This window comes from Varanus komodoensis, unplaced genomic scaffold, assembly GCF_004798865.1.
Source record: "Varanus komodoensis strain SLA01 unplaced genomic scaffold, ASM479886v1 scaffold13_3, whole genome shotgun sequence".
Classification (NCBI taxonomy): domain Eukaryota; kingdom Metazoa; phylum Chordata; class Lepidosauria; order Squamata; family Varanidae; genus Varanus; species Varanus komodoensis.
Window position 1 is genome coordinate 7,263,537 of NW_025335409.1, and position 72,089 is coordinate 7,335,625.

General features: G+C 42.3%; 2 protein-coding genes across 2 annotated transcripts in view; one reads left to right on the forward strand and one right to left on the reverse strand.

Annotated features, from left to right (window-relative positions):
* Positions 1 to 18,298: 18,298 nt before the first annotated feature.
* Positions 18,299 to 56,860, reverse strand: ABCD2 (ATP binding cassette subfamily D member 2). Its single transcript, XM_044423509.1, has 10 exons — positions 55,877 to 56,860; positions 52,952 to 53,132; positions 48,431 to 48,552; positions 42,425 to 42,593; positions 38,234 to 38,328; positions 29,463 to 29,608; positions 25,966 to 26,111; positions 23,144 to 23,228; positions 21,216 to 21,341; positions 18,299 to 20,728 (listed from the first exon to the last, which is right to left on the reverse strand). Exons 1-10 carry the CDS (start codon positions 56,858 to 56,860, stop codon positions 20,518 to 20,520), a joined length of 2,265 nt encoding a protein of 754 aa, XP_044279444.1. The 3' UTR covers positions 18,299 to 20,517.
* Positions 56,861 to 67,138: 10,278 nt separating this feature from the next.
* Positions 67,139 to 72,089, forward strand: part of CUNH12orf40 (chromosome unknown C12orf40 homolog) — a 22,584-nt gene continuing 17,633 nt past the window's right edge. The window contains exons 1-2 of the mRNA XM_044423263.1: positions 67,139 to 67,161; positions 69,409 to 69,448. Coding sequence (XP_044279198.1) covers positions 67,139 to 67,161; positions 69,409 to 69,448 — 63 coding nt within the window. The remainder of the gene's footprint in view (positions 67,162 to 69,408; positions 69,449 to 72,089) is intronic.

A 72,089-nucleotide genomic window follows, 5' to 3' on the forward strand; every position in this document is an offset into this window, starting at 1 on the left:
TCGTTCTCCTGACATGTGGACTAGTTAATGCATAATACTTCTGACTTTATAAACATGCTTTATCCATGTGACACTGCACAGAATCAGTCTCTGCACATTCCTTCTAAATGCTTCCTCCCATGCACTGGCTTCAGCAGTTCGTTCCTGGCTAAAGTAAAACAGCTTCCTGTTCTGGAGAGCGTGGCTTAATGTTGGTTACAAACCAGAGACTTTGTCCACATGGTATTCAACCCACAGTTTGCCTCAACACGTGTCAGACACATGCTACTCTCCCTTTAAATATGCAGCCTCTAATGAATCTAATTACAAGTGCCTCTGTGAAGTCCAAAACTGGACAGGATGGGTTAATTGTGGGTTCAGCAACCCATAGTTAATCTACAAATACTGTTAATCTGGAGTTGGTAAACCCATGATAAACCCATACTGTCCACGTCTGAGCAGGCCTATTGGTGGCTGCTTATTCAGAATGGTGACAGCACACGCTGCAGCACGATTTGCTACTGTCATACCTGAACAAGCCCCATGTCTCAAACCACTGTTTGGTTCTGTTTCAGAATTCAGTCAGTAAACTAGTCCGTGCCCGCTCCAGGTTTTGGAAGGCTGTTGGGCAGCATGCCTTCAGTAGGCCCTCTTCCTCTGTGAGTCTGTTCTTTCCACTAGCATTGTCACCAGCTGCTCTTTTCCTCATCCACTTTCTCATAATGGCTCCCAGGGACTCACCTGAGAGGCAGAGAGCCAGTGATCAGGTAAGCAGTGGCATCTGCCGTTTCTCCTCTCCACCACCCCCTCTGGGCCAGAGTGAGAGACAGGTGAGCAAGCGGGTTGCAATGTTGAAGAGAAGGAGCAACTCCGGAAAAATCTTGGCAGGTATCCAGCCTGGATATTCAGAGGTCAACTCTGAAAGCAAAGCTAAGCTTCATTTTCCTCTTTCAAACATAAATTGAAAATTGTGGTGTACTTTAACCAGAACGGAAGTGCTGAAGCCAATGTAGAAGGAAAAGGGAAGGGGCAAGAGCTCCACAACATTTGTTCCTGGCTTCTTCAACCATGGTTTATAAATTTGGGATCACTAAATTTAAAACCAACCCACTGTGAGTATTTCAAATTAGTCTGCACAAATGGAAAAATATTTTTAAAACAGATTGCCTGTGCTACTTAGAGGCATTGAAAGCCTGCTAGCATAACTTATGGTATTTCTCCTAATCCACCTTTTGAATACTCTAAGTACAGTTGGCATTCAGGGCCTCCCATTAGACAAATGGGACATATGTCCTGCAATCATCAAATAGGACAGATGTCAAATAAACCAGCTGCTGACTAGGTAGTGGGGTAGGTAAAGGGGAGAGGCCAGGTCATGACTGGCATAGAAGGGAGGAGATGCTGAGGTGGTTAGGACTAAGCCTTCTCAACATGATCTTTGGGACTGATAGGTTCTCTGAGGTCTCCACCTGGAAATTACCAAGAAACAAACATGCAATAAATATGATTTAAGGCAGGGCAGCTGCCGAACTAGTACAGCTCCATTGTGGTTTCAACATCTGCCAAGATCTGTGTGATCAGCCCAGGTGAGGAGGGTGGGGGAAGTAAGCCGAATAGCAGAGAAACAAGAAACGTAAAGAGCTCTGCCAGAGGCACTCAAAGATGCAAGTGCTCTGGAGAGCTTTGCCAGGAACACCATGCAGTGAGGGGTCAGGTCTACCTGCCGCAAGTTTTATCCTCTTCTTAGCGGTACATTGTGCAAGGTGGAAGTTTACTTTTCTCTCTGTGTCAGATACTTCTGTGCTGAGAAAAGAGGAGTCCTGTGCCATTTTCTCCACTAAAAAGTGTTGGACTTTGCTTGCACGGCCTCAATTTATTTTGGAAGAATGTTTGTGGAAGCTGCAGAATGCATTATCAGATCCTAATGAGAGCTGATACTATGACGGTGCTTGACCTGGCCTGGACCATTTCCATTCAGTTTGTGAGGACATTCCTGGTCCCTCACAAAACAATAGCAAATACGCTGGCACCTTACCTCCAGTTCTGGATTGAGCTGTGGAGTGCCTGTAGAAGAGACTTATCATGCCACCATCCTGTACCTCTGGTTCGTGGAATTTTATGGGGGTCCAAACGTCAAAGCATGGCATCAAGGGTAACCACCGTGAGTCCACACACCAGCAGGTGGCCGCCCACTGAAAAGAGGGCCATGTAGTTACTTCTCTTCTACATCATCGCAACCTAGTTGTTTACCTGCCTCTCGTTCTGCTGAAATGGGAGTGGGGATATGAAGGAGCCATACCAGATGCCTTTAACTCTGTGCTCACCGGGTCTTTGCATGGGAAGCAAGGAAGCTGTAGCAAGGACAAGAAAGAGGAGGGAAGTCACAGCAGTTGGTGGCCTTGGAGCTGAGAGGATAGACTCGCTGGGGGGGGGGGTGCCCACTAGGAGTGTTCTTCTCCTGCCCTGAAAAGTAAACTAGAAATATGGCTAACCAAAGAGGAGGAAGATCTCACCAAGAAAGCTGCTCTGGAAGCGGTTGTCATATAGCGCCTAAAGTTTATATCCAACTTAGTCTAGCTGAAGTCTCATTTATTCAATGGGTCTACTCTAAGTAGGACGAACATCCAATGCATATAACTGGAAGAGGGCGAGTTGCAAACACCCAATTTAAATCTTGGCATGGCCTTGTTTGGTGACACAATACCATGAACTGTTAGCCTTCTCATCTGCAGTAGGGGCATAATAACATTGGTGTGCCTGACGTGCCTCTATTGAATATTACTGAGGAGAAAATATTAACCGTTTATGAACCCACAAGCCTCTGTGTGTGTGTGCAGTGTGGCACAGTGGTTAAGAGCATGGGACTGGGACTCAGACGACCCGGGTTCGAGTCCCCGCTCAGCCATGGAGCCAACTGGGTGACTTTGGGCCAGTCACAGACTCTCAGCCCAACCTACCTCACAGGGTTGTTGTTGTGGGGACAAGATGGAGGAGGAGATGTAAGCTGCCTTGAGTCCTTTGTAGGAAAAAGGCAGGCTATAAATCGGAAAATAAATAAATAAAAAATAAATGTGCGCTCATACACATGCACACACTGTCATTCTGAGAAATGAGAAAACCAGAAACAAAGAAACAAACACAAAGAAATGACAGACAATTTCTGTGGAAAGATTTGGATATAAACTGTAAAAGGCAAGCTTTTCTCCACATCAGGGGTGCGAAACTTCTTTTGGCTGAAACACCAACATATTTAAGCTTGGGGCTTCTCCACATGAAGCTTTTAACCCACCACTTTACCATGGCTTCTGCTTTGGATTCTTTGCAGGAGTAAGTTCAGATCTCTCCCTCCCTCTGTGTGTGTGTGTGGGGGGGAGGGTTGCTTTTTCCTGGGGCTCCCCCCCTCCTTTCTACATTTTCTGTAACACAGCCATTAAGCAGCACTGCAGAATAGCAGAAATACAACAAATACTGGTTCATTCTACCATTTCCAGATAGGATCAGATGTTTATTGATCTAAACATAGTTGTGGAAATGGTTTCAAAGCATGGAAGAGGCTCTGGAGAATGCCAAAGTCATGTTAAGCACCCAGAGACTCATGAGCACATAATAAATGCCTTACATTAGAATCCGTTAAAATCCTTATCACTATAGACAGAGCTTTAGGGGAGGAATTTCAACTGCTTAGGAGAGGGAAACACAGAGAAGCGGGCAACTATCAAACAATAAATCATCCTAAAAAAGTAGACATCACCACCTCAAGAATCCCAAATTGGGCTAGATATGGGCCATGGACAAGCTTTTCTCCACAAAGAATAATGAATAAATCTGTATTAAGCTATACCACCTCTGCCCTCCCAACAGATGGCTTGATTGTTAATCCTTTATAATCTATGGGAGCTGTGTGGCATAAAATATATTGATTAGGACAATCAGAATGGACAAAATATGAAGAGTTCAGCTGCAGCAAGTGCCTAGATAAAGTACATAATGAAACTGGCTCAGTAAACCAGATATGAGAAGACTGGGGAGAGATTTTTCCTTTTTTAAGAATATAGGCAAAAATCTTCAGCACTTCCAATATTCTTCTGTGTCAAGCCATGTATGAACCTGTGCCTTCTGTCACATTTAATGGGTAGGTTGTCTGAGCAAAGCTTTGCCATAAGGGATAAAAATATTTTTTACACTAAACTCATCTGATTATTCAGTGTTCCCATTTTCCATTTTCACTGAATGTTGTTTGTGGAGCCTGTCTGATTGGGCCAGGGATCTTTAAAGATGTGTTTGTATAACCATTACTCTCCTAATTTATGTATTTAGAACAGGAAATAATTGTGTGCTAAGGGAAGGGAACTTGTCTTTTCCACAGTGATTGTAATGTGCAGATTACATACATTACCCCGATTCTTTTGCCCCTTGTAACACAGACAAACAAAGATGTTCTTAAGAAACCTAGAGCCCTCCTCAGCCTGCCATATGGTGCCCATATAAATGTAGATTAAGTCAGGAGTAGAATTCCCTGTAATATGATTATGGGATATAAATAGGCCAGGCAGAGACTGGAACAGCACCTAGACATTTGTTTTGCACTCTCACAGAAAGCAAAAATGTAGTAGCTTGACCCGGCAAGCATTAAGTGTGTGTGTTTGTGTGTGTACTTTGTTTGACCAAAGTGGCTTTGCAAGGATACAATGCTTGTTATTGATTGTTCCCCATTCCTTAATCAGGACTGCAAAGCTTCTTGGATGGGGTTCTACTGAAGAAGAATCCTGCTGACAACTTGAGGATTAAAGAAAACTCACATAAACATGGCCATTGCAGTTTATATACCATTTGATCTGATTTAATAAATATCCCTGCCCTTTTTTAGCCTAAGCCACCCCCATTTCAAACTGTAAAAAGACTTTAAAATAATTAAAAATGGGATATAATGTTTTGTGTAAATTAAGGCCTTTTACCATTTCTTTGATCCCAAGGGGAGAAACGGAAGCAAATACCTAGCTCTTTCATTGAAATCAGTAGGTATTAACTGTGCTTACTTGTGATTAGATTGTGGCCATCGTATTTTTTTAATCCACTAGAATAAGAGATGCTCTTAAAATTACCTTTCCTGCCAGACTCGCCTGGCCACATTCCATACCTTTAAGCATTGTTGTCCAAATACTCCTTGTAAAGGAGGGAAGCGCTACCACAAACAACCTCTGGCACGTCATTCCACAGCCTCAAGGCCAACTCAGCCAAAGCCCTGCATCTAACAGATGCTGCCCCAGTCTAGCCTTTCCCAACTCCCTGCCCTCTAGTTATGTTGGACTGTGACTCCCATCATCCTCAGCCAGTGGGCAATTTGGGTGAGATTTGCAGTCTCACAACCCCCTGCCCCAGATTAGGGAAGGACCCTCCAACTTCATAAAGCCAAAGTTTCTGGAGCAAGCTTTTCAATCAGTGAGATCAGCAAAGGAGTCTATGCGGGAGTGTTTCGGCCAGGAGTTGAGAAAGGAGGTATGGAAGAATCATTATAAATATAAAGCTATTATAAACAAAGCACAAAGAAGGAGCAAATAAGGTTGTATTAACACACAATTGATGTATTCATAGCATAATGAATGTAAATGATCTTTTGTCAAGAGGTAATTTGCTACCACGGGCTCCCTGAGAGCACCTGCTATGTTCTTCATCTCTAGACTTCTGTGAAGTCGACAGCAGATTTTATCACTGTCTGCTTTCCAATCAGGTATGGCTGTGGGAATAAATAAGCATCCTGACTCCTGCCTATCATCTCAAGTGGCTGCAAGTTCATCATCTTAAATTATCATCGGGCAATGGTCCTTTGTACATTTTAATCTGGGGTGGGGAACTGGAGCTACAGGTGTTTTGTTCTACAGTTCCCATTATCCCTTGCTACAGGCAATGATGGCCAGGACAATGGGAGTGGTAGCCCAAACTTTTGGAAGGCCACAAGTTGTCCATGCCAGAAGAAAGAGGTGCCATCCCTCAGATACATGGGATAGATCCATGCAGGGAAGTGTAGTCCAATGTGCCTGGGAAGCAGGCAGTTGAGGAATGCTGGAGCATAGCATCTCAGTGGCAATATGGCAGCAACTCTTACCTTTGCAGCATCCTGACACAACAGAAATTGCTGCCATGTAAAGCCCTTCCATGGAGTTGCTATTAAGTGGAACCCTTCCAGACCATGTTGCAATACCCATTTCCACTGGCAGGGGCCTGTGGGCATGAGGGAATCAGCCAGAAGAGGGCTCCAAGGCTAGCAGGTGAACTACAAATGGAAGGAATGGGAATTCCTTGGGCATATTCACGATTGAGGAAGGAGGCAAAGAAGCTGCAAGAAGGTGGGACCACTGGGTACAGTGTGTCAAGCAGGAGATGGAACAGAATGAAGAGGAAGCTGCTGAGCAGGAGAAAGAGGCTGTCGGGTGGGCCCAAGTGGGCCATGTCCAGCCGAATGGCACGCTTGGGGGCTGAGGGTCACCTGGGCCCAAAGGCAGAGAAAAAATTGTGTGAGCAAAACTTGGGCAACTGTATTCAGGTAGGGAAACCCAGTTGAGAGCAATGCATGTCTACAGGACTTCTCAAAAGATGAAATTCTGCATCTAAATGCTTAGGGCAAACAAGACATATGCTGCCAAGGAGCTAGCTAGCCACATGGAATGTTATTGAGGTTCTTCTAAGGTTCTAAGCAGCACAGGACCAGATTATCCCAGGGACCACCTTTCTTCTAAGATTTCCCTAATCTCTGCATCTGTAAGAGGAGACCTTGCCTTTTGAGGTTCATAGGAAAGAGGGCCTTCTCAGTTGTGGCACCTGCAATGCGGAATGACCTCCCCACTGAGAGCAAGTGGGCTAGCATGGAGCATTTCTTTCGAGAATGGATGACATCCTTGTTTGCCCAGGCATTTCCCGCACAGCTAGTTACCTGTACCATCAAGTCGCCCCTCATTAAGGGGAAGTTATATTGTGCCATTGTTTTAGTGACTGGCTTTACTATCTTTTATGATTATATTATTTTATAAACTGCTTTGGGATCTATTTATTAATTTAATTAAATGAAAAAAGGAGATCCATTTCTTGAAAGAAAGAAATATAAGGGTGGTTCTAAACTAAATCCATGATGTACAATTGCTGATAACTGCTGAGACAGTGACTGCGGAGATCGCATTGAGGCTTATTCCGTTGGCCTTCAGACACCCTATTGGACCTATATGATGTGGAGTTGCTCTTTGGAGAGCCTGGAAACCTCAATAGTGGCTAAGCAACTATTGCAGTAATCCAATGCCATAATACCGAAGCGTGACAGTGTTGTCCGTGTCAAGTTACAACATGTGCATTGGGTAGCCAAACCACATCAGAGCTTCAACACTGCTGAAAACAGATTTGTGCCTTAAGTCAAAGCTCAGCCAGTCCCACAAGATTCAGATGCAGAGTTAACAGCATCATATAACTTTGATTCCTCTTTTAAAAGGCATGTTTAAATTTTTAAAGGTTTATTGAGTATTGGAAAATCACTAGGATCAGATGGCATATCTTTCTTATCTAGTGAACTTTGATGCCGATATTTACACTGGGTTGCTGCAAACCATTTTCTCTTCCTATTTAGCATTTTTGTCAGGTTCTGAATCGGGCTTTTTGTCCAATGAACACAGAATTGTATTTAAAGGTGATGAACTGCAGGTGTACAGCACAGCTGCATTATGCCCACCTCCTCTGATTCAGCAAGATCAGAGACTTGCTTCCTGATCGCAGCTGGGGCACTAACGTCCTGTACTTCACTTACTTCCCAGAGATACTGTTGCTCATGAGTAATTGTTCTGTAACATTGAACATGAGATCTTGGATCAGACCTTCTGTCAGTCAACATACTTCTTCCTTTAACCCAGTTCTCTGATTTAATAAGCTGGCTGCTATGCACCTGCTTCTGCAGGCTAGACCATAAGGTTTGTTTCCAACAAGGCACACCTGCTTAATCTCCAAAGTTTACAGCATGTATTTGCAACAGTCATCATAGGGAAAGCAGAAATGGTGTGAACACCTGGTTTACAACAAGTCCATACAAGAAGCTGCAGGATTCTTTAGCATCTAGTGCAGCACCTGGAACACCTGCTCTTCAATTGCATTTCCCTTCTACAATTTTGTGAAGAATCCACCTGTTAAGTATCTTTTAAAAAAACAGTTTATTTCTGGGCATGCCCATACTTCAGGATTGAATACAGAGAGAAAACTTAATCAGATATTTCAAAATGCAGCTCCCAAGGGTTCAAATATTGCTGCATATTTCAACAGCATCACTAGTTGCTTTACAAATAACTGCAGTTCAAAGCTTCAATATATTTTAAATGCAAGTTTTCTCTAAACCTAAGCTTTTCATACCACCAAGTTTGAAACCTCACCTAGAATGGATGATGTGCTACTCTATAATGGGCAGTGCATGGTTTGAAAGTCTTTCAGAGGACTATAAATATTGGAATAAGCTATACTGGATTTAAATGAGCTTGGATTTCTAGGAATCCAACCTGTGGAATCTGAAATGGACCAGATTTTTCTGAGTCACACAGGCTCCATGGACTTGCAGACAGCTTTTTCATTTGGTGGTAGTGCACTAATTTGCACTAACTAATGTGCATTGGAGCAACTGTGCCTCAACCCTAATGCATGTTTGTGCACATTAGCTAATGCACATCAGTTCATTCACATGTGTTCACATCAGCATTGCTGTACACTTTTGGTAATGTGTATTAGTTAGTCTGAATTAGTGCAAAGTTAGCTCTGATAAGAATTGGTGCAAGTAGAATAAAATTCTGTTTTTAAAAAATCGAGTTCCTTCAATGGGCAGATGAAGGAATTCGAGATACATAACAATCCACAAAACATGGAATGGGCTGAACAAAATCCACTCATCTTGACAGAACTCTGTTTGAAAGGCTCTCCAGTCCAAATCCAGTTTAAAGCTAAGGAGCCATATTCAGAAGATCAAACTGGACTCTTGAAGTTGCCCAGGAACCTGGCTATAGCTTGAGTAGGTGCACAGCTTCTCACTCTGATGAGAGGCATCATAGCTCTGTTCCAAGCATAGCATTTGTTTGTAAGTTTGGATTGATACCTGAACATGAACAGGTACAAATACTATACAAGTCACTGTTGACTTTTTTTGGTGATACATTTCCACTGTGGTGTGTTGCACAACTGGCCACCCTCTCATCACCACATGGCCCTTATAGCCATGTTTCTCTCTCCTTCAGTACATATAAATCTTGTCTTAGCATAGTGAGTGGGCCTGCCTCTTGCTCTTTACAAGGATACATAGATTTGTCTGATTCTGCAGAAGAGGTGGAGGCGCAAGACGCAGGGGAGGGCATTAAAGTTTTGAGGTTCCCTAAACTTAGCCTGAGAATCAGCCTGCTCTGGTAGGGGCAGAAGAGTTTTCAGGATGAGAGTGGAAGCAGATGCAAGACCCAGTCCTTGATCCAGTGAGGCGGTGATATGAGAAATGACTTGCCTAGGTAGAGGGTCTCAGGTGTTCCTGCCATCTTGCCCTCAGGCAGCAACAGCCACCCTGAAAGGGAGGGACAGAGGGAAGTTTCCAGTTTGGAAGTAACTCCTTATATGGGCAGATGCACTTCCCTCAACTCTGGTAGAAAGCTATTTAGAGTTCATACTATTCTATAATCTGTTTACTTCCAGTAAAAGGATTGTACTTTAAAGGATTTTCTTGTGTTTGATAAAAAAAAGAAGGAAAGCGGAAAAAGACAAGCTCAAGAGACTTAGCTCCCTGCTGTTGCCACCATTTTGGCGTCAGGCAGAAAAAAAATGGCGTGTGCTTGTGTCAAATCCTTCCTTATTCATGGATGGCCATGTCAGGCTTCAGTGCCAGTCACACAGCGGGCCTCCTCATTCATAGTCAGGAACCAGTCAGAAATAATCCCAAATGGTACGCAGGCCTAGATGGCCTCCAGAATGTCAGTCAGCTCTGCTTTATCTGTCACATTATTTGTCACTGCCCTGACAAGAAAGCAGCGGCGGGGAGCCAAGCAGCGCCAGTCCAGCTGCTGCTTTCAGCCTTGAGGAGGAGTTATTAGTTTCTCTCTGTGGGAACCTAAGAGGAGACGCAAGGGGTGTCATTCAAGTTGAAGCATCACTCCTAATGGGCGGAAGGACAACGTGAAGGTGGGAAAGGACCTTGAGGAGGGGCTAGCTCCACTGTCAGTTAGTGGTTTCGGAGGAAAGTTAGTATGGACAAACCTTCACTTTTAAGTGCGCATAGTCTTGAGAGCTAGGAGCATCTCTCATCTCTCTGTATCTTTGCTGTGTGCATCTACCACTGTCTGAGCCCAACTGGGCACACTGCAGTCTTTGTTGAGGCGCACAGGTCACAGCTTGGGGCTAATTCCTGACTTCTGGTCATTCCTATGCCTTACATGATGTTGAGATTCCAAAAGCTTGGAGCTTTGGATGTTGGAATTTCTGAGTGCAGGGAAGTGCTTTGAACTCCAGCCTGATCTTGTTCTGGACCCTAATTGTTCAGAGGCTTAGACTTACACTATGAGTGATAGCATGGTTGGCCTTCATTTCTCTGGGGGTATATGTGCTGATTCAGGCCCTCTTCTTGAATTCTTTCCTTCGTCTCGGAAGACTTAAGGCTGAGATCCTTCCCATCAGAGGAGTTGCTCAGATTTTAAGGCCAAGATTTGCAGCACCCTGAAAATTCTAATTCAGGGGCAACGTTGAATCAGATCCCTATGGGGAAAGTCTGGATAAATCAAGAAGCAGCAACCTGCTGTTTTTCCACCTAGACTAAATGTTCCTACAAACACTACTGTCATAGGTTTCCAGATGTGATTGCTTCAGATCACATTCCTGAAATACTATGTACAAACCTTTTAACTGTTTCTCCTTGCTAAAGCTGTTTTTAAAGCTAAGCAGCAGGTTGAACAGGGCCTGGTCTTGCCATAAGGCAGAGTGGAGTGGTCACCTCGGGCAACAGAGCAAACAGTGGCAAGCAATTGTGCTGGAAGACAATGCCATCTGTGCCAAGAAGCCTGCTCTGAACCCCCTAACTATGCCTGCTGCCCTTGGCTTTGAAGGAAGATCCTGCCCCATTGCCAGTGTTGAGGTAAGATTCAATGATCAATCCATCCAGCTGCTGCAGGTGGAACTGGGCAACCATGTTGCCTTTTTCCACAGGCAGTGCAATGTCTTGGCCCAGTCATGCTGAAGTCATTTGTTCTCGTCAGGGAACCTTACTGATTATTATTAGCTTCTATTGGGGGGTCTGTCAGACCCTCTTTTACAGATTGTCAGGAAGACTCTGAATTGTTCTAATCACATTCCAATAATCTCTGGGTAGCAGGTTTTATAGGTAAAATCTGTTTTATAGCAGTTTTGAGTATTTGATTGTATATTTATTGCCTATTTTCATACATCTGTATGATTTTTCTCTTGAATGCCTTTATCCCGTACATCTCAGAGGCAGTCTAAATGAAAATGATCATTATTCACTATTACCATTATTCTTAGAAGTAAATTTTACAGGCTGATTTTAATTTATTTCATTTTAATTTAAAGAAAATCATTTTTGTTGTTAATCCTTCACAGCTCAATAGCACTGCAATATATTTGTAAAGTTTTAATATTTTAAAGCATTTTGTTTTTGCAATTCCTGTCCTATGGGACTATTAAATGCCATTAGTTTTGGCTTTGATTTTTTTTAAACAGGAAGTTAATGTAACATTGCAGTTAAAGAGGAGTTATCTGCTGGGTATTTCTCTGGCAGCTCTTGGCTAGGGGTCAGTAAAGAGCTGTCTAACCTTAGCCCATAGTGTTGTAAAACTTACCTCATCATTTTCAACAACTGAAACGGCATATAGTGCAGTCGTTGAGATTACAGAGCCAAACAGGCTGAGGTGGTTTTCTTGTGTCACAACAACAAACCTCATCCAACCTGTTTAGCCATTATCCCATTTCTCAAATGATTAATAAACATTGCTATATCACAGAAAGTACAACATAATTTATTTACCACTGAATTAAATTACAGCTTTAATAAAGCGAATTTATTGCTTCAAAACCTGTCATCTTTCCCAGAGTATTAATTAAACCAAAATAAAACTAGTTCCTTTCTTTCCAAACTTTATAAACAGGAAAATGTAGCAATTTACTTTGATTTCATATCGATTCATCATCTTTATAGAGATTTTAAACACATGCACTATGATAATTCTGACTGTTTGGAAGCTCAGACATATTTAATCAAGTTAGGGAGAAGAGGGAATAATTATTACAGTTTCTGTAAGACAATCCATTTGGTGCCTTGATCATTTGGATGCAGTTTCTACTGATTTGAGAGTGTTCAAACAGTGAAGTAGGATCATGCTTTAAAAGAGCTTTTAAAAGTCTCTTAATAACTGACATTGCTTAAATATCAAACCATTATCTGAAAAAGGCCCATCTTGCTTGTGCTTTCCCTGATCAACAGTGAGTGTTCAACAGTATGTATAAACCATAAAGAGTTACTGCTAACTGCAGTAAGGTTTAATAATAAAATGATCTGTGGTTAGTTGTAACAGTCTCTCCCTCCGCCTTCCTTTCCAACCTTTCCAAAAATATCCATCTTTCTCTTTCTCATATCCATATGCATACACACCCACTCACAGACATTTACATACAGATGTACAGACACAAACATAGACAGTACAAGATAGAGTAAAACACAGAACAGAAGAAGCAGAGCAGCAAAACCCAGAAAGATAAAATGAATCAAAGCAGCAGTAAAAATCCATCAATCCAAAGAAAAGGTTTTCATATCTTAGCTGGCAACCGTCAAAGAAGAGGCAAGGCAGATCTCTCACTGCAGGGAATTGCCAAGTCCTGGGGTCGCTGCTGAAAAGGTGCTCTATTTGATATTCCACCCATGAACATACCCAGATTCACACTGGTTAAAATGCTTATTCTGAGCAAAGTTATGCAGCCTTCGAGCAAAGTTATGCAGCAGGCAGCATTGGCAGCTTCATGCTTGTTCCATCTGGCCAAAGCCATGCCCACTGGCAATTTTGGGTGCAATCTTTGCCCTGGTGCAGTTATAGCTCCGTGAGAAGGGGCTGAGGGCAGGCTGCCCCTCAGCAGGCATAAGAGGGCAATATGACTCTGTCCATCAGATTCCTTGCCACTGGCTTCCAACTGTATGAACTGCAAGGCTATGCACTGGCTAGGGATGACAAAAAAAGACCTCTGCACTCATGTTTGTGGTCCCCAACACATTGTGAGAATGTCTCTTATCAGGAACTTCTAATTAATTTCTAAACAATTCTTAGAACTACTTAGAGACAGCTTCCGAAACCATAGGCATTGGTGCAGCTGCCTTTTTGTTTCTGTTTTGTTGTTTACAACTCACTGTCTTGCTTATGGGTTTCCTGTGGACAGCTGGCTGGCCACTGTGTGAACAGAATGCTCAACTAGATGGAGCTTGGTCTGATCCAGCACAGCAATTCCTTGTGTTTGTATTACTTTTGTTAGGGATGTCTGCCACCTGGTGACTGAAGATGGTACTGCAAAATTTAAACACAAGGAGATACTAACATTAATTAAATGTGCAATCAGCAGAAGAATTCCTTGTTCCTGTCTAAGCATGTGTAGCTTTGTGCTTTAATGCATTCTAACAATCACTTATCTCGGAGATGCATACTCTTAGCATTCCCTTAGTGTGGATGCCATCTTTCAAGGGTCTGCAAGGGTCCCATCTTTCAAGGGACATTTAATCCTCGTTCATTATTGCAGAAGGTTACACAGCCCGAAATGATTTGGTGTATAGTCTGGGGATGCAATCGGGTGCTTGAGTTACTGGTTCTGCATGTATTTTTGTACTGTTTGGCTGCTGTACATAGCAGTGGCATCATAGCATCTTTAAGGCCTACCTTTTTCTTGAATTAGAATTCCTCCTGTGCCAGATATGGTAATCCTTTTAGGAGAATCAAGTGGTATCTCACATCAATACATGGCTGCTGATGCTTATGTGGTCATCCTCCCTCCCTGAAGTTTGAAATGAACCCCACTTCAAGTATAGTAAGGGAATGATCCTATGCATGTTAGGCAGAAAAAGTCCATACAGTTCCCAACATGCCCCAGCCAGCATGGCTGGATACATCCCAATGCTCCTCACCACACCCTGGCTATGAGTCATGCCTGGTAAGATGCATTGGGTTGATCTCTCAACTGACAGTGAAGGAAGAGTAAAAAGGTAACCCAGATCAGGAGCATCTCTCTGGCCACCCAAAGGACATTGCAGAGGCCATGTGTTCTGACATTGTGCTGGCCTGCAGTCAGTGGCAAGCAGTGCACTCCCCATTTTCCTATTCAGCATACATCATACGGTGTATTTCTGAAAACCATAATCTCAGCCAGCAGCTCCCCTGAATTTCTTGGACCACTTGATGATAGGCCATTGGCTACATCATCATTATCATTTGCATTTCTACACTGCCCCACAGCCGAAGTTCTCTGGGTGGTTTGCAACATCATATAAAACAAAACAATAAAAAACAATACAAATGCCATAAAAACAACAATGTTCAAATGAATTTACAATGAATTTACACTGGCTAAAATATACAGTAAAAAGACCCTGCAAAGAATCACCTGGATAACCCCCTCAGGGCCACTGGGCAACCAAGCAGGTCTTGAAGGCTTCAGCATAAAGGGCTGTCTGAACGTGGTGCAGCAGGGAGGTTGCTCTAAAGGTTGCGGGGAGCAGGGCTAGCACAGAGAAAGTCTTCCCCCTTATTGTCAGCCTCTGACCCCCACTCAGAGTTGGCACTTGGAAGAAGGCCCCAGCGGGTGAGTGTAGTGTTCAAGTCATTTGCGGTTGGGAGAGGTGCTCCAACAGATACTGTGGTCATCTGAAAACATTGTAGGACTTTATGCCTCCCACACCCCCCAAAAAATGAGCCTACATTCCTTTTCGAAGCATTTGTCATCCATTCATAACACAGTTAAAACATATTTTAGAATTACCCTTCCTCTGCTTGGTTACAGTGACATCCTATCAGTGAACGCATATTAAGCGAATTCAGAGTGAAAGCAATATACTTCTTCAAGAAGCCCTGCCCTCATTCTCCATTAGCTTAACTTCCCTGAAGTCATGCTCTCACAGAACAGTGCCTGTCTGGTTATGTGAAAACATCACTGTACTCAGAAGAAGGCACTTTAGAGAAAAACAAAATAGCATTAGAATAGAAGTTGACCGGATTTGTGGCGAGGCCCAGAACAGAACTGCTGCCCGAATGGGTAAAACTGGGATCACAGAATGTGTGTTCTTTGAAGAAGGCTACAAGAAGCTTGAGGCAGGTACTTTTCCACAGATTCACCCCAAAGTTGGAGCCAAAAATTAAATCAAGAAAGTGCCCCCAATAGTCTTCTTCCTAGTCCATCTGGATGTTGGAATACAGAATGAGTTGCCTGTACAGAAAGGCATGGCTGGCTGGGAGTTGTGGGGGTTTTTTCTCTCTAAGCATGCATAGAATTGCACCCTAAGATGACTAAATTGCAGGGTCAAACCATTGCAAAAGGTGGTCAACTGCAAATAATTGGAGGTAGCCCACCCCCTGTGCTGCACATGCTAGGCTTTTAGGTGCTCAGTGCATAATACCTCACATGTGAGCAGTGGTTTGCCTGTGCTATGATCACAACAAGCCATGCAATACCTGTGCTCAGTGGACTAGCAGTATCCCCATATCGGTTGGGGGTCGGGATGATACTGAGAAGGAAGTCACTGAAAGGACTTGCAGCTAAGGTAAATTTTGAGCTAAGTGGAACCTGTCCTCTAAGAATGCTAATCTGAGATCACTTGTTAGCTGAAAGAGAGTCAGTGTGGTGTAGCGGTGAAGAGTGCAGGTCAGAGACTCCAGAGACCTGGGTTCTAGTCCCTGCTCGGCCATGGAGCCAGCTGGGTGACTTTGCACCAGTCGCAGACTCTCAGCCTAACCTACCTCACAAGGTTGTTGTTGTGGGGATAAGATAGAGAGCAGGAGGAGGAGAATGATGTAAGCCGCTATGAGTTTGTTATAAGAAAAAAGCAGGATATAAATAAGTAACTATCCCAGACCTTTGCAGCTATTCAGGCCTTTTCCGCATTAGGCTGTTAATCTCTTAATTTACCTTCAGTTTCACTGGAGCATTGAAATCCAAGCTCTGTACAAAGATCTCTTCCTTTCCTGCTTTTCTGCCACATTTTGACAACCAGCGTGGTGCAGTGGTTGGAGTGTTAGACTGGGACTCAGGGAATCTGGGTTCTAGCCCCTGCTTGGTTCACTGGGTAATTTCAGGACAATCATTCAACCTACATTACACAATTGGTGTGAGGATAAAATGGAAAGATGAAGGAAGATTATGTAAACTGAGCTGGATTCCTTGCAAGACAAAAAAAGTCAGGATATAAATATAAGTAAATACTCTCTAGGTAAAACTGTGTTAAGACAGGATATACAAATACATAACGAAAAAGCACCACTCTCTCCGTTCTAATATTATGCCCCATTTTCCCTATCAAAAAAGTGAGAAACTACCTTGGAAAAGATAGAAGCAAAATTGGAGGATCATGACCTAATTTAAGAAGTCTAGAAAGACCTGTGAGTAAGGAATCGTGAGCACACAGTAAATGCCCCATGTAGAAATGATCTTAGAAACTTGTGTTTCATGGGATTCAGAAAAACTCAGTTATCACCAGGAAGGCATTTCTCATTTACCATTTTCTCCAGTATTCTGAGATTCTAAGTCACAGGACTGCAACTTCTATAAGGGCAACAGATCACAGAATTTGCTGTAAACATGGACTGAGGCCATACACATTCTTTATGTTCTTGACAAACCAGTAGTAACATTCAGTTTCTGCTAAAAAGAAGCTACCCACTATCAGAGCTTGGTTTTCCATTTTATGGGGAACCAGATGGGATAAATGTTGAGCTTGCATTGAAAGACTGGGTGATATACAATTGTGGACTCTGCAGCAGACCAGGGGCACCTGGGTGTGCAGAGTGTGGAGGGGAAGCCTAATGCAGGGTTAGAAGTCCTTGGGCAGAAAGCACTGTTACGTTGTGCAAGTTGCAATGGGCTCTTTCTCTTCCTGAAGAACCTCATTTGAACATGATGTTTGCAGCACAATCATCTATGAATCTACTGATCTGGAAGTCCCCTTGAGGTTTAACCTCCAGTACATTGCAGATCCAGCTGCCTGTTCCAAGTAACAGTACATAAGTCTACCGGATGATGCATAACACAACATGGCAGTTCTGGCCAGATGCTACTTTGGAAGCAAAAGGCATTTAATGGATGATCATATAATTTAGGTTTCTGATGCATTATTCCCATGTCATTTATACAGTACCACTGATGTGCAAACCCACTTTTTATTGCCTCCACTCCCTCGAAGTTGAATTCTGAATTCATTCTTCTGGATTAGATTTCTTGAATCTATGTGTTTGAGAAAACCTAATTAGACACTGGGAGCATGGATTGGCTCATTTATGTGTGTAACATACTGATGTATCACATTAATAATCAAGGAGCATGTAGCAAAGAGATGGGGAACTGCAGCTCTATTTAGTTTCTATTTGAAACCTAAATAGAAATCAACGGGCTTTGATTCCAATTTAATCAGTTTTGGATTAGACTATAAAATAGATATTATACAATTCTTACAGTCTGAGGAGAGCATAGTATGAGCCTCCATTTTTTTTCCTGGAGGTACCTCTGTTTTCTGAATTTTGAGACAATAGGGCAGGTACTACAATTTTTAAAAAAGCAACAGCATCAGAGGTGGATGAGAGTACAGCTGTTGTTTCTGATGAAGTTCATAATAGCATATGCCATTAATAGAACCCAAAGGATGGTTTGGGCAAATATCATTCTACCATTGTGGTACACCAGGCAGAATTTGGCTGAGGGCTTTCTGCAATGACACACTCGATCTGTAAAAGGGAGGTGAGAAATAGGACCTTTTGACATCATACCCTTTGCAATACAGAGCACAGATGTACACCCTTCAGCAAAGGAGAAACAGCCCTCTCCAAATTTCTGCCCTGTGGCATATTTTCCATTGATGTATGCTGCATACCTCCCTCCCTTGCCGTTTCTCTGGGCATGGAATTTAATGCAGAAACCCCCACCGCCCCACCCCCTATTGAGAGTTATTTTCTAGTCTGGCTGTCATTAACTTCTTCAAAAATGCAGCTACTGACATGCATACATTACCAGTTGCAGTGTGGGAGAGCACTTTTGTGTGGATTAAGGTTCCTGCTTCCCTCCCCTTAGTCCACATTCCTTTCTTCATGCATGTGTATACTCACTGCTGCCCTGCCCTGCCTTGCTCCATGCCTGGCTCATTTGCTGTACACAACAAACGTATCAGATGCATGTGGAAATTCGGTGGGAGGGCGTATTCTGCCTGCTGGTTTCCAAGCAAGAATCTATTGAGATAATCTAACTGCACAAGCAGCTTCCCAGGAGTAACCTGAGTATGTAATCTCATTAGGAACTACTGTAAGGTATAGTGCTTGTTCATACACACAGAGAGAAAATGCATTTCTTTTTTTGCTTTTCAGCATTCAAACCAGTTCTGAGCCAAAATGGAGGCACATTTTACCAATGCCCCCCATAGCAGAAGCCCTACTTTTCCAGTAGTGGCTGGGTTCCTTTTGCAAACAAGCACGAAACTGTTCATAAAGAGGTAGGTGTCAAGGAGAAATGGGTACCACCCTGATCAAGCTCTGCAGGACCAGGGTCATAGCATAGCATCTTCAGGGAGCCATAGAGACAGCACTTTTTAATCAGCTACCTGCCATTCCTTCAATACTCACTGTAGCTGGACAAGGAAATGGATGGGTATAATGCAAAGTGTTTGGGGAGGGAAGAAAAAGCTATTGTCATTATGAATGACCTGTTTCTGATAGAGCTGAAAACTGCTAGAACTGCTAGATTGCTTTGAATGGATCATCAAAGCTGTCTGCAACTTTGGACTCTCCTTGGGAGTAATGCTATGGGAATTAATATGATGGGCACTTACACTTTACCAACACACCACTTTTCAAGCAGCTCCAAGCAAGGACCACTGCTGTTCTGTGTACTTAATCCCAACCACCACCACTGCTCCCTCAAAATGCTGGGCAGAAGAGCAACTTCTGGCTGCCACCTTTGTTTCCAACAATGCCCTGGAGGTTGAGTTGCACTGTGGTTGCTGGTTGGGCCAGTGTGGCCAAGATAAGCCCTGCAGGTCGTCCACAAATGCTAGAGGTGCACCAAGGCACACAGGGAATCTATCCAATGCCACTTTGCCTAGAGCATCCTTGATTATTCGGGATAGATTGTGGATGAACATTTTGATGCCCTTCAGTGCATATCCAGCAAAAGTAATGCAGCATGAACTGGCGGTAGTCACAGTTATGACTGCAACTTGGATGCTCACCTGAATGTGGATTTCTTGCAATGACGAGGGAGAGGCAGCATTTAGACTAATCAGGGATTTGCTTTCTACTTGCCCTTCCTAGGACATTTATAAGGAGCTGTTGTCTGGGCTTCACTGCTGTGCTCCATCGGGACGAGTCTTCACACCTGCTATCAAACTTCCTGGTAGCCATATAAGAAGTTGCTCTCCTTACGCAACAGTGCAACTGCTTTCTTTTTCAGTTTTGGGAGACTTTTATTTTAAGGCAAGAAGGATGCATTGGGATTTTTGTTTGTTTTAAAGAGGTTATTGTACTATTGTGATCTGCAAACTTTTGCAAAATATATTTTATTGTCTGATTTTTGCATTCGCATTTCCCTTTGTAATCTGCCCTGGAAGCCTTTTGGCTGAAAGATGGCATAGAAATAAACTTTAACATAACATTTGGTTTTGTATCTAATATGCAGCCACAGCCTCATTTTACCTTAAGTATTCAGTGTGCAACAATGCAAAATGAGAGAAGGAACAGGACAAAAATGTTGCCATGCAAGAGTTGGTGGGCAGTAAGTGTAGGCAGCTTGAGCCCAGTTGATTGGGAAAAGTAATTATGTTCCTTCTTCTTCATTGAGAGTCAGGGGAATGGGAGGGCTTTGCTTGCACTCAGTCATGTGTCCAGACCTGATTTGCTACATGGTGCTGTGATGTCACAGGGCTCCCCATATGATCCCTGATTGCCTGAGACCACAAAGTGAAACACAAGGAAATCCTAAAATTGGCATCAAAGCAGCAGCATGTTAGGGGTGAAAATGGGCATTAACCAACATGGAAGAGCACTAAGGTATGAAGTTCTGCAAGAGGCTTTTGACATCCTTTCAAGAACCCTATTTTCCAACTGAAAATAACCCCCCACTAAGATTCAGCACAGGACACATTTATGTTCTTCCTTAACATTAGAAGGCTGAAGGCTTTCCGAAGCATTTAGATTGCTGCCAATTATGTTTCCTTACACTCTAAGCTAATCACAGTACATGCAAACCATAGTGTCTCAGAAATCAAAGTGCATTTATATCTTTTAAAAAATTGGGGGATATAAACTAAAACATTTATTCCTCTTTCTCCATTGTTTTAAGCACAGAATCTTCCCCTAAGATTTTGCAAAGTTCATTCAGTCTCTGTTGCATTTTTGGCATTCCTGCAAGCTGGGATTCTAGTCTCTGTTTTTCCTCACTGAGGGTTAAGCGGATAGCAGTGTCCAACTGTTCAAAGCGCCAGCCTCCTTCCCCGTCAAACTGGAGCAAGTGTGTGTGGTACTTCCTGTAGGGCAAGAAAAGAAACACTGAGGAACCTATCTCAGAACTGTGACACAGATGCCCCGCTTAATGGGACACCAGAAACAAGAGGTTCTTTAAAGCCAGTTTGGAATCATTGTGGGAGTTTTTAGCAATTGCAAGAATCACACCTTTTTCTAAGCTATGGAATTACCAAGGAATAAACCCTGTCTGTTCCCCCACCAACAGATAATCCATTGATCAATCAGTCCTAAAGGCTGTTTCTGATCTACTGAGGCAAAGGTCGATTGTCTTATAAATGGAAGCCCTTTGGAAGCACTCTCTTCCCATGATTACAACTGTGCTTGTCAGTCATGACCCCGCTGAAAAGGGGTGCACGCTTGTGACTGTGACTCCTAGGCAAGTATGAGGAGGATATGGAAAAGAACTAGTGGCCTGGCAATACCTGGTACAATCCACAATCCTAATCTGATTGCAAGCAAAATGAAAGCAAGCCTCATTTAAAGACTCACCAGAGAGATGGTCTGTGCGTTATCGAAAGCAAGGATATGCCAGATCCCTTGGCAGCCTGGAATATCTTTCCTTCCACATCAATGCTGACAGCACTTGTACATTCATCCAGTAGTGCATATTTGGGCCTTATAATAAAGTAAGAAAAGGAATAACTAGTTACTTGCTTTGTGGATTAACGTGGCATCTCTCTCCGGGGAATGCAGAGCGAGAGGCTGTGATTTTGGGAAGTGAGCATGGGCACTGTGCTCATTCTCAGGCTTGCAAACTGCCCAGTCCCCTCACTGGATTCTCCAGACGTGTACTGGAAGTACTTGGTTCAGAGTGATATAAATACACCAGTTTTGGGTTCATAGAAGGTATCCCAAGACAGTCTTCAAAGCTAACCAGTCAAGTAAACCTGTCAAGATATTCAAAAACATTCAAGCTGTGTGTGCCCATGATAATACTGCATTTGTATTTGAGACTGGTTTTGTCCTGGTTGCCATGAAATGCAACAGTGACAGTCAGACAGACCTCCTTTGAAGTGGAAAACTGATTTTAGAGATCTTACAAGACAGTGATGATGAATTCCCATAATGCTATATATATGAAAAGTGGAAAGACATCAAGAAAATACATCTGCATTAGTTCTTTCCTCCAATGTCTCCTCAGTGACACAGGGAGCAACTGCTGTGACACAGGGAGCAACTGCTGCAGTGCTCGCAACTGGTGTGATGCCCTCCATCACGGCTCCACAGCTGGCTTTTTCTCTGGATAACTTACCACCTTGTTCACAACATGCCTCATGATACCCCGATAAACAGCAACTCACTTTCAAAGCGAGCTGGACTAACCACTGCAAATTAAATTTACTTGTAAGTAGCTTCTGTCAGTGCACCATTTGATGTGACCGGATGCTGGAGTTACTGTAAGGTGAATTGTTTTCCTCCTTTTTTGCCATCTCCATGAGGTTTTTTCACCCATATACTGGAGATGCAGAAAGAGCAGCACCAGAACAGCTGAGGGGCTCTGTGCAGACATACGGAACACTACCCAGTCTCTATCAGTCAAGGCTCTGGCATTCTTGTCCACCTTCCTGTGGCTTGCAGAGTGCTAAAGCCAAACCTGGCTCACCTGGAATCCCAATCCACCCTTCCGGGGTTCCCCAGGTGGCCCTACCCCTTTCTTTGGATTCATCCCCATTCCCCAACCTCTGAGAGTCATCTGGGCTTTCTTTCCTCATTCTCAAAGGTTGAAATGCCTCTTGTGAGCTTGTAAGTGCTTTCAGCAACAATAGACTGGTGTCATTTTGCCTTAGGCCCCTTCCACCATTGGAAGGAGGCTTCTCTGAAGTTGAATTTTGCCCTCAGGCTGCAAGGAGCTCAGCATCCCTGCTGTATAGATTACCTTCTCTGTCTCTGTTTCTCTCAGGCACTCAGAACACTTTTTTCACTATATATCATTATGTCTACCCAGCCACTGGTCCACTGCTCTTCATGTCTATCACTCTTCGGATGGATCCCACGCCTGCCATCTGGCTCTTCTACACCTCCCTGTAGTATCATATGCCTTATCCTATCTTTGCACTCCTGAGAAATATAAATAAATGCCGTCCTTGCCTGGAGCTGAACCAATACATTTCTCTGCCAGGGGTGGAATTGAAGATGGTGTCCGTTCAGTTCTTTAGAAGCCAGCGAGACTGACAGCTGATACCGCTGCTCCACAGCTAACAGGCCTCCTGCACAGTGCTTGGAGGCAGCAGAGTTGGCTGGAGCACACAGGGTAGGGTGGATGCAGCTCACAGCAGTGTCCAGCACCGCCCCTCTCCCAGCTCTCACTGCCTCTCAGCATTCGCAGTCTGAGGTGGCGGTCTCACTTGTCCAATGATAAGGCCGGCCCTGTTCATTCTAGCCATACGGTCACATCAAAGCCTGTTTAGCAGACTTACTTGTGGTAAAACATCCGAGCCATGCCCATCCTCTGCTTTTCTCCTCCAGAGAGGACATCTTTCCAGTCTGTCACAGCATCCCATCCTATGAAGAGACATTAAAAAATGCAGCTGTTTTAACTTCTTTTTCTAACCTTCTCCACCCTGCTTTTTGCCTGAAACCAGTTAAGCAACAAATAGACATCTTTGTATGAAACCATGAAATATCTTTTAGCTGTTGTTGTTTTTATATGTTTGGATTCTTCTTTTAATTATAAAAAGATTTTTTTAAATGGGGAAATACCCATGATTGTGAAGGTTTAGTAGTACACATAAATATTACTTATTTCAGGGGATTACCCAGCAGCACAATGACACAGTAGCATATGATACATTTTTATCATACCTGATATTATTTCAGAAATACAAATGCAGCACCTTTTTGCTTTCATATATTCATGTTATTTCGCTGTTTCTCATAACTGATAACTCAGGGACCAGCTACCTGCTTTAGCCCTTAAGGCAGCCTTCATCAGCCTAATGCTGTATTGGATTACAGCTTCCATAGGCCCCTATGGCTGGCTGGTGGACTTTATGATTTGTAGCCCAGCACCAGGCTAGGGAAGGCAGCCTTGAGTCATATGCTGGTATAACCTGCATATACAAGTACAAATCTACATCTAAGTTACTATAGAAAAATAACTCAAGTTTTTTTCCAGAACCAAGTCACTCCTTTCATATAAAATCCCACTCCTAGTTCCCCACCCCAGCTTCATTTTAGCACTCTAATTTAGAGAAACATTAGAGTGTTTCTCAATATTACAAATAAATTTCTTCCATATTTACCTACCTGGATCCTAAAATAATCATTAGAGGCCCTTGGCAGGGTGCCCAGTAGGTAGCTAACAGAGAAGGGCCTTTTCAGTGATGGTACCTGATTATGGATGGTACATTTCCTACGTTATGATTTTTCTGCCTCTGTTGAAGATCTTTTTATTCTCCCGGACATTTTAAACACTTTTAAAGATCTTTTAAAAGCAGTGGTGTTTAATTTTCCATTGTTGATATTATTATTTCTGGGTTTATTTTGCCTATTTGGTTTCTACTGTGGTGGGGTTTTCATCTACTAATTGTTTAGGTGTTTATTTTTTATTATTTAAAAACCTTAATATAGGAACTGTGTTAAGTAGGCAGTATATAAATGTCAAAAATGAATCAGTGAAAAGTACATGCATACTATACAATGCTGCAGATCACCCAGAATTCTATCATTAGTTTCCTATCACCTTCCTGCCTGTCCTGAGTATAGGGAACATGTGGTCTACTTCACATATAACAGAAGACAGAATCCTATGCAGATTTAGACAAAAAAAGGACTACAGTCTTAGCATGACTGCCTGAAGCATACTGGGAGTTGTAGCCCTTTCTTCTGACTAAATATGCATAGGAGCATGGTCCAAAGACAGCTCAATCCCAATCGATTTCTTTCATATAGGCAGATTGATAAAATGTTTCATAATGAATTCTAAATCGGTTACATAATTATTTTATTCATTTAAAACTTTTGGAGACCATCCCATTACCGAAGTCTCAGGACAGTTTAACAATACAAAATGTTAAGAATTTTTGTTTAATTAAAATACAGCATCCTAAACTTTAGCAATAATAAAACCCCAATTAAAACAGCCAGATCTTAAAACATTGGAAAAAATACAAAAGTTTTGGCCAGGCACCAAAAAGTATAAAGTGATGGCACCAGGCAAACCTCTCTGAGGAATGAATTCTATAATTGGGATGCCACCGCAGAGAAGGCCCTTCTCCGAGTAGTCACCCTCCTAATATCCTTCAGGGAGGGCACCCCGAGAAGGGCATCTACCCCAGATCTTAAGGGCCAGGCCGGCACATATGGAAGGAGACGTAACCAGGCTCTAAGACATTTAAGGCTTTATAATGCTAGTATATAATGCTATCTGGCATGAGTGGTAGATTCAGGCCAAACAAAGGCAAATGCTCTTTCACATAACTCACAATTAACTTATGGAATTCATTGCCACAAGACTTGGCATTTCCAGTTTAATTATCATCAAGCAGCAGGATTGTGAATGACTTTTGCCTGACGTCTGCTTCAGTCAGAGAAGCCAATACTGGGCTGGATGGGCCATGCCTCTATTCTGACATGACTGTTATACACACAAATGAGATACTTAGTTTTAGCACAGCCTTCTCAGGCACTGATGGCAGAGCAATCCTACACTTCCATACAGCATCTAGACCGCCATAGGTAGGATTGTCCAGACTCACAGCTCCAAGGTCTGAAAAATATTTTTTCTCCAGACCTGTGGATCCATGTTCAGATCTCCTTCCCCCAATTGCAGACAGCTTGGAAAAGACTGTGCTGGTTGCTTCTCTAAGATTGCAAAATTGGCATTCCAGAGGGTGAAGGCAGGGACAGACTTAGTACTGCCAAGACACAATACACTCTGGGCTGCCTTCCCTCTTTCTCTTCCTCCAACGCATCAGTCAGACAACTCAAAGTGGCCATCCAGCTGCTCTGAAGAGTGGAAGGAACGTAGAAGCAACCTTCACCTCTGTATTTCTTTCACTCTGCATAGGCCGTCCAGTTCATAGGGTTACGGGCATCCTGATAGGACTGTGACTTTAATGTACCATTGCGGGTTAGAAGCAGCAAGCATGGACTTGTGAAGGAAACAGATTACAGACGTCCAGAGATATACAGATCCATATAATTCCATAACTATATGGACATACATATTTATATACATAGTGTCTCTCCCCCATCACACACACAGTTCTTTTCTTCTCACATATGAAAATTAAAGTACCTCCTTCTCTTTGAACTATGTGATTCAAATGAACTATCTGCAAAATACATTCCAGATCCTGGTCCTGGTACCCCTTTTCATGCATGTCATCAATTGAGTCAGGATAGATGACCTGATCCCGCAGTGTTCCAATGGACATGTAAGGCCTGCAAAGTGGTGGAAAGAATGTTAATTAAATTAGCCCTCTCACACATGGAGTCCCCTCTTAAACCTGCTATTTAGGGCTGCCAGCTGATGTTCTTTGAGCAGTGCATAATGCTTTAAATGCTGCCTTTCTAAATACTGTAATTATTTGAGGATGACTGTTTACCCAAATTTATTCTAGAGAACAATGCATTATTTCCTGATTAGAGTGGAGCAGTGTGGATTAACTCCGGCTTGTGAACCATACACCAGCCTCTGAAAACGGCTTAGTAATGTCTGCTGGTCCAGGATGTGGGAATAAGGACCAGCAGGCGAAATGGCAAAGCATAGTAATCTCCAAATTACTCCCCTTCGGGCTGCTTGTGCTGTGGCTCTTGAAGCACTTACAATATCCAATGACTTTCTGCTATTGCATATGGAATGATTACTCATTATTTGGCTTACAAAGCAAGCCCATGCATGATTTTTAATGAATGAGATCACCCTGTCCATTCAGAAATGGTAGGGCTTCTTTGCAAGGAATAGCATAAATGGGCTTTCCCTGAAGGTGAAGCACCACCTGGATGGTTTTATAGCAAATAAAGGTGCAATCCTATACTTGTTTAGGCAGGAAAAGGTCCTACAATTCTGTTTTCTGGCAGCAGTGCTGGAAGTTGTAGGGCATCAGTCTGTCTAAACATGCACAGGATTGCAGCCTAAAGTGGTATGAAAATGTTACCATTAAACAGAACATGAAAGCCCATGTGCTTGCCCATCACAACTTTAGACACATCTTGTGGGAATACAAAGAACAGCCTCTCTTTTGCGTGTTCCGCTTCCGCCTTATATTAGTTCAAGGGTGTTTTAGGGCAGGCTACAGTTTCCACAACTCTCTTCCAGATATAAATAATTGATCAGAGCCTAAAATAACCAACAGTAAGCTTTCCTCTCCTGTATCCAAGAACGTCTGTTAAATATTTCAAGGCTCTGTTACCAAGCCTGAGCAGAATTAGCTTACATGCACCAGCACAGTTGACAGGGATCAAAGAGTGGTCGAGCTTCCCTTAGCTGCAAGACAGATAAATGGAAACTGCCATTGCAGATAGGGACGTTACACAATAAACTCGAGACTCGGGAAAAGGCGCAAACCTGAAAGGTGGAAAGGAGGCAGTGAAGACATTCAAGTTGGAAAGTGTGCCTTGATTTTATAAGCTTCTGTTTGGCAGTCTTACAGGAAAGCGGTCCAAGAGCACAATCCAGAAATTGCTTGCCTTGGGGATTCAAGCCCACTGGAGAGACGCAGCAGGGAGCAGGCTGTCAATCAATGTAAGAGTCAGCAAGAGAGAATCCCAAACAGCTGCTGAGGAGATACTTCCTGCCCTTCCTATGTCAAGTTCATTAAAAGCCACTGAGTTAAGGCAAGAACACACAGCTGAACATATGGAACTAAAGTGAAATGACAGGATTGTTCCATCTGTATCTCTTTGATAGGACAGATATCTATTAATCTGGCACTAGAAATTAAGCCTAGCAGTCAAAATCACTGTAATATCAGAAATGTAAGGATTATGTCGGGACTGGACCTTCTCAGGAGAGAATTGCAAGCAGTAGGCCAGAATTTGATTACTAAGTCTCCTTAGACCCAGATTCAACTCTCATGAAGCTTTTCTCTCAACCTAGCCTACTTCATGGTGTTCTTGCAAGGCTAAAATAGGAAAGAGGAAGAAACATGTTTTCCACCTAGACTCTCTGTCCCTCTGAAAGTGACAGCCATTTTGTGAGGGTGCCCATGGGTCTCCCAAAATTCCAAAAGTGGTACTGACTAGCCCTAAAGCTCTTTGAAGGAAAGGAGTGATATAAATGTAACGAATGAAATATTATAATATGTTGTCAGAGCAATGAATCAAGGAAAACAAGATTATGTAGACTATGCTGGATGTATTGTGTTGGATGTAACATGTTCTTTAAAAAAATCCCTATTACTTTATTGCAGAGGCAACCTGTAGCCCTGGAAGCACCTGTGGCCATCAATCAATTGCAAAAGCCCTCTGCATGTGATTAGTTCAGACCAATTACAAGAGAGAAGTGCCCTGTCCTGACAGCCAACAAGGCAGGGAGGGAGAGGGAGTAAAAGGGATGGTAGAGGAAGAGAGAAAGAGGGGGCAGAGAGAGAAAAGAAAGAACACAAACACTTTGGGCTCCAGCTCTGCCTTGTCCCTGCTATCTCTGGCCCTTTTCAATACTGATATGCAACTCCTGACAGATTACCCACAAGCAGCAATGCGTGATGAACTGAGTTTGAGGGTGGGAATCCATTGGATTTCTTGGCTTCCCAGGCTCTGACTAGTTTTCTTTCTGCCGAAGTCCACTTGGTGCCAGGTGTTCATGTGGGTGTCCAGCAGGAAGTAAGTCCAAGCAAGGTTGAGAAGCAGGCTTCTGCACACACCACCTGCCACCCGTGTGCCTGCTGTGCAAGTGGAATTCTGCTTCCGCACACTGAGTCGTGGACTCTGCACACTTTGCACAAAGAAGGGTTTGCTAGTGTTTGCAAGAGTTTGTGGATTTGATTTTCACTCAGCTCACCTCCTGGCCAGAGCCAAGCATGGGGAAAAAGTTCAGTGAGCACAAGAGAGTCAGATTCCAGCTGAATCTTTGTATCCCTGCCCACAAGTTGGTGCAGCCCTTAATGAAAACAAGTCTGCCCACCTTGGTGTATTGGTTTCAAAACAATGCAAGCTATAAAATCTTCTTTGGCCCTTCTTCCCCTCTCTCCAGAATATGAAATAAAGTTAAAACATTCTCAAGTGGCATCTGCACACAAGTATTAAGATGTGTGCCTTAACCTTTGGCCAAATCCACTGTCATGCAAAACCTCCCAGGGAAAGGGGAATTACAAATATCAACTTAGACATTACATGAAGTATTTTAGGAAAAATAATCCCTCTACACCAATCTCAGATTCACTGCCTGGGATTTCTAGAACTCTAAGCCTCGGTTCTAATTAGCAGATTGCTAGAGTCTCAGCAGTCATGGTGCCTTTGACGGCAGGGGAGAAAATGATGGCTAATCTCTAGAGCCAATATTCCTTTTCAGGAGGCTTCCTCAGGTAATTCCTATACATTTCTAATTGGAATCCACAAAGCCACACTTTGATCATGCCCTGTAACTGTGCATTTTATGGTGATGAGTGTAAACTCTATACAAAATGAAAGTTCCTCCAGTTACTAAGACAAGCAACATTCTCAGATAAACCTCCAATCTGCATTATATCAGCGAATTAACTGCTTTGTTCTTTTCACAACCCATCGTAAGCACTGTATGACAGTACAATACAAATCCATGTACTATATTAATCACGAACAAAAAGCACAAACCTTTGTGGGATGTAGAACATATGCTGAGGAGGGGGTTTGTAGAGAACCCCTTCATAGACAGGCCATAAGCCACTCAGAATTCGGAAGAGAGAACTCTTTCCACAGCCATTGGGCCCAGTGATTAGAAGATGCATTCCCTCTTCAACCTACAAGGGACAAGAATGAGGAACACAAAATCCTTTTAGAAGGGAGCTCTTTCTGCTTACTTTCAAGCACAGTATGCACTCCCACTGGCATCCTACTGTCACTATTTATACCTCAACATCTGCATTCCTGAAATTGTGTGGTGATGTCACAGAATGCAGCGTTTCAATCACCTATCCCAAGCCGTGACCTGCAGTCCAGATTAGCTGCATGTTTCTCCTGTCCATCTGGAATGCTTTGATGTGCATGTAAGGCATTTAAGGAACCTTAAGAAACAAACTATTTCCAAATGTACAACATGTTTTACTAGGAAAGAACAATGGCTAAGACTCATGTGCATCAACAATACACACTGCCTTTATTCAGTATTATGTGCACAACTACTCCTAGCTGTGACAGCGGAAAGCAACCTAAGGATAAATGTGACGCTCTGTCTAATCATAGCCACAGTAGGAGTTCCATATGTGCAGAATCAGCGCTTGTGTTTTCCTGCCGTCTGCTTCCTCTTTTAGCTCTAATCGAACCACAGCTTTAAAAAAAAGGGGAGGGGTTGGAATCTGTGAAAATGGAGTGTGTGAAAAATACACCCGCATACTCATGGCACCACTGTAGTCCCAATGCCAATATTGCCTAGATTCTGTCCCCGACTCTAGAACAGAATGAAACTTTTCCTTCGGTAACTTGCACACACCAGGACTGAATTTTTAACATTTGTTTCCCATTATATGTTCAGTTTTCAAGTCAAGTGCATCAAGGTCCCTACGACTTCCTTGCAGTGGCAGTCTCTCTTTAGCAAAATGTATACTTAACACATAGGAAGAGCCCTGCTAGATCAGACCAAGGGTCCATCCAGTCCAGCATTCTGCTCACACAGTGGCCAACCTGCTGCCTGCAGGAATCCCACAAGAAGTTGCAACCTCCTGACCATTTTCCTCAGCAGCCATACTGGACTGTATAGCTCAGTCAGGAACCACAGCCATTGATGGCTTTGTCCTCTAGGAATTTATCCGATCTCCCTATGAAGCCATCTTGTGGTAGTGAATTCTCTAGTTCAGCTATTTGCTGTATGAAGAAATACTGCCTTTTATCTGCCCTGAACATACCACTGATCAGTTCTGTGGAATGACCTTCAGTGGTAGTATTATAAAAGAGGAGAAAGTTGTCTTCCTATCTACCTTATCCATACTATGCATGACTTTGTGCATCTCTATCATGTCTCCTTTTACTTGCCTTTCCCCTAAGCTAAACAGTCCCAGATGTTGTAAGCTTTCATAGGAGACTTGCGCCAGTCAGTTGGAGTTACAGCCTGGCCATGTTATTTGCCTTCCTTCCAACTCTACAATATCCTGTTCTAGATGTGGTGACCAGAACTATACAAAGTATTCCTAGCGTGGTTGCACATAAGGGGGGTATGATCTTGGCAGCTTTATTCTCAGGTCTTTTCCTGATTACTGCTCATGAGGAATCCCCCTTTTTTTACTATCCAGCTGCACACTGGGTAGATTTTGTCATCCATCTATCCAGAACAACCCCAAGACCTCTTTTTCAATCAGTCACTGCTAGCATAGATACCATCTGTGTATGGGAGAAGTTAAGACTTTTGCTCCCAACAGGCATTACTCTATACTTGCTTATCTTGAAGCACATTTGCTTCATTCCGCTCCTCCACAAATTTACACCCTCCTTTGGTATGCATTTGACTCTGTTGTCATCCTATTTATAGCCTAACTATAATTTTATTATTTATTTAATTTCTATACCACCCAATAGTTGATGCTCTCTGGGTGCTGAGCAGCAGTAATTAATGCAATAAAAACAATACAGAATAAAAGTAAAATAAACTTGTTTTTAAAACATGTTTTTACAGCTACACCACTAAAACCAGTCCATACAGCTAGGCCTACAGAAAAAAATAGCTGGCAATGCCCCCCCCCCCCCACACACACACACATACACACACCCCACATGTAGGATCTGGAGCTGGAAAATAACTCAACGAAGAGGGTGATCTTAGCCTGGCATTTGAAGAAAGGCTTCAGTAGCTGAGCATATTGTCCAGGTACACTATGGTTGGAAGTGGCATACATGAGATACTGGGGATCTAGGTTGTGAGAGCTTTATATGTTTAAAACTATATACTTAAACTGGGCTCAGAAACATATAGGCAGCCAATAAAAGTGGGCCAGAATACAAATTATATGTTAAAACCTAATTACTAGTCTGGCTGCAGCATTTTGCATATATTGGACAATGCAGTATTTTAATTTAGAGTTTACCAAAGCATAGATTACCGAAGACAGGCTATGCCTGTCCAGGTAGAGGCACAGCTGGGCCACCAGCAAGAGTTGGCAAAAAGTACTCTGTACCATTGAGGCCACCTGAGCATCAAGTGACAAGATGGATCAAGGAGCAACCCCAGGTTATGAATGTGCTCCTTTAAGGGGAGTGCAACTCCATCCAGAATGGATCAAGCATCCTCCAACCAGTGTGGTGTAGTGTAGAGAGCCAGTGTGGTGTCGTGGTTAAGAGCATGGGACTGGGACTCAGACAATCTGGGTTCTAGTCCCTGCTTGGCCATGGAGCCAACTGGGTGACTTTGGGCCAGTCACAGACTCTCAGCCCAACCTACCTCACAGGGTTTTTGTTGTGGGAATAAGATGGAGGATAAAATGCAAGCTGCCTTGAGCCCTTTGTAGGAAAAAGGCAGGACATAAATTGGAAAATAAATAAATAACACCCCCCCCCCCAGTCGGGGAAGTGTGCACTAATAACATCTCAGTCTTGTGTGGATTAAGCTTCAGTTGGCTAGCCCTCATCCAGTCCATTGCTGCATCCAGGCCCCAGTTTAGTACATCAAGAGCCTCACCTGCTGAGGATAGAAAGAAGAAATAGAGCTACATGTCATCAGTGCACTGAGGGTCATGCATTCCAAAACTTCAGATGACACCACTCAGTGATTTTGTGTTGATGCTGAACAGCATGGACAAAAGGACTGACCCCTAAGAATTCCCATACTGGAGAAATCATGGGGCTGAGCAATATCCTCGAGTCCCACCTTCTGGAGCCACCCTACCAAGTAGGAATGAAACCACTGCAATGCAGTACTGCCACTTCCCAACTGAGACAGTCACTCGGAAGGACATTTATGGTATTGAACATCCCTGAAAGATTCAGGAGTATCAACATGGTCGCACTCTCCATTTTTTTGCCTACATAGGTCATCATCCAGAGCAATCAAAGACATATAGCCTGAAGTGCCTGATCCTGCCTAATCTTGGAAGCTAAGCAGAGTTGGGCTTGGTTGAAATCTGGATGGGTGATTTAAATTTGAAAACTGCCCAGAGAACTCCAGCTATAGGAGATATAGAAATGTAGACGATGATGAAGATTTCCCAATGGATGCAAGAAATTCTATTCTGGAACTGGCTAGCAAATATATTACAGTGGGCCTCAGATGTGTCTAAGATGTCCTCGGGGCCAGTGTGTATTAGACCTGGATGATGCTGAAGAGGCTCTGCTGGGCAGCAAAGAGAAGACAGAAGAGGGGCAGTGAAGCACTGCTGCTTAGCTACCCTCACTGCCTCTAAATATACCTCACTAGAGGCACTTACCAGGGCTTGATGACATCCTCCACTTGCACTATACTGTTGAATCATTCTCAGCTTTGGAGTATACCTTGGAGCTGTATATGCTTAGTACAGAGAGGCCATTCTGGAGACAGGTCATTGTGTATTCCAGAGACCAATCAGGGATTTGACAGCCTCCAACCGTATCAGCTGGAAAAATCCCCAAGAGCACTCTGGAAACCATTCAGATCTGTTAGCCTCCAGCGATGGGCCATCTTAATTGGGCCTTCACCCTTACTGAGGGGAAAAACCACCATTAGTCAACAAGCTGCAAACTAATTCGTGACACAGGGACCAATTCAAAGACTGCCACCTTCAGATCATTATTCCATGACTGCTAAAAAGTCAAATCCAGAGTGCTTTGGGTTGCTGACAAGTTGGGACATGAAATCCAGATAAGGTGGCCTCAGCATGGATGTTAACATCCCCCAAGATCACAATCTGGGGGTCTTCAGCATGACAACTGAGACCACCTCTGTAAGCTCAGGTAAGGAGTTGAGCAGCAGGGTAGCTGATACATCAACAGAATTCCTAATCTGTCCACTGGCCCAAACTAGATGCAAATACCACAGAATAGCAATCAGATAGATGGGAAGTCTTGAGAGGGATGCAAGGGAGAACTCCTATACACCATGACAACACCCCCTCTTGCTGCTAAAGAAGACCTTCCAAAGGAGAAGCAACAAAAGCCATGAGCTGTCCAGGGCAAGGCCTCAAGATGGAAGGCAAGGCTTGCCAGATGTCCTTCCTGTCTACCAAGCTGGTTTCCTGCATTTCCTCTGAGGAAGTTTGTGCTCCCCTTTGTTCTCCCCATTTGGGTAAGCCTAACATTTTCTGAAAGAAGCCCTTTTCTCCTAATACTTCCTCTGACCCTGCTTGTTAACTCTGCTAGTGAACTCTTGGCCATGTTGCTGCCTCTCCTAACTTATGGCATACATTCCACATTAGCTTTTCTTATTGTGGTTTTGAGTAACCTCAAGCTTTCTGAAGGGTCTGAGCTCTTGACTTCCCATTTCAACTTCCTTTTTCCAGTACCCTCATTTTAGAGTTCTTTCTTCTTTTGAAGGAAGAAGTGTAACTTCCTTCACGCTTTATATATATATAAAAATCTGATGGCACTGCAGTCACTGTTTCCAAATGGTTTGGCAAAACTCAGATTTTCCTGAGCAATACCACGTAGCATTAAATTCAGGGTCTCCCAAACTAGAGACATTCAGAAAGAAACTGGACAGCCATCTGAGTGGGATGGTGCAACAGCAGGGAGTTGGACCTGATGGCCTTCATGGCCCCTCCCAACTCTACTATTTTACGATTCTATCACTTCCCCTCTTACTGGTTCCTTAACAAAGAGTTCTGGGGCACTGAGTTCCTTAGGGTACTGAGAAATTGAAGTTCTTTGTTGTGGCAGGCATTTATCCATCCAATGTGTGGGAAAACTGAGGTCACATATTCTTATAATACTTCTTCATTTGGAAGCTTCCCTAATTTCATTTTCCATTTCATGATTACCCTAAGCATTCTGGCCCATTTAGGTTTTCTAGCCACCATGACACCATGCCCTCTGGGACATGACATCTTTAAACGTATATTGGTAAGAGCAGAGGAAATAAAACTCTGTGAGCTGGAAGTTTCCCCTGTGTCTGTATAAGCAGAGAGATGTCTCTTTCATAAGACCCACACATTAGGCTTACATCAGCTACAATTAGTAGCATTACAGCAGCAATAGGAAAGTACATCCCCTCCACCGTACAAGCAGGCACACGCAGAGGTGTGTGAGAGCTGCTTCCCCATGGCACTATCTGATATCACTGTGGAGTATATATGTGGTTTCCTTATCTGTCCTTTGCTCTCACTTTCTTGGGTGGGAAAAATTCCTATCAACAGTCCTGCTCACACAGTTGTAGTATTAAAGCATCAGACAGTGTAACTAAGAAGCATCTTACACCTTTATGTTGTGTGTGTCTGTGTGTGTGTGCGCGTTGGAATTATTTCAAGCAAGTGCAGCATGGGCAAGTTGTCAGACGCATAGAGGTATGCTAAAATATTTTAGCTGTTTTAACCTGCAAAGAACTGATTCACACAGGCATCTAGCTGGCAACTCTATGTATTCCGAAAAAAATATAAGATCCTCACTGAATTGGATGGGGATGGGGAGGGCAGGACAATTCCACAAACCAATTCTGTTTGCATATTTCTGACATGGCACACTACTGTGCCCACTGACACTTCTCTTGATGCCTGCTAGCTTCCATGCCCATCTTTCATTCCATTTTAATTAAAATATGGGGCGGGGGCAATTAAACTGAGGCTGACATACTACAAGGCGACGCATCCGCTTCCAGCACCATCTCTATTTCCAAGAATGTCTTCTGGTTCCACGTGGCATTGACAGCCAAGTTACTAGCCCTATCAACTTTGTGCAGAAAATTATAATTTCAAAAGAGTTATTTTCTGTTTTAGAGCTTAGATCTCCATCTCTGCCTTGTACTTCTTCTTTGTTAAGTTAATTTTTGTTTGCTTTAGTCCCACCAGTTTGCCTTTTAGGAAATGAGTGTTTTGTGAGTGGGCAAACTACTTGTACGGCAGCCATTTTGGGAGAGTCCCTTTGGCAGTCTCTCAACATTCCAAACGTGCTTGATTTGAATGTTTGTGGGGCCCTGGAAAATGGTAACACAGATATACAGGAGATGGGTCATATGCTCCCATTCTCCTCTATGGATATAGTCCCTACAATGACCCTTTAGTAAACATTTGCAATATTTAGAAAAATAACATAATCTTACATCACTGGTGCTCTGCATGAACAATATTTCATGCTCAGGGGTGACAGGGGTTGAAACTAATCTAAGAATATATGGCACGCCTTCAGACTGACTCTGTCTAATGGCACCACTGTTTGCTTGCTAATTAAAAAAATCAAGGAAAAAAGCTTCAGTTGACAAATCCCAGTGTTTAGTCAATCTGAATAAAGAGCTGCACTAAAGAAAAAACTAACCCCATGCTACGTGCCATATGATTAGCAAAACTTCTAGTTCAGTTCTTACTGGCATTCACAGTGAGGCTATATAATGCAAAATGAGGAAAAAGTAGCTTCTTGCAGTAAAGCCAAGTAAAGGAGTGATGGGTTAAGCAGGGGTGACGAGATGCAAATGGGATGGAGGATTCAGGAACTTATTGATTAAACTCAGACAGCCCAGAGAGACAGGACAGATTAAATAGACAAAAACAATAGTTCATAAATAATGAAAGAAACAGAAGGTTCTTCTAATAACTCTGCAACTCTCTGCAAGCAGGCTTTCCACCCTATGTTAATAGGCTACAATATAGCCAAATTTTGTGCCTCCTTCACATAATCTTAGTTTGACATAACAGCTGATCTAACATTATGCAGAAGTCTCCATACCCACAGACAGTTCAGTCCAATAAAAGGAAGATACAAGTCACATTGACCTGGTTTGCATGTCACCGCAACACACCATAGGCAACTTAGCCACTGTGGGTTGTTGTGTCATGTGAACCTCATGTGATTGCTTTCCTCTAGGTGGCTTATTTTGTTTTGCAAACAAGCCATTCTGACAACCAAAGCCTTGCTCTAGGAGCTGGCTGAATCCTGATGGATTGGCATGTCATTGGATAGCAATAGTGAAATTTGGATAGCAATTTCACTGTGGACTGCCAAGACTGGTTGCAGAGTTGCTCAGAGTAGCAAAAACCCCCATGCCCAAGATTTTCATAATCTTGTAAAAGACTGTCCTACTGTTAATGCTGAGATAGCATTTTAGAAAGATCACCCCTTTCTCCCTGGCTTTTTAAATAAAAAATATATGTTTAAATTATTATTTTTATTGATCTTTTGCAAGTGCACTTATACAGCCAACCCTTATATATAGTTTTGCCTACATCAATACAATTTCCTTGTCAATTGCAGATGTCAAAGGGATTGGAAATGAAGCAGGCAACAGATAAGGAACTGAGAAGGCAAGTAGATATAGGAGTGCACCTTTAGATGGCCTCAGGAATTCATGCATCTTGTCCTAGCTGCTAACATCATTAACAAAATAGCCTCATTGCTACTGAAGTTTGCCTAAAACAAAATTCAAGGCTAAACCCATGCTTTCTGGGACATGCTGGGAGCTGTAGGTCTTCTGTCTAAACATGTATAGGACTGCACCCCAACAAGCTTTATAAAATGCTGCTCTCTCTTACCCTCACAAACACCTGATCTTGTTACTATTACAAAAAAGGGTGTGTTTTGCCATTTTCTGGTAGCTTCCAGAAAGCAAAAACTTGACCATGTGAATCCTGCTCTCTTCATTATGTTTGTAATTCAAAAAACTGCATTGCTTGTTCACTGAGGCAGCAAAATTAGCTTCTAACAGTACCTCTACTGGAGTAGAGGGCAACATAATGCACAAGTGCACCTATAAAGTATTAACATTCTGGTTTTAATTTTCAATCTGAAAATAGCGTCAGAATGCAGCTAGAACACTCTCACAGTCTAGCCATCTTCTCATACTCTAATCCACACCTTCGATCCAACATGCTCAGAGGAACAGGAACAGGACAGCATCAGCTGGCCCTGCCCCAGCCTTCATGTGACTTGTCCCTAGCCTTGTCCCAGATTTCTCCGTACCTGAAAGGTCTGTACTTATGTAGGACCTATATGCATTCCTTAGCCCAAATAAAGATCCTACATGCATAGAATTATAACTTTCTCATTTCTGCCCAATGCAGAGGTCAGAGGCAAAGCCTGCTCACCTCCATACATTGGCTGAACTTGTGGACCAGAGTGCACGAGGCATGCACTGGTCTTTGTGTTACCTGAAGTAGGATAAGTTGTACACACCTGCCTCTACTACTCAGCTGCCATGCCTACCTTGCTTGATCTCCCCTCTTCTTCAAATGCTCGTCCAAGAATTTAACATAAGATACATGAATTCTGTGCTGTTTTTGTGCTAACTGTGATGGTAACAATCAGAAGATTCTTGCATATCATCTTACTTTGAAGTTTAGCCTGGAAACCACCACATCTCCGTTTGGGGTAATAATAGGAACATTTTCACAGATTATTCCATGATCAACATCTATCACTCTTCCTACAAGTAAAAAACACAAAAGAAACACAAACCACAACAACACATGTTAGTAGAGCATACACACAAACACGCACACAGAGGTAGGCAGAAAGTTGTTGGTCTTAGCAGAGCCAATTCATGCTATAGATTCATTGTTGGATGTCTTACAAGTGAATTGCTTTCCTTTAAAATATTACACTTGAGAGGATGCTAAGCCAGCATGAAAAGATCAGTCCTTGTTTCTTAGTCCATGACTATGTTAAAGGCTCTTACCAATGTCAGTTATGCATCAAGCATAATGGCTGCAAATGTATTGTCTTATTACTCTAAACTTTTAAAACTTTGCTCAGGAAAGTCCAAATTAAAAATATGTGGAGGATATTCCAGCTTATCATGTTAACCTCTCAGTCCAGTTTCCAAAGCAAGAAACCTGGAGAATATCCAACTATTTCCCTTCCATCCTCCACAGTAAGGAATTTGTCGCAACTACATACAGCATTTGGTGTTTCTGTGCCCAATGAAACTGGTTAGATACAACTATAACTGTATGGAAAATGATGCACATAATACATCTGAAAACCTACACTCTTCTGCTACACCACCATTCACTGGATGTTCAAACACACATTCCTACATCTTTCCAAGTACTGTATTAGCAGAGTGCTAACCTTGTTATTAAATATGTTCTATGGCTCCAAGTACACAGACACTCGAGAGGATATACAATGGAATGTTTCGATTTAAACTTTACCAAACATAGCCATTAAACATATCTCCTTCTGCAGGTTGGCACCAAAGTTGTTCTAGCCTGACTGGAAGGGAGAGACATGAAAGAGATCAAAGCAACCACTTGTTGACCAAGAAAGCATAAAGAAGTGAAGTTCAGATTCTAGGTATAACTATGAGTAGAGTCTGAGCTGCACACTTGAAGAAGCCGTTTCATTTGCTTAAGAAAATGTGCATTTCAAGCTCCTTCAAACATGAAGCTCAAACTCAATTTACAGATATTTGCAGATATGACTAGCAGCTACAGTTTGCAGTTTCCTGGTCAACACATGATTGAACTGATGCTTCCCATGTCCAGGTCCGATTGCTTTCAGAATGAAGAACTGGGAGGAAGGTCTTCATTTACCCTCTATGCAATTATGCAGGGCTGCAGCAACTGTAAAGGTGCCCTTACAGCACCACAGTTAACACCCAATGAAAGTATATGAGCATTTGCCAGATGGCATTTATTCAAAGACCTAATGTGCAGCTACCCTAAGCACTTGGGGGCTAATCTACTGTCTCTAGCCAGCAGCCATCCAAGCATTAGATTCCCTCTTTCCTCTGCCTTCCCCCATTCCTGAGCAATTCCTGGAGAACAGTAGTGACCATGTGACTGGAGCAGTTATCTTCCATATGGTTACTCACCACCTCACAGTAAGCTCTTAAGTGGCCACTGCACAGCAGACGATCATGTAAATCTACTCAGTCTCCTTCCCCCAGCAAACCTACACTCCTTGGCTTCACCTTCACTTGGTATTAGATCTAGTGGATGGAATTAGGGGGTGCTTAAGCAGCATTAAAGCATGTTGTGTGGTTACTTCTTTTTAGCCCCAGCAGATGGGGTATGAACACAGCAGGAAAACACTGGGACATACAAAGGTTCTCCTATAGCCCATTCACTGGATATGAGGGACACTGCCTTGCTAAATACTGAAAAACAGCTGTCATAGCTGCTGCTTTCTGTGAATCTAAAGTTAAACATTATGTCAAAACCAGCCCCTACCACTGGTACCCAGTTTTAGCAAAATATTTCAATATATAAAACATGTTCAGCTTGCATTCAAATGTTTTGCTATACATTAGTAGAAGCTGAACATATGGTTAGATACAATGGTGGCAATCAGCCCATGGAATGAAAACCACAGCCAGAATGAATCTTCCTCCCCCATTGCAGCCCCCACACATAACTATTTGCTCAGGATGGTAGTAAGATGCTCCATAGCAAATTGTGGGGACACACAGGAGCTGCAGAAGGGAGAAGGAGAAGGGTAAATTCATGTGCATTAATTGCACATGCATGACACTGGATTTGGCCCATAGTCTTTTGAAAAAATCAAAGATGCAGAGCAAGTTTAAAACTGATGTTGCACTTGTCTAACCCATGTGCAGATACCCTTCTTCACAGCAATCAGGTGCCACTGACCGAATTAAATACTTATAATAAGACTTACAATTGGTTCAAATGAAAATTTAAAAAACCCTATTAGAATAATCATTCCCAATTGAAATCAAACAATTTCTTCATTATATAGCCGAGCAGCATTTTTCCAAGGATTACAAGGAGTTCTTACCTGCTTTTAAATAATCCAGTTCTTTTCACTAGTTGTTCACTAAGGAACAACTATAGCATTATTGCCATGTAAGACTTAAACTTTGATAAAAGTTTGCAGAGTGACTTCCCCTCACTCTTTTTATGCCACTAAAATTAAAGCATAATAAATACAGTGGTGGGTTATATTTACTGACATGAATCATCTTTCTTCCTAAGTGTTAAAGGAGAAACATCCCTATATAATAAAATAACAACTTATGATAAAACTAGAAATATCTGAAATACAGATTCCCCCTTAATGCTCTACATTCCCCCTTAATGCCAAACATTATTACCTAATTTGATTCTGGAATAAGTTCATCTAGAATTGATGTAGCTTCTTCAAGACAATACCAAAATAAATGGTTTGTGAATTTAAACATTTAGCAGGCAATTGCCTCTATTTCCAAAGAAGAGAAAGAAGCCTTAAATGCTAAGAAATACAGAAGTTTGAGAACAGTTTTTAAAATAATTTAAAAATTTTGTACATTGGAATAGGGAGTCCTATCTGGGCTAAAAGGCCTCAAAAATATAGTCCTAGTACATGACACCCTTCATATAATTGGGGGGGGGGGGGTTGGTTGTATTTAGAATTTATGAGAGGCACGATAGCCCCAATCTGGGTGGAGACCCTGAGAGTGTTAAGGCAAGGGCTCCCCCTCCCCAGGATGGGAGCTTGATCCAGCTTGTTTTCACACCCACATGCCTACAAACAAGCACATGCTATATATCCTAAAAACATTCATGGAAACTGCATGCAGCATACTTGAATCCACAAAACACTAAGTAGCTGTGGGAGAGGGGAGATATTTAAGGCACTACCTTAAAACCAAAAATTTTACAGGGAAATTGGAGGAGGGTGGCAGCTGATGTCAGCATCCCTGTTAATCAAGAATTGCCCAGTTCTACCCCTGTGCACTTTGGCTGCACTATTCCACTGCCAGTGGGGTAAGGTTGGTGCACTGGAAGTAAAAAGAAGGTGATGGGTATATGCTAAGAATTGTTAGAGAGAAGACAAATAATGGGGACACACATTTTCAGGATTAACTAGGAAATGACACTGGAGATAGAAAATCCTTTTCAGGAAAGGTATTATACTACTTCACAGATGCATCTTTAGACACCTGCAAAGACATCTAAAGAATGGGATGCTGGGAGACAAATAGCTCTATATATTATGGGAGCCTAGTTAGAGGAAGAGAAAGGGAAAACAAAGAGAGTTTAAGATTAAGACTGAAAGGTCAGCATTAATAAAAGAACTCCATCAAACATATACATGAAATCCCTGTACCAATTTGAAACTACAAAGGAGAACAGAAAGTCTGCATGCTCTGTCGTATTTTTCTTTTTAAACCTCCCTTGAAACGGGAAACAAAGCAGGTCAGGGAAAGATTGAACTAGAACTCTTATTCCTACCACATTAGCATTTCATGGGAAAAGAGAGTTTGATGGGTAGAATATTCAGTTAAGCCACCTCCTTTCTGCAGCTGTGCCCCATTTAATACATCTGAACATGTATTACATGTACATTTATTGACCCTCAGCATCTGACAGAAGACTGTTCACCACACAAAAGAGGTGGGCAAAGAATATGCTCGGCTGAGGGTGGAAGGCAGCAGAAACTTATCACAGACAATGGGAGTGGATGAAGTGTGCAAAGAATGCCTTTGTTTACATAGCTGCCCCACTGTTTCAATTTTAAATTGCATACCCATGTGACATCTTGAGAAGGGATTTTTCACAAAAGATATTCATTACCCTTGATTTCTAAGGGGCCATCAATATGCCGTTCTGTTTTGTCCCTCTTCTTGTGGCTGCTTTCACATTCCTGGGAAACAGCAGTCCTCTTGTAAATCCCCCTCTTCACTTCATCGAAGACTGCAAACATGTTGTACACTCGAGCTGTGTAACCTGCTAGCTCTGTGACCTGAAAGAAAGCCATTGATGGCAGAGATGAAAAACCATCCCCACACATGTGTAAATGCATTATTACAACCATTCCTCCTTTTATTCTTCCAAAAGCTTAGTAAGTATCTAGTATGCTGCAGAATGTTTTTTGGTCTTGATACACATCAGATCTTTCTTCTTATAGACAGTGAGTGGCAGGACCATCAAGGTCAGCTTTTTGATTGCTCTATGGCAGCCCTCCAGCTACTTTAGACTAGACTTCCCAGATTTTCTGGCCATCAGCCATGTGAACTGGGGCTGATGAGAAGCTTAAAACACATGAAAATCTATCTTCTGCCCACCCTTGTTGCAGGGCACGGTGATGTCACCCACTGATAACTGGACTGCAAGACAGCAGAATCTTCAATGACAGTGGTTATTCTTTGGGGCACTGGTCAAGAAGGCAGCATGCAAACGTAGAACATGGAGGCTTGTAACCCAGCTTGTTTGGCTGGCATTGCACTTAATCTGGCTTAATGCCATCAAATCCAATTGAATTAAGCTGGCCAAAGGTGATTTGTGGACCACAGCTATGTAGTTGAAATACACAGACATGTATGCAATGCTTTAGCAGAAAACAGTGCTAAGCTCCCAAAGGGATAAGGCTGCCACAGATGACCTCGAAGTAGAATAAGAACTCTCCTTCTCTCTTTCATTTTCCATGCCAAGCTCACAGAGACATGCAGTCACTCACATGGGATCGACCAGTATCCGGTGACTGATACTGAATGCAACTCAGGGCTGAGTGCATTCCTGTTGTAAGTCTGTCACTTTATTTATAAGCTTTATTAACCACTTAAAAACCAACAACAAGTAGGAGCTTCAACTCACTTAAAATGAGTAGAGTTTGATTCTATTTTCAGGAAGAACAGTTTCAGGATATATTTCTTTCTTTGCTTAGTAAAACCATTATGTCAGCTGTTACTTGGAAGAGGGTATTTGGCTGGAAACTGGATCGAGTCTTTCATGGTCTCTTTCCTAGATTGCCGTAAACCATTTATGTCTTTTATAAGGCCAGTTCCATTCATCTCAATGTGTGTGTGCATACCTACACACACACGCAAACAGACACACATGCAGACATATATACAGCCAAAAATAAATGAGCTCACAGGCTTTTCTCTCTCTCTCACACACACACAATTTCATAACAAAATAATTCAATGGGGCAATGGCCTCATTGAAAGATGGTACTATGCAACCAGCTTGACTTTTTGGGGCAGGAAAATGTTGAATGCAGATATTTCTGCACTCCTGTCCCTCCCATAAGGCTGACTCATTTAAACAAGGCCATTGGTACCTCATCTGGTTCTTCAAAGGTACCTCCCTTAAAGATGCAGCTAGAAATATTCTTGTGCCCAAAATCAGTGCTAAATTCCTATCTTGTTCATCCTGACTCCAAACAACATGGGAACTCATACCTGGGTTTGTATATTTAAAAAAAAAGCTGGGGTAGAGGGGAGGATGGCCATCACGAGTGATGTCATCACCTGCAAACTTCAATGTGCCATATCCATCTGCTGGCAGAAAGGAAGACAACCAAAACATCTGGACCGGTTGAGAAAATAGGACTGAAACATATTATTTATGTATTTATTTATTTAGGATATTTATATGCCGTCCTTTGCAAAAGCCTCAGGATGACTTACAAAGATAAAATACAAATATCCCCCAAAATAAATAAATTATCGACCCACTCTGGCTGCGATTAAAATATAATGGTAAAAATACAATATTAAAACTTATTAAAATGTTGATCAAATAAAACGGTCTTAACCTGGTACTGAAAAACATATAATGACGGCACCAGGCAAACCTTTCTGGGGAGCGCATTCCATAGACGGGGCGCCACCGCAGAGAAGGCCCTCCTCTAGGTTCTCTGTCTCCTAATATCTTTCACAGCGGGTTTCCGGAGGAGGGCATCTGCTGCCGATCTCGGGGGGCGGGAGGGCAAATAGGGAAGAAGGCATTCCTTTAGGTATCCAGGTCCCAAGCTGTTTAGGGCTTTATAGGTAATAACCAGCACCTTGAATTGAGCCCGGACTTCGATAGGAAGCCAGTGGAGCTGATAGAGGACTGGGGTTATATGAGAATAACGCCCAGTCCCCGTCAGCATTCTGGCAGCTCTGTTTTGCACCATCTGAAGTATCCAGACTGTCTTCAAGGGCAGCCCCACATAAAGCGCAGTGCAGAAATCCAGCCGGGAAGTAACCAATGCATGTGTCACTGTTGCTAGGCAATCTTCCTCCAGGTAGGGATGCAGCTGATGGATTAGCCGAAGCTGAAGGAAAGCGCTCCTCGCCACCTCTGTCACTTGGGCTTCCAAGGACAGCTCCGGGTCGAGAAGCACTCCTAAGCTCCAAGGACAGCTCTGGGTCGAGGAGCACTCCTTAGAACAAATAAAATATTATTTGTTCTAAGAAACAAGTTAATAATGTAGGAATGTAGGATTGTATCCAACATTAGTCCTAGTTAGAATGGACCCATTGAAACAAATGGAAGTCACAAGACATTAGTTAACTAACCAAGGGCACAATGTTGTGCTAGTTTAGACAGAAAAGGGTAATATAGTTCTAGAAACTGTATGGACATCTAAAAGTTTCTTTTTTTAATGAGGTGAGCAGAACTATACACTATATTCCAAGTGTGGTCACATCGCAGATTTATATGAGGGTATTACAGTATGAAAGCCAAGACATCAGCAATTAGTTACTCTTATTTCTTGGCAAAAAAAAATTGCTACAGCCTTAGTTCAGCAGTTTATCATTCCTTCAATTATTTGTTTCCATCCAAGGAAAAGTTAAATTTGGCAAGAGAAATAAAATATTTCTTATTAGACTAATAATGGCATTTGTTCAATTATCACAAATTGTACAAATGCAGTTTTTCCTACCAATGGTCAACAGTCTAGTAATGAAGAACTTTAATACTATGTACCCAGCAATGCAAAATAAATATAAATTAATTCATATCTAGCCCAGATCTATGACCTGAGCTGCTTTGCGTGTTTTTTCAGTAACTGTTTCTGTACACAATATTGCATCAGCCAAGTCCAAGGATTCCCCTGAGGAAACCAGTACTGTCCCACTCCTGCTGCTTAAATGTTACTTATGTACCCCGGAGAACATTACAATTAATATTTATACAAAAATACTAGGACTGTGATAGCACCCTGAGCACTCTGATTCAGAACTCTGCACATGCTCTGATATGTGCATAGGCTTCTCACAGTTTCCCACTGATTTCAAGTGAGGGGGGCAGTTCTGAAACCTTAAGTTGTTCAATTAAAAAACAACAACTGCACAAGCCCTAAATGGTGAATAAGTAAAATTTATTAGGGCCGGTCTCTTTCTTTCTGTTTCAGGGTTTGCCCTATTTGGTGGAGGTGGGGACAGTACTTGGAACAAACCCTGAAGGGGCCAGTGCAAAATGATGCATGGAATTTTGATGGTCAAACCAGAGCCCCAGCACCTCAACATTGGGAAGAAAATTATTGGCAGCTTTCTGGTTCCCCTCCGAAATCTATGTAATGTTACAGTGTTATGCATGTGGTTAGATGATGGCAAAGAATCTGAACACCAGTCCAGCTCAAGAATTCCACATCTGTTTGAACTGCTGGATCAAGAACCACATCTGTGGTGCACCCAAATGAACCTCAAAATCAGTGACCATTCCATCTTATCCATGCTGAAATGTTTTCAAGGAACATGTCCCAGTATGTATACAAATATTTTTAAAGCACAGGTAGAATGAATCTTGGTATTCCTTTCAAACATTTCTGTAAGCTGAGGGTTCAACTGGCCCTTTGCCCCAAGCAGACTGGTTAAACAGTAATATTTTGAGCAAGCATATGGGGTTGGTAGTTTGAACTTTCCAGGCTATCAACTTTTATCTGCTACAGCAAAGGGAAATATTTACAGATAATATTACTAGCATAGTATTATTTTCATCATGAATTACTGATGATGATGATGATGATTATGACAACATATATTTCATAGTCTGGCAATGAAACCTCAAAGAAATATAAAACTACTCAGCATATGCTTGCTGTCCTCTCACATCTGAATGCCTGAAATGAACCTCACTGTAAAAACTTACCTGCATCAAGTTATACAGGCTCGAATGTCTCACCTCTTCTCAATGGAACTACCTAATGGTCCTAATGGAATTGACCAGCAACTCAGTGGGCAAGTGTTGCAAGCTCCATTTGCCATTCTTGCCAGGTTGCTGGGAAACCCAAAGGTGTCAGTTGATTCAAGTGCCCAAGGAGCCCTTGTGGGCAACTGACAGTGCCTGAATGTCCCTCATTGCCACTGGGAGCTGTTTTCTGCATGCACAGCTTTTTTACCACTTTAGCATTTTGGGTAGAGCAGGGGAATTCCACAAAGGCTGTTTTGACAGCTGGCTTTCATGACCCCCAATTTGACAGCTCTTTCAAAATGGCCAAGTGGGCATTTACTTTCTTAAAGGTTTTTTAAGCCACATTTACAGAACTATGGAGGTAAGCAGTTGCACAAGTACAGAAATTTGAAACCCTGTCCAGGGTAATGACCAGGGTGGTGCTGCCAAGGTGCTGCAGTTATCAGCTTTGGATATTACTGCAAAGAGGGCCTAAGTAGGTGTCTTCCCATTTGTTTTCTCTTCACACCTGTCAAAAGGCAAGCTGTCAAGGAAAAGTAAATCTTTTTTTTTTTTTTTTTACAAGCGATCTTTGCTTGTAAAAAGGGATGGGTGCATTTCTATCCCCTTCTCACAAAGCTCTTCATCTTTTTTTCTTCTGATAGTGATCAGAATTATGTCGATTGTACACTTTTCACAAAGACTCCACTTGCTTGGAAAAATAGAAAAGCGCATCCCATTCACTTTTTCTGGGGAAAAGTTTGACAGTTAACTGTCAAAACTCTGGGTACCCTTAAAAGGGGGGCTTTGACAGAAAAATAGCGGGTTTCTGATCAGCAGCTATGTCACTTCCAGGACACTGTTCCAACCAAGGTTTGCAATTTCTGCATATGTACAGCTATTTTTTAAATGAACCTATCTGTGCACATTGGGCAGACAAAAATTTTTTGGAAGATGGCCTTAACAGTTTCTCTAAGGTGGCACTTGGGTACTGTGAAGAGGCTTTCAGTGGCTATCAAAAGTTGGGTTCTCACCATCTTAGAAAAACTGGCTTGCAATCATGGCAGAGAAGGAGAAAAGAAGTGGCGAGTGACCCTGAGAGAGGGGAGGGGGGCGAACAACCTACAGTGGGACGAACTTTCTGTAAACTGCCCATGGGATGTTTGTAGAAATGTGCAGATGCTTTCTGTGACTTGTGTTCTGTCTTTCCCTCATAATAAAAAAGTCTGCATTCACTATTTGGGACTTTCCCCTTTCCCTCTCCCTCTGCAGTACTCCCAAATATCCACTCCTGGGGATAGGGGGATTGTTAAAAATATGATGGAATATGGTCCAGGGTCTATAGGTTAAGGGTTAGTTGGTATTTCTCTTTATGTGAATGAAGTACTAACTTAGGAGCTAAGCCCATATGTTTCTTTTGCAGGAAGATTGATACCTCTGGTCACTGGGAAAGATATTAAAAAGTAGTCACCAGAAATGCTCTTAAAATACACTGGTTTCTGGGTTTTGATGTTGCGTGTGTCCAAGAGCGTTTGAAACTTGCTGTGAAATTTGTCCTTTCTTCTAATTCCCAATACTCAACTCACCATCAACAACTGAGATGGTGTGCCTGGGCATCCAATTACATTTCAGATGTTGTAGACTGTTTTTCATTGTATTATCACTTCTGTTGTCAAGAGTAAATTCATTGGGTACCTCTTTGTAAGAAGACATAATCCTTTCAATGGCGTCCGCTCCAGATGCCAAGAGATTTCGTGAAGTAGTGAAGGTTTCCGTTCTCTCACTGACCATCGCTTGTTTCTGATCATCTTCTAATTCTAAAAGCAAGGAAGGAGCCTTAATTGAAGCAAACGTGAAAGAAAAACCTCTCCATAAGAAAATAAGGTCAAAATGGACAAAATCTATATCATGAAATAAGCAGCATTCACACACAGCTGCCAAATCCATTACTTTCTTCATTTTGTTTTTGCAGTTGTTAAACAATTGGAAACCCAGAATCCTTGCCAATTCACTGTATATCAACCAGAGATCTACCAGTAGATCCCAAACTCCCTTCTTCTGCTAGCCTTCCCTAAGAACATCATGGCTCTATAGATATAACAAACAGTCATATTACCCATAACAGTCATATTACCATAACAGGGTCAACAGGGTCTAACCAAAATCTTTAATGTTGGAAGGATTAGGAGTGTTCTTTCTTTTACTTTTTAAAATTACATTTTAATTAACTTATTTTTATTGTTTAAATTAACATTTGGAAGCCTTGAATGACATATTTTGGTGGGATAGAAATCAGATACATAAATATGTCTTAGAAATTATGTTTTTCCTATGCAAATTATTTTTAAGGTTGTAATCTTGGATATATTTGGAAGTAAGCCCACTGAATTCAGTTTATTTCTGAGTAGACATGCATTAGCTTATACTGTACAGTCAGAGGTCAGCAACTTACAGTCTTCCAGATGTTTTAGTCTACAATTCCCATCAGCCCTTACTGATTACTATACAGGCTAAGGCCGATGGGAGATGTAGGCCCAAACTACCAGAGTGCCACAAGTTGCCGAGCCCTGTAATGTAAAATCTTTGTTTTGCCATAATCAATTGGTACATTTATATAAGAGCTACCTTTCTCATATCAGGAATATTAAACTCATTACACTCTGAGTTATGTGAAATGCTCCGAATAACTAGTCTCATTTACATTTTCCAACTATAAAACTGTTTCTTAAATCTTTTACGTCTTGATACCTATTATTTCACTGTAAATATTTCTCAGAAATTGTTACAGCATAATTCTTTGGGAAGCCAGCTTGTGGTATTCATACTTTTAAGCAATTCTCTTTCAGTGAAAGATTGTCAATAAAATTTCATTAAAAAAAAGAAAAACAGTCACCAATTTAAAGCTATTAGCAGAAGGAGAACACATCTAGTTGACTAGTCAGAAAGGATCTGATATATTGACTTGTCAGATACTTTCAAATAATAGTAAAACGTAGTGTTATCATTCTGAAAACAAAGGTAATCAATAATTTTCATATTTATGCTAACTGGCAACATATATTTATGCCACTAGAAATAAGAGAGGTATTGGTATGTTCAGGGGACCCCCAAGTTTTGCAGAAGTACTATCTTAAATAGACCCCCCACCCCCTGCAAGACTCCCCACTGACCAAATAAGTAAGGTCTGGGTATGCAACTTGGCAAAGAATGCTGTTTGTTACAGGAGGTAACATGGAAAAGGAGTGGATGAAAACAGAGTATCCTGGCTCCCTTGAACCATAAAAGGGGGGCACAGCATGCTGCAACATTTTGCTGCAGGCTCCATTTTTAAGAGCTCATTTCCAAAATTATAGAATGATACCTTAATGTTGCAGATGACATTTACATGCTTTAAAAGATGTGTTTTTTCCAATTAAAATGCATTTTAAAAATATGGATTAAATGGTTATGAATTAGTTGTGATTCATCCATTTTCTTTTTCTCACTGAGATACAAGGCTAGAAAAAATTAAGTTCATTACCCACAAGTGAGGGTAAGAGAACCTCAGAATAGCCTCACAATCACATCTCATCATGCACCACTCTTACAGGATGTTAACATTACCAATCATTACACACAACAGTTCTGTCCTTGGAAACAGAAGAGAGCACTGCGCTCTCTTAACTAAGTAACCATCTCAACTTAGTGCCTGCTCATACAGACACTGCGCTCGGCATCCCTCAAACACTCCCATGAACCACAAATATAGATGGCAGCCATCTATCCTGACCTGGGTCAGAGGCACTGTTAACTATGAGTGGGCCAAGTTGCCACTGACCAGGTTTGTGGACCCTCCTGGGCTGTGAGACCCTGGACCTATGTTCCACACTGAAGCCTGGGCAGTGCAACACTGACCATGGTGACCTTTGTTCCAGTTGCTATGGTTACATAAAATTCTGCCAACTGTGTCTCTGTGGTATGTTAACTGGCCTGACAGTAAACATGGTTTCACGTGTACTTGCATGTATCAGAAAGGTCTTCTATGATGCCCTGAAACTGTTCCTGAAAACAGTTAAGACCTCTTGCCTGGGCCACCCCTTATTTTTTTTGATGCAGATAAATTTATACTGTTTCGGGGCTGGGCAGTAAAGGCTTGTACATAGTGAAAGTCCCACTTAATGGCCTAGAACCAAAAAGTAGGGCCCAATTAAAAGAACAATTCTGGAAAATTAAAGTCAACTAGTTTCATTCAGCTGAAATTACACCTTTTACTTTGGAATTTGGGACAACTGGAATTGGTTGACTGTGCTCAAAGAGGGATTTAGAAATGGGTAGAGGTATTTCAATTGGCAAGAAAGGTTACAGGTCAGGACCTATGTAAAACAGCAGAACTGGAATGCCTCTCTCTATGGGTGGCAATGAGTATCTACCGAACAGGGATTTACATAAAGCTTTGAATTTAGAGGGCTTTCGTTCATGAGATTGCAATAAGATTGGAGACAACTTGACAGCACACAACAACTTTCTTCCAGACAGCAATAAGAAATGGAAATTGGATCAATTTGGAAGTCTTCATGTGAAATCAACTGAAAGCTGGGGGACTTTGGGATATTGCCTTACTAAAAAAATTAACCAAGAGTTAAGGGCCCAGCCTATTAATTCAATCGATTCTCTTTCACATGTGCTAGCATGCTTGGATTTCTTTAGCCAACCACAGTTGAAGCTTCCTCAATCACATGTGACCATCCTGAAAGATCTAATTAATACTCTTTAGTTAAATTGAGATTGGTAGATTCTCCAAAGAAATTTTAGTCTTGCAGTTGAATATATCAGTATTGTTTTATCCAGGTCACTGTTGATATGTTATTTTGTGCTTAGTGTCAGTTATGTTTTCATACTGTATTGGTTGTAGGTAAACTATATGTATATATTAAAAGGCCACTCTTATAGTAGCCAAACCCACCTGCTTTTTCAGAATGTGTCATGAACAATTTTGTGTGCATCAACATTTCTTTTAAACCACCTAGTAATTTTTACTATAAGCCAAGACAATTCTTGCCAACCTAAACACAATTTAGGGATGTAATGTGATTCTATGGTGAATTTGAGCCTAAGTTCAAAGCCTCACTCAACCCTGAATTACTGGACAGTGAAAGTGCAAATATGAGCCCAAGAAACTATACAAGTTCTATCAGGACAAAAGGCCATTATTTTCCTAATGCACATCAGTCCATTACGTATTGGAAAAGTAAATATCAAGTTAAAAGTTATGTTTTGTTATTCCTTTTACCTCATTTGTTATTTCCTCATTTTCTGAAGATCTGAAGCTAAGTAGTTCCCTTTTGTCCATTAAAATGGACCAATCTCTTTCCGATGGAATCCTATACACACTTGTCTGGGAGTAAGTCCCATTGAACTCAGTGGGCCTCCATTCTATGTAGGCATGTATAGGACAGCACTATTAGTACACTAGAAACACAAGAACAATTCAATGTACCTAACGTTTAATATTGAAAGGGTTTAAGAACCAGACTAAAATAATTAAAATTATACTTTTTACGATTATTTTATATAGTAAATGCCAGGAAACTATTTGCACCAATACTAAATTCAGCATAGTTAAAACATGGAGCTTAAAAAAGAATAACTTTGTTAGGCCATTAACTAGATGAAAAATCGTATTTCCTTTGAAAGTTTGTATCCTACATCTCCATTTGCATGGGCTTAACAGTTGTATTCAGCAATGCTATAAAGAATTTCTGGGATGGTGGGGGATTCTGAGAGTTCTAGTCCCAACTGGAGAACAGGAGTGGAGAAAGCTGTTATAGAGCAAGGGTGATGAGAAGGGATATCTCAATACATTTGGAACTTCAATTCCCAAAAGCACCTGCCAACATATCCAGTAGTCCAAACCCCCTGGAGGTCCATTTTCTGCCCACTCCTGGTAGAGAGGACCAAGATGAAAACAGGAATGTGGTCTAGCAGTCTAACCCAGCACTAGTAACCTAGGGAAGCAAAAAGGCAGTCCTCATTTCTGAATTTAAAGGTTTATGATCTAATTTATTGTCCTGAGGAATGGTGTGCTGCTTCTTAATCTCCAAGTTTTTGCTTGCAAAGTTCATAGTGCTTTCTGAGCATGCCGCATGAGTGCTGGGCATGAATAGGCAAACCCCCATCTTCAGTTAATCCCATGGTATGGTCATGCAAGACATTTCAAACAGAATAAAATGGTATTACCGCCATCTGCAAATCCTGTCGCAGTGATGATAGGTACAGCCACCATAATCAAACCGCTGCTACTCCAGACGTACTTCATCAGGAACTGCTCAAGCATGATATACCACAAGCGTTTGGACAAAATGAGGTTCATTTGTTCTGCCAGTGCTTTGTAACTTTTCTGGAGTTGATTCATCTCTACCTATAGTTCAAAAATGCAAATTCTGACAGAGTATGGTACAGACAGGCACAAATGCACTGTAAACAGACAACCTATAAGGGGATGCTACTCACTCCTGTGCCTTACCTGCTGACAAGAACTGGATGTTTCCTTAAATCAGGGGTAGTTTCCTATGTGACCCAAAGCAGAAGTACTTGTGATTCACTTATTATGTCACCATATTTTTTTGCATGTTCATGAAGCCTGAAGATTAGCATATTGTCCCCCTCCAGAAAATTATGTCCAAACACACCTGACTTTGGACTTTTGAATGCATAGAAACTACAGTGCATACCAGTTGAAGCTTTGCCTGTTGGTATTTAAAGAAGGGATGTTGATCCTCTCTCATCCCAATGGCCTGACTTAATTTTAGAGAAATGGGTGGATTCCAGTGGTGGGCAGGCCCAAAGGCAAATGGGGCAGAGCCAAAATACTAGGAGATTCTTCCTTGAAACTCCTGTCAATAACAAAGCCTTAGCAGAGGCCTTTCGACCTTTCAGAATGCAGAATAAAAACCTGAAAAATGGGAAACCACCCACCAAAGGATGGGAAGACAGGGCAAAGAGGGTGGAGCCAGGAAAAGGGTGTGTGTGTGGCTACCTGGAGAATCCTGGAAGGGAAGATTTAGCCTGTTGGCCTAAGGATCTACATCAGCATGGCCTCCAAAGTATCTTAAGGAGTCTTTACACACTGGCTGCTAGAGATAAGTATGCTTTAGAATAAACAAAAAGTGCTTTAAAGATCTTGAAACTCTGTTCATATGGTTTTGGCTGAGGGAATCTATGCTGATATATACCAGTTGAACATTGAGTCAAATAAAGATACTGTCAACCCAGTCACTTATGGCACAGAGGATAATTAATTTATTTATAGCAAGTACAGATATTTATGGATCAGAATCACTATCTTCTTTTAGATTCAAAGCTTCAGGCCTTAAATAGACTAGAATTTTAAGTACCTTTGGATTCAGTCAAACAATAAAATGAATTATTATTAAATTGGATGTATACTCCACTTTCTTTCTCTTGCAAGGAAACCAGAGCAGCTGGCAGGGTTCTCATCTCATCCATTTTATCCTCCCAACAACAACCCTCTGACATAGTTTAAGCTGCAAGTTTGTGGCTAGCCCCAAAGCACTCAGTGAGCTTCACGGTTCAGTGGAGACTAGAGCCCGGATCTCCTAAGTCCCAGTCCAGCATGCTAATCACTGTCCCATGTTCACTCATCATGGAAGGTGAGATGTGCATGTGTGTGAGCATGCGTATTGCCATCTGCCTGAAGCTGTGACATCTTGAAATATCATGAAGGCCTCACTATGGAGCAGTTGCCCAACTTTGATCAGCATTGTCAACTTCATTGCTTCCTTCTCTAGATTTTGCTCCAGACATAGGTGACCATATTCCTTTGATCTACCATCCTTTCATTCTCCTTTAGAATGAAATTAGAAGAAAAACAAGAGAAGGAAAACTCTGTTTATTTCCCAGATAAAAGCTAATTTTAAAATTTGCATTAAAATGTTGGACACTTGAAGTTTTAAAAGACTCACATGTAACTATAGTTGTTGACTAAAAGTCCAACTGTTCTCTTACTGCATCATGTAAACTGTTATTTCACCGTTCCTGTTTGATTATGGTTTCTGTCAATGATGCAGTACTTCCCTGTGTTTTATTGCTTGCACCCTGCCCTGCTTAGGGATTATTTGAAATATTATCATGAAAGGGGGGCCAAAAAGTTTTGAAATAAATACAGTGGAAACCTACTTTGCTGTTTGCTATTTAAAGATTCTGCAGGACTACATCACTGCTTAGCTATGCATAGCAGTGTCAAAGGTTGTGCTGCTGTCCATCTTAGAGCAAAGTTTTCTTCCTGTACGCTACATTGACAGGGTGGGAGAGAAAAGAAGACATTTATTTTCACCAATACTTTTAGGAAAATATAAAACGCCATCAGAAATATATGACAGACAATTTTACAACGCATTCTAACATGCGTTTACTCAGAAGTGAATTCCTCTAACTTCAGTGAGACAAGCATCTCTGGCAAGTATGTTTATAAACAAGTTTTATGAAGTAAGATGAGCCTAGAGCAGATCCTCACCCATTCTGGTATCCTCTAGATGTGAACTACAATGCCCTTAAGTCCCAGCTGGCACGTCATGCCAGCTGGGACTTATGGGAGGCATTGCCTAACACATTTGGAAACCATCAGACTGGAGGCCTATTTACCTTCCCTTCCTTTACATTTAAAATAAGAGAAATATTCTTGCTACTGTTGTACAAGTTTTATGTTGGTTTAGGCTACAACTTACATGGCAGTAAGTGCTATTTAATGCAATAATTTGCTTCTAAGTAGACATGTACAGGATTGCATTGTCAGTTATCCAAATGGCTGGGGGGAAAAGAAGGTAAAGAAAATATCCAAAACGTTTTGTGAGTGTTTAAAGGGAATATGTAGATAAGGCCATATCATGCTGTTCTTGCCAATATCTGGCCTAGACATTTCCAGAGAAAAGGTATCGCCCCACTGTGTGGGGTTTCCCCGCTTGGCTGATCATATATACAGCCTTTTGCCATATATTGTAAACAGGCCTGGGTGTCTTAGGAATTCAACTCTGAGTGCTGATGGTCCCTAGAGAGATGACAGAGTACTACAGCAGCAGCAGCAGCTTCAGAAGTTCTGGTCTCAAATATCACCCAGCCAGCCACTGTTTCTTCCTGCCCTCTTACCTTGTGTCCTCGATAGAAAGCGATCTCTTCCACGTTGGCAATAATCCGTGAGTGGACATAGCGCAGGTAGCCCTTCCGATGGGCCTCCTCTGCCACCAGCTTGCCAAACTTGGGTGAGCAGGCTTTCAGCACCTTGGCAGTGGCATATACCACCAGGCCAGCCAAGAGTGTGGGTCCAATGGGGCTGGCCCCCCTGGACCGTGCCGTCTGGATGAGAGTATAGGAGGTCAGCACCACATCCAAGATGGGCTTGGTCAAGTTGGAGTAGAGGTGCGCCACAGACTGCGAGAACATCATGATGTCTTCTGTCAGTGACTGGTCGGGGTTGGCCAATCTGCTGTCCATGTTGATCACCTTGTAATATGTCTGGTGGGCGAAGTAGGTCTCGTAGGCATGATCCACCAAGCGGGTGCGGAAGGCCAGGGCCAGCTTGCACTCCAGGTAGCGGATGGCACTGTTGACAAAAGTGGCCGGGATGGCAATCATGAGCCACTTGATTAGCTTCCAGGCAAAGCTCCGTGGCTGCTTCTCCACGATGCTCTTCACGATCTTGCCATCCAAGCCCGCCACGTAGATGGAGAGGAAGGTCCGCGAAACCAGCGCCACCGAGTGCAGGCACAGCCAGCCGCTCTCGGGGCTCACCAGCTTGGGGAAGAGGATCTTGCGGAGCTCCAGCAGCTGCCGGAAGAACTCTGCGTTGGCCGCCGGCGAGGCTCGGCCCGACGGCAACGCCGGGGGACAGTGCAGGAGCGTCGCCGTCGCCTCCTGGGGAAGATCCCCCCCTGCAGCCCGGCTCCTGCTGCTGCTGGCGACCGGCCGCAAGCCCTTCCTGGAGCTTGCCTGCCTGAGCCGCCTGCAGACGAGCGGGCAGAGAATTTTCAGCCCGTATGCCGCAGCCAGCAAGCACGCCGCCCTCTTCGCGGCGCTCGCCCGGGGCCATCTCGCTCGCCCGGCGTCCGCAGCAGCCTCCAGTGCGGGGGTCATTGTCCGCGGCGGCGGCGGCGGCCGGGGAGACCCCCCCTCGCACACGCCCTGCTTCGCGGATGCGGTCGCCGCCGCCTTGCGGGTGGGGGGCTGGAGGAGCTTCTACCTACCGAGGGGGGCGAGGACCACGGCGGATCTAGGGGCGGCAGCCGCTCACCGAGGCCCGGAGTGACCCATCATCCGTGCCGCCACTTCCCCACTCCCGCCCTCCCCGATCGGGCTGGTGACATAGGCAGAATGACTCTTGCTTCGCCGGGATGATGCTTTCACTTCCATCCATGCCCAGCGCGCCGCTCAACGATCGCCCTGCTCCCCAGCCACCAGCCGCCGCCGGCCCCGCCTCCGCAGCCCGCTCATTGGCCGCGGAGCCCTGGGAAATCCTCGCCTGGCGTTCCTTCGGCTCCTGCAAAGCGCTTTTCCATTCAAAGACACGACGGGGAGGGGGAGGGGACGGGAGGGAAGCGGGGGCTCCAAATCCAGGCAGCGGAAATCCCTTTCTCTGCCGGGTTGGTGGGCATGTCAGAAGCAACAACAGCCCCAGTCGCTAGCAGCTGTTGCCGCTTCGGATTGTGCGCGTCCTGGCATGTGCTGATCTCGATGCTTCCCATGCTCCTATTCCTGGGACGTGGGAGTAGCAAAGGAGAATGAAAGGGAAGCTTCCTCCACCATAAGCTTCCCTAACCTGATTCTGTGACCTGCGAAGTTTGCCCTTTCCTCATGTTGTAAGGAAAGCTGGGATGGCTCACACGTGCACATTTGTTAAACAGCCCTGGCTGCGAGTCTGGCGAATGTGAACGAGCCATGTTGGGCCAGAGCAAACTTCTCGTCACCTACTATTACCCAGATGATCCTGCCAGGCCATGCACTTCTCACTTGATGGCTCTGCGCAGGACCCTGTCGGGATGGCAACAACAAGGGGCAAAGACTTTCTTGGTGGTGGCCCCTCCATTTGAAGCCTTCAGAGAAGGCTGGCGGGGTTCAGTGGGGCTCTATTTTATTTTGAGCTTTATCAGCACTATCCATGGTGCTTATCTCCAGCCCCAAACAAGTCACCACCATAGTGCTCCATTCTCGTTTTTTCACATCCTACACTTTTACATGTAAGATGTAAAGAGAAGTAGAGATAGCCAATGCCATAAGGGTGGTTTACAATCATACAACCAAACAAAAAAAGTGTGACTATTGTGCACAATGTGACTGTTGTAAACATTATACTTCAATCTGCTTTGGCACAGCTAAAACATTTATGAGGTGGGAGACCTAACAACTTTACGAGACCAAGATATTAGGCTCGCTGACAGTGTGAGGACAGGGGTAGAATAAAGCAATCCATTCACAGCACTTTGAAATAGCAGGACACCCTTGTGGTAAGTGCTTCACTGTGAGGTGAAGTGTTAAGAATACCACAGTACAGTAATTACCCTCAGAGAAACCCCAGTGTGGTTACTGCTGCACTCATCCTGACATTAGTTTAATTAATGCACATACAAATATCTATGCTTTATGAAGTACTGTAATGGGCATTCAAAGAAGGGATGGGCAATCTGTAACCCTGCAGAACTTTTAGCCTACAAGTCCCTGCATCCCTCACAACTGGCTATGCTAGCTAGGGCTGACGGGAATTGTAGGATAAAATATTCAGACAGCTACCCATTGCCCACCCCTGACATAAAGCTTGAAATTTTCTCTTAGTGGAAAGAAGGCCTGACTTCTAGTTTGTCAAGGCTGTCTAGTTTTTCCTGCACAGTTGGGAGAAAAGCTAGACAGCTTTTCTGTACTTTGGAGACCATCCCATGTGCATGCCCTCTGGTCAAATTGGTACAAAATGGTACCAATCATCTCTACATTCCTGTTGCTAAGGGATTGATCTTCATGTGGTGGCACAGTGTGCACATGTATGTCTATACAAGTGTAGCCACCATTCCCATGTAACACCTTAGTAGTGCACATACGTGAACTATGAAAGTCCATGCACCCATGTGAGCTTAAATCTTCTCTGTTGGAAAAGTCTTCTCTCTTGTCTGTTTGAACCAGCCCTGAATAGAACTTCCTGGAGGAATAAAATAGTTTCATACTACAGTAGAAGTATTCATTTCTTTGCAAATAATCTCCACGGGATTCAGTGGAGTTTGCTTGCTAGTAAATTTGTGCATAGCCTTGCAGCCTTATAAGACAGAGCCTGCAGCAGAGGTAGGCAATCATTTTGGAATGAATACAGTTTACAACTGAATAACCTGTTCTGGACACCACCCCAAAAAGGCTGCCAAAAAGGGGGAGTTGTCAAAGGTCAAGTAACCAACCCAAAAGACTGATTACAAGGCAAAGGTAGGGTTTGACATGAAATACTCTTTTTAAAAAATTGGCACAAGCGGCAATCCTAACTTCCAGGAAGAAAATGTGTTAATTTAAAACAAATAGACAGACTGAGAGGTGTAGAGCACTTCACATGGTGAAGGGCACTTCACGAAAGATTGCTGCATTGATGGCCATGGGCTCCACATTGCCTACCCTGGCCTACAGCTAGTTAGAAAGTTGTAATTTTAGCTACAGTAGATCAGCATAAGCTACTGAAAATGCTGAAACTGTATTAAAAGATCCCAAGTTCTGTCCTCAATATCCCTGACTAAATGGTATCAGGGGAATTGAGAATTGGGAAATGCTCCAGCTGATGTGGAGAGCCATGAAGAGTATATGAAAGTATGCAGTTCTGATGGAAAAGATGAATCACGTGCCCAGTTGTTTGTTCTAAAGGGAGAATGCAGCAATCTCCAATATAATTTTGCTTCAATAGGCTGCATACCTAAAATAAGGGTAGGCATATGTCAGACTCACTGGATTTACTCTTCAACTCAAATCTCAGAATCCACCTACTGGAACCAAGAGCAAAAAACATTTTGCTAGAATTCTGAAGCTAAGGATTTGTTTGGAGTACCAGAACTGGACAGAGCTCACAGTCATTCTCAAAAACCAAACAAGTAAAAGGCACACACACCCTACCATGCTTGGCTAAAGCTAACTTCATTTCAGTGGGGAATTATTTAATGCTGCTAGCATAAATAAGAAGTCAGATATTCTTGTTTATTATAATGCAAATCACCCAGACATGTATCAGTAGATCCAGATCTACCTTCTGTTCACCTCTGACCTAAGAGGCCACCTAGTCTCTGTCTTTAAGTCCTGTTAACTATTTTCTTTAAGACTTGTCAACTATTACCATCAATTTGGACTGCCTGCATTCTTCATCACAGTTATACTTGGGAGACTTCACTGGCACTGAATGATGGAGGCATACAGCTAACACGATCCTATGTAGGCTTATTCAAAAGTAAATCACTCTTATTTGATTTATACTCCGGTCAAGGAACCACTTCTTAGGACAACAGCTGTGTGTATAGACAAGGTCTGTGAAATCCAATCTGACCACAGTAATTTAAAAATATAAATTCACAATAAAACTGTGTATATCACCATAGCCACAATAATTGTGCATTATGACATATTAAGGGCACAATTGTATGCATGTTTATATAGAAAAAATGCTACAATCCTCAGCATGCCCTGGTCAGCATGGGTGGCTCAAGGGTTACTGGCAATTGAAGGACTTTTTTCTGTCTAATCATGCCTAAAATTGCTCCTTAAAGAAAAATATGCATGCAGGTTGTCAACCATTTAAAAGGTTACTGGGGTGTAATCCCAATCACAGGTCCATAATCTTTTTTTTTTTTTTTAAATACAGTTTTGTAGTTTTAATTGTAACTGTTTAAAAAAATTATACGGTTCAGAATGGAAGAGAGTGCACAGACGATTTCTGGAGGCCAAGCATATGGATCAAAGAATTGTGGTTTTTGTAATGCTTTTGGAGGAGTGCTATTACAGTAGCAAGAGGACAGCTGGAGGCCAAGTTGGAAGTGGAATTAGGCAGGAAGTCCAAAGTTAGAGGTAACTTTGAACCAAAGTGAAGCCCAGTGAGAGAGAGGCTATGCAGCAAAAATGTTTTCCTTCTGCTTCTTTATTTTAACATTTATATTTCATTGCTCCACAGGCAACTTAAAATCACATGAACTAAAACATATAAAAATATAGAAACAACCTCACTGCCACACTATAATACAATATTTTAAATCAAGCAAATCATTCCAACTGGACATGCAACATTCTGAAATGTTCGAGATTCTGTGATCACAATATACTATATAAAACAATGCACATCAGTGAATATATAATACATTAAACATACATAAAGTATCTGTTTACTAGCCTACCAAACAGATGAGTTTTGTAGCCTTTGCTTAGGGCTCTGAAGGGAAAATTGACCAAAGTTGTAATTTTATATATATTTACCTAGAAGGAAGGCTGTCTGTTCTTCTGAGTAGACATGCATAGGATTTTACTGTAAATCTACTCTCAATGTAATTTAATAGCCTCAGAGTTATAGCAGTAAAGGCTCTTTTCTCAGCACTGAGTATCTGCCAGATGTCCTGATTTAGCCAGAATAGCAATGTTTTTCAGAGCTCTGCCCCACAGAGAACATCACTGTCTCATCATTCTGATTTTTAAGAAGCACCTCCATTTATTTATGTATGCACTGACATTTTGTTTATTTGTTTAAAATAATTCTAGGCAGTGTTTAAGGTTGAAAACTTCCCAAGGTAGTATACATAGTAAAGGAAATCAATAGTAAAAATGAATAAAAATAAAACAAGCAGCCTCAAAAAATACAGGGAAGAAAAGGCCAGTGAAACAAGTGGGTCTTCAAAGCTTTCTGATGATCTGAAAAGAAGAGGTCTCACAAACCACTGACAGAAACACATGCCAGAGGTGTGAGGCCACTACTACAAAACCCTCCCCTTTGTACTTCTGAATAAGGGGATGAGAAGCAAGAAGGGTGTCTGGTGATTGCCTCAAAATGCAGGCAGGTGAGTGTGAGTGATGGTGATCTTTCAAGTAATTGGACTGCAACAATTTCAGGCTGTTAAGTTTAAAACCAGCACTTTCAATTGGATTGTGAAAAGTATAAATGAATACAGTAGCTAGTGCTACATATAATATAAATTCTATGTCTGTTCCCAAACTTTAGCAAATTTGATTGATAGATCTATCACTCAATCAATATCCATAGCAATGAATGCCTGTAAACTGCATGTATATTAAAATGCAACTTTCTAGCAGCTGCATATCTGCTTCAAGGAAAGGAGACTAGGTAGCCAAATACATATCCAGACAAGATGGAGAAAATCCAGACAAGACGGAGGTCCTCAATCCAGACAAGACGGAGGTCCTGTTGGTTGGCGGATCGGGTTTCGGAGAAGGTGAATTGAACCTTGTCCTGAATGGGGTTGCACTCCCTCCTAGGGATAAGGTCCGCAGCTTGGGAGTGCTCCTCGACCCGGAGCTTTCACTCGAAGTTCACGGCTTGGGTCCTGGCTACCTGAACGAGCGCTTACGTCCGTATATGCCCGACCACCCTTTGAGATCTGCAGGAGGGTCCCTTCTCTGGGAACCCTCCATGAAAGAAATTAGGAGAGTAAGTACCCGGAGGAGGGCTTTCTCTGCGGTGGCGCCCAACCTATGGAATTCACTCCCCAAAGAGGTCCGCCTGGCACCGTCGTTACTGGTTTTTCGGCGCCAGGTAAAGACCTTTTTATTTAAACATCATTTCAATTGTTAAAACATATGATCTGGCCTGGGCAACTTCTTCTTCCTTCTCTTTCTCATCCTATATTTTTATTTTATACTGATAATTTTAATTTTGTATTTGTAAATCAATGTATCTTTTGTATTTTTATATTTAATGGTAATTTATTATGTACTATTGTATTTCAATGTATTTTATCATGTTGTAAGCCGCCCCGAGGTTTCGGCAAGGGGCGGCATAGAAATGTTATAATAATAAAAAATAATAATAATAACAGCAGCGGCGAGGAGCGCTTTCCTCCAGCTTCGGCTGATTCATCAGCTGCGCCCCTATCTGGAGTACGACTGCCTCGCAACAGTGACTCATGCACTGGTGACTTCTCGTCTTGACTTCTGTAACACGCTCTACGTGGGGCTACCCTTGAAGACGGTCCGGATACTTCAATTGGTTCAAAATAGAGCTGCCAGGCTGCTGACGGGAACTGGACGTTATGTTCACATGACTCCAGTTCTCCAGCAGCTTCACTGGCTTCCCATTGAAGTCCGGGCCCAATTCAAGGTGTTGGTGATGACCTATAAAGCCCTAAACGGCTTGGGTCCTGGTTACCTGAAGGAGCGCTTACGTCCATATATGCCCAGCCGCCCCCTGAGATCAGCGGGAGAGGCCCTCCTCCGGGAGCCCTCAGTGAAGGAAATTAGGAGGGTGGTTACTCGGAGGAGGGCTTTCTCAGTGGTGGTGCCCAAGTTATGGAATGCACTCCCCAGAGAGGTCCGCCTGGCGCCGTCATTATTTGTTTTTCGGTGCCAGGCAAAGACCTTTTTATTTAAGCAGCATTTTAAATGTTAATATTACTGAATTTTATTTGGCCAGGGTGGCTTATTTTATTCTAATGTATATATTTTAATTGTTATTGTTTTAATTTATTGTGTATTTTATTCTATGTTGTGAGCTGCCCCGAGGCTTCGGCAAGGGGTGGCATAGAAATGTTTTAATAAATAAATAAATAAATAAATATCCGTTCAAAGGTGGGATCTGTATACCCACCCTTTCAAATATTTGAAAGTGCTGTAAGATCCTGATCATTTTAGGAAGTGAACATTTATGGAAAATCCATGTACACTAAAGTTTCCAAGAAGCTGGTTGGTAATTTAAATGAGCATGGACATTCACAAATATCCAAGACTGTTCCTGTTCAAAATGTATCTGTAGCAAAACCTCCTCCCAAAAAGAAGCAACCACGGACATTGACAAAATATATATTTGAAAGACGCATTAGTTGCATTGCATCAACAACAGTTAGCCAAATTAGACAAACCCTTATTAAAGTGATGTCATGTCATGACATTCCATAGATATAAAACAAGCTCTTGATGAATAAGACCCAGCCTAAGGTCCATAGACAGAACCAGTACAGATGCCAAAGTGGGAATTCAGTGATATGATAAGATGGAATGATCTAGTTGATGCCATACTGGTGTCACATTAGCCAGCTACCAAGTCCCCACCAATACCCAGGAAGCCCTATTCTGGACCAGCTGAAATTTTTAACCAATTTGAAGACAGCCCTGAATTACACTATCCTGGCCTCGCTACTATAACCACAGCAAGATCAGCCCTCTCAAGACAGGGTCACAACTGGCATTCTATCCTAAGCTGATACAAAATCCTCCTGGTCACTGCCACCACCTGAACTTCCCTAGTGAGCACTGAGGACAACCCCTAAACTTCATACCTGGTCTTTCAGTGGGAATGCAATCCCATTTAAGACCAGATAATCTTCAGTCCAAATAGGTTGTTTTCTATATCTCGAGTAGCTCTGTCTATCTTGTTTGAATTAAGCCTCACCTTTTTCCCTCATCCACCCCAAAACAGTCACTAAACTCTGGATCTTGAAAATTTCCAAGTTTATCAGGGACGTTAAGCTCTTTCTTGTATAATTCTTCTGTGTAATCTTGCCACCTCTTCTGCCTCTGTTAGGTCCCTGCCATTTTGGTCCTTTAGCATGCCCATCTTTGTTCCCTTCATATCTCCAATTTTCTTGAAGAGATCTCTGGTCGTCCCTATTCTATTGTTTTCTTCTCTTTCTTTGCACTGTTCATTTAAGAAGGCATTCTTATCTCTTCTAGCTATTCTCTGGAATTCTGCATTCAATTGGGTGTATTTTTCTCTTTCTCTCTTGCCTTTCGCTTCCCTTCTTTCTCAGCTATTTGTAAAGCATGCCAAAGAATGGAAGACAGCAAATAAGATAGAAATAAAGAATTCTGGCTAGAATCAGTGGTTACTGTTGGCTCAAATGTCAGTGGGGCTGTGTAGGTTCAACTCTGTAGATATCTATTTTAAATTTCAGACTGGAACCTGGAGTGGATACAACACAACACTGACCCTAGAGCCACCAGCCACTGTTGGCTAGAATAAATCCTGACATTCTGCCATAGCTGGAAGATTCAGCTTTACTGGTATTGCAATATATTTCTGCTGGAAGGGACAAGTCTTCACTGAACCGGGGCTTCTGGTGAAAGTACTCAGTCCTGACATATACAAAGAAATAAGAAAGAATGCCTCACATGTTGAAATCCTGAGTTTGCCTACTTGAGAGTAAGCACCATTAAATGCCAGGAAATTTACTCCCGAGTATACATGCAGTCTGTCAGGATAGTACATATCCATAATAACCATATCTTGTATCCATCCTAGCTCATAGGATTCAACTACGTGTTTTGCTGTAAATATAGAAGGACAGAATCTGGGACAGTTCCAGGCCAGAGTTTGGTTAATGCAACCATGGAATACTTTTATAGATCTATATTTGCATCTTTATCAGAATTGTTTTCAGTGTTAAAGCATTAGCCTAACACTGACTCCCTCTTTGTTCATGAAATCATCAATATAAGTATGTTGTATCACTTTCCTTTCCTTCATTCTGTTAACGACCACAACCAGTTCCCATATCTGGACCAGAATTATGGCTAAAGGGATGCTAAAGTTAAGGAGCTTGATATTAGGCAGATGTAGGCCTTAGATCATCTTGTTTTGGGAAATTAAACATTGGAAAGGAAGACATCCTTTTCAAAATGTATTTGCAAGATTAGCTTGAAACGTAGGAGTAGCATAGGAGAGCTGTGAGAATATACCCAAGGAAGAAAAAGCAAGTATGCCACATCCAGCTACTTGGAAGTGATGAAAAAAACAATAATGCATGGAATGGATTTTAAAAGATCCAGAAAGAAATTTCATGCACACGGCCTAGGAAGATCTAGTATCCATACTATACCCACTGTTTTTCACCCTCAACCAGAAGCATCCATAGTGTGGGCAGGGAGTCCTTGAATATTGCTGCTTAAGCAGTTTTCCGTAACAGCTTTGGGCACATCTGCAGGCACATTTTCAAATGAGGGCCCAAGGGCAATGACAATTGTAAGGGGAGCTGTGTTGCTGAGGAAAGGCACCTGAGAGAGACATCACAACAGAGGCAGCATGGCCAACTGCAAGAGTGTGAGTGAAAGCAGGGCTTCCCAAACCAAATATCCCTCCTGCCCTATAAACAGGACTACATCCTTATTTGTAGTCTGCATCGGCCTGTCTGAGAAATAACGCTCTCATGGTATAATACAGGCACTCATATAGATCAAAATTTCCACCAGGTAGGATTATGGCACAGTGATAAGGTCGTTTACAGGTAATCCACATATGGAACACATAAGGCTAAGTTATGAAAACATCTTTTTTCACTCTACCAGTTGATTTTAAAATAGCTGTGTTCAAGGTTGCTGCAATGAAAAAATGAGGAACTGGCTTGTTTCACTTTCTGTGACCTTTGGGGACACTTGTCCCGAGAGAATGAGAAAACATCATGGTTCTTGGCAACCTTAGGTAAATAAATTGACATATTCAAAGCTCTGAGGACCAGGCTACTGACCAGACCTTTGTGGATTTGTCCAGGTACCCCAAATAATGGGATGAAAAAAATGACAGTGATGCTATTTTCTATACAATACAGGGACCTAAAGCATATAGACAGCCGGTTTGGTGTATTAGATTGGGACTTGGGAGAAATGGGTTTTACTTCTTACTTGACCATAAAATTCATTGGGAGATTTGGGGCCAGTTACAGGCTCTCAATATAACCTACCTCATAGGGATGTTGTGAAGATAAAATGGAGGGGGAAAGGACTTGTAAGCCTTGCAAGAGGAAGAAAGGCTATAAATGCAATGGGATAGTAACACCTTTTAAATGTGTGTGCCTGAAGGCCATGCATGTGAAGATAAGAAGGAATGAAGAAGAGTGCAAAATTGTTTGTGAAGGCTAGGAAAGGAGTGAAGACAGGCCATCCAATGCTTCACCAGCTATTCTAGCCTATTTAATCTTCTTCCACACCCTTTTTGTTCGTTGGTTGGTTTGCTTTTTGCAACTTATTCAATGGCTGAACTAGCCTCTATGGAGAGCTCCAGCAAGGCCTTGGGGCGTGGGATTGGGGCATGTACCACAGTGGCTTCTGGTGGCTTGAGGGGCCTCCTTTTGGTGAAAGTTCCTCTCAGTGGCTTGGCCTTTCTTTGGGTAGAAGAGGTTTCTCCTCTGCTTGTGGCCCACCTGCGAGGGTGGCTTCAGCAAACCACCAGAGCAAAATAATTTCTGCAGAGAGAAAATGAACTGGGTTGGTGGCTCTCGGTGAGTGATGCAAAAAGAGCCTCCTGAGGGCTTGCTGCCGTGTTAGTAGCATGGAGGTTGCTTCCCTCAGTAAGAAGGTTTTACAAAACGATCCCTCCACCAGGTGTGAGGCAGAGCTGAACAAGAATAATACTTTGAACTTTAGGCTGTCACCGTCTTACCTGGCAGCGTTTCTGTTATTTTATTATTACAGTTTGTTTTATAGCTCTGCCCCCACCCCCCACCCCGTGCTGATAGTTCCATGACAGGAAAAAAACACTCTTTCTCCTCATGCCAACATGGTCATGAGGTGGTAAAATGCCCAGCCTCTTTCAATTTCTGCCTATTGTGCTTGCTCTTAAAAGATGCTGTTTGTTACTTTTTAAAATCAATGATATACTAATTTATGGTGTTTTATTGCTTAACCCAACTTTGGGGTTACTTTGTTTAATAAAAAGTGGGTAAGAAATGCCTTAATAAATAATAAGAAAGCAGGTCTTTGTTCTAGGAGATTTGAAACAGAGAGAGCTGGACTTTCCCCCCTCAGTCTGTGATCCAAATTTTCCAGGCCTCAGCCAGTACTATGGTCACAGAACACTGGTCTTTGGTAAGGCCTAGTCCTTATTCAGGTGGTGATAAATCTGGATCTGGACTTTACCTCTTCAGGCTGCAAGTGCAGGCTCATGTGAGAAAAAGGCAGGCACTCACATTTATGGTGCTCTTGTGAATCCTCAATTAGGGAAGTTCGTAAGGACTTTTATAACATAGTCATCCTCCAGAGCATCTCCTATATATGCCAGTCTGTGTGTGTGTGTGTGTGTGTGTGTGTGTAAGAGTGCAGAAAGTCTGGAATTAAATGTTAAATGCAACATGCCCAAACAAAAGCTTGTGTATTCCCCCACATCTGCTATACTGTAGATATGACACAATGCCACCTTGTAGTTGGTTAATATAATATACAGAAAGACAAGAGAAATACAAACCATGGGGGCAGGTAGGTAATATAAAGATGCATTTAGAAAAATGCATAAAGGATGCATTTTTTCTCTTGCTTTGAAAATGGAAGGAAAAGCCTCAGTAAGCAGTGGGTTAAACCCCTCATGTAGAGAAGCCCCTGTCAAAACCTCTCTGCTGCATGTGTTTTCATGTGAGAAATAGTTTTTATATGGGAAGTATTTAGTCATATGACTCTCCACCCAAAGTAGCATTGTTCAGACAGGTTTCCCACAGTGAGAATAAAAATAAATGTTACAGAGGCAGCCATGTTAAGTTTTTTTTTATATCTGCCATGTTCACAAGCTGGGCTTATATTGTCAAGTTAAAAAAATGCTTACAGGAAATACATGCAGCATGTAGGCAGTCCCTGAAAGGACTACAAAGATGGAGTCTGTACAAGACGCTTTCAGTTACATACAGGGGGGGGGGGGGGGAGGGGGGGGAATCAAGAAAACAGTATGCTAGAGGAACATTAGAATAAAACAATAGGGACAACACAAAGAGAAGAACCTTCAGGACAAGTAAACCATTAGCATGTCCTAGGTGTGCTTCCCCTCAAAAAAGAGAAGACCTTTGGGACAGGTCACTTAGCATTTCTAAGGTGTGCATGAGAACTAAGACTTGTAACATGGATTCCTGATCAGATAAAGAATCCCATTTTAAGTCTGAAGCTGCTCTTACAGAGTCAGGCTTTTAGCAGCCATTTTATGGCAAATCTTTTACTCATTTTGTCTTGACACTATCTTATAAAAAAAGATGTACAAAAGGAAACAAATTTAATCCCCCCTCACTCACTGTGGTCTGTTATTCTCCCTTGGGCTCTCTTCTAGGATAGAAGACAGTAGCTAAGGTTAAGCAAAATGTCTACTGTACCAGAACATGAGGTAGTAAGATGGAGGAAGTTGTAGTATTTAACACCCCTCATTTATGCAACATTATTGTAAAATGGGGCAGGAGGGATTCAGAAGCATAAACAATACAGATGACTGCCCTTGTCATATTTAGTTTGGCTTTCAAATATGAGAAAGACTATACTAGTTTTGGGATACCAGTGGGTTTTGGGTTGCAGTTTGGGCACTCAGTCTCTAAAAGGTTCACCATCACTGCTATAGGTTATGCATTCAGTTGATTGCACAGGTTCACCAATAACAGTGAAAACACTGAACATAATTAAATGCTGCCTAAGCAATTGGGATATTAGATTATAATAATTTATATAAAAATAGACTGCAAAAACAAATTCACCTTTCTTGTCAATGTTTCAATTCCTAGTAAAAGAATCATGATTACCAAAGAAAGAAGAAAGCAGAAGGTAAGTAATGATTATACTGAATTAGAAGTTGGAAATTTGAGCCTGGGTTTGCCAGAAGCAGCAGCAATACTGCTATTACTAGTGCTAATAACAGTAACAGAGAAGAAAATGCTGCAAAGCATATGCAGAGTATTTGCACAATTATGAGATTTCTTTTTCCAGAAAAAGCCATTGACAGTGTTTGTATCTTGCATCATCTTTTATGTTTACAGGGTTTGTATAGTGTTGTAGTTCTACAAAACCTGTGTCACCAGAGACAACAGGAGAACACAAGAGATGAGTGGTTATACTCAGACTATGGGTTATACTCAGACAGTGCCAACTATGGTACAGTTGCACTGTCTTCATTTTTTTTGTCTGCTGTCATTCTGAGTAAAGACAGAACACCCTTTATTATGCAAAGGTATATGTGATGGGGCACAGATGTCAGTTATCTTCCTGGTGGGATCTTCACATTATCTTCCCTTTTAGAAATTTAGATACTGTGTTTTACTATTAGAAAATGCTCAATTAATAGTCTGAGAGAATCTGATGCTGATCTAAGCAAGAGTGGGCTGAGCAGTGTTTTGGACAAGAGACCATTGAAAGCCCCAAGTAAGAGCAGGATATATCTGGGAAATATGCGCACACACGGCACTGCAATCTGAATTTGGAGGATTGCAGGCATCCTATGGAGGGCAAAAGCAGTGCAGAGGCAAAGGTCACCTAACTTCATCAAAGTTTTACTTTGTGCAAGAGCATGAAGAGAGAAGGCTGAGACACTTCATATGCTTGTGGAGTCTGTCTTATCCCTGCACCCTCCCTGTCCACAAAACTGTTTCTGAGGTCACATTTGGCATTGTTCTTTCCATATTGCATGAGAGGATGGAGTGAGTTGGAAGTTGGAACTGAAACCCTGAATAATCTAATGGCCATCTAGCAACTGTAAGAGTGCACCTTTCATCTTTATTTTCTATTTAGGTAGGAGTAGGGCAGTATTCTACATCTCAATTGAGTGAAGTGTCACTTTGACAGAAATCAAGATGCAAGCCAAACAGAAGAATGACCAGGAACAACAGCAAAAAACTTGAATTGCAAGGTGCAGGGAGAATAGCTTGTAAAAGAAAACAAATGCTATTATTCATTATATTTAGGGCACAACAGCCCCAGATGCCTGCTAGAAGCATGGGCATCATGATGTTTTCTATTTTTAAAAAGTTACTAGACATTATGGTTATAGTCACAGCTCAATGTCCAGATTCAACTCATGAGTTTTATGTTTAGAAGTCAGAAAGCTCTGATGGATCACTCTCAAGGGAGGAAGTTAATTAACTGTGCTAAAATAATAATAATTAATAATGTGGGATAAATTCAGCATGCCCTTATGTAGTTTGCTATCCTTAATTTTAATGAACATGAGGTGCAAATTATAGTCATTCTATGCAAAAGCAATGCACAGTGGGTTGGATCTAAATGATTGGAAAAGGTCAGTTTACATTCCGATCCCAAAGAAGGGCAATGCCAAAGAATGTTCAAACTACCGCACCATTGCACTCATTTCACATGCTAGCAAAGTTATGCTCAAAATCCTACAAGCTAGGCTCCAGCAGTATGTGGACTGAGAACTGCCAGAAATACAGGAAGGATTATGAAGAGGGAGAGGAACTAGAGATCAAATTGCCAACATACGCTGGATCATGGAGAAAGCTAGGGAGTTCCAGAAAAACATCTACTTCTGCTTCATTGACTATGCTAAAGCCTTTGATTGTGTGGATCACAACAAACTGTGGCAAGTTCTTAAAGAGATGGGAGTGCCAGACCACCTTATTTGTCTCTTGAGAAACCTATATGTGGGTCAAGAAGCAACAGTGAGAACTGGACACGGAATTGAGAAAGGAGTTCAGCAAGGCTGTATACTGTCGCCCTGCCTATTTAACTTATATGCAGAGCACATCATGAGAAAAGCGGGGCTGGATGAATCACTAGCTGGAATTAAGATTGCTGGGAGAAATATTAACAACCTCAGATATGCAGATGATACCACTCTAATGGCAGAAAGTGAAGAGGAACTAAAGAGCCTCTTGATGCGGGTGAAGGAGGAAAGTGCTTAAATAGTTGGCTTGAAACTCAACATCAAGAAAACTAAGATCATGGCATCCGGTCCTCTCACTTCCTGGCAAATAGATGGTGAAGAAATGGAGGTAGTGACAGATTTTATTTTCCTGGGCTCCACAGTCGCCACAGACGGGGACTGCAGCCAAGAAATTAAAAAATGCTTGCTCCCGGGGAGGAAAGCTATGGCAAATCTAGACAGCATACTAAAAAGCAGGGACATCACCCTGCCAACAAAAGTGCGTATAGTCAAGGCTATGGTTTTCCCAGTTGCAATGTATGACTGTGAAAGCTGAACCATAAGGAAGGCTGAGCGCAAAAGGATTGAAGGCCTTTGAATTGTGGTGCTGGCGGAGACTCCCACGAGTCCCTTGGACCACAAGGCAATCAAACCGGTCAGTCCTAGAGGAGATCAACCCTGACTGCTCTTTAGAAGGCCAGATACTGAAGATGAAACTCAAATACTTTGGCCACCTAATGAGACGGAAGGACTCCCTGAAGAGCCTAATGTTGGGAACAATTGATGGCAAAAGAAGAAGGGGACGGCAGA

Excerpts from the sequence above, each read along its gene's own strand:
- ABCD2 (XM_044423509.1), bottom strand. The coding sequence starts at position 56,860 with ATGACCCCCGCACTGGAGGCTGCTGCGGACGCCGGGCGAGCGAGATGG. Across the intron at positions 42,594-48,430 it reads TTATGTCTTCTTACAAAGAG|GTCACAGAGCTAGCAGGTTA; the intron begins GTACCCAATGAA and ends GCTTTCTTTCAG. Across the intron at positions 26,112-29,462 it reads ATGTTCTACATCCCACAAAG|GCCTTACATGTCCATTGGAA; the intron begins GTTTGTGCTTTT and ends ACCACTTTGCAG.